The sequence below is a fragment of the Phalacrocorax aristotelis genome, chromosome 11 (assembly GCF_949628215.1).
Source record: "Phalacrocorax aristotelis chromosome 11, bGulAri2.1, whole genome shotgun sequence".
NCBI classification, from domain to species: domain Eukaryota; kingdom Metazoa; phylum Chordata; class Aves; order Suliformes; family Phalacrocoracidae; genus Phalacrocorax; species Phalacrocorax aristotelis.
This window is the reverse complement of record NC_134286.1, coordinates 19,405,997-19,478,085: the sequence shown is the minus strand read 5'-3', so window position 1 is coordinate 19,478,085 and position 72,089 is coordinate 19,405,997.

The window sequence follows — 72,089 nt, the reverse complement described above, 5'->3', positions numbered from 1 at the left end:
GAGAACTTTGGCTGAGCTTGTTACTTGTAAGTAACGGAACAGGAGGTCAGGGGACTTTTCCAGGATTTTCAAAGTTGCTGGGAAAATTTTTCATAGCTCTGCTTCTATTAAGACTGTGGCGAGCTGTGTCGTAGGCTCCTGCATGGGGTCAAAATACTTGTGTTGAATTTATAGTAGGGGACATTCATGAATCTCGTTATTTAAAAGTGCCCTTGATTTCAAAGAGGAGAATAAAAACAAGACAAAAATGCTAAGCATACAGTTGTGCTTATAATGGTGGTTGTAAACTGAAAAAAGGTGGAGAGGGTGAGGGGAGTGGAGCGAGTGTTTGCACACAAAGTAGTGGAGTAAGGGTTTACCAAGAGTCGGTGTCCTTGGTTGCTGTCTGAGGCTGTAATGCCACTACCTTGATACATTTCCTTGAGCTCTCTTTTTCTGCTGTGACTGCCCATATAGTGGCAGCTGCTTGTTTCCCAGTTTATATCATGCGAAATATTTTGGCTGCAATGTGGTGCTCATGCTTAGCTCATATCCCGATTAAGTGAAACTTTTTCTTGTGCTCCATGGTAGCCGTGACAATTCCTGCATCTTCCTCTAGCAAAAAAGAAACTTAGATGATTAAATCCCTCTTGGGGTTCAACACGTTTCCCTCCAACTAGCTTCCCTTCTCCTTCCTAGCCCTTCTCAGCCTTCAGATTAGCAGCAAGCCCTGAATTGTGCCGTTTGGTTTGGGAACCTGCTGTTCCATGTCTCCCATCCCTTCCTTGAGAAATGTTGAGCGCAGTCAGACTAAGCAAGTGTGGGTCGTTCCCTGCCTCTGTGCCACAGGACTCAATGTTGTCTGTATTAACTACTTGCTCATTTAAGGTTATGGAGTATTTCAAAGCTGAAATAGGTGTTTCCTTACTGAATTAGGTGCATGGATGTACTGGGGAACTGCATGGGACCATGTGGGAAAATGCTTGCTTTGGTCAATGACTGTGTTTTTCTCCACAGAAAAATGAGAAAATAATTTTGAAAAGAATAATTTTGTCTTAGAATTATTTGGTTTTTGCTTTAAAATAACAACAACAGTGTTAAATACAGGTTTAATATTCTGTGTCAAGGTGGAAATAACTTACATAGCTTACTCAGTTTTAATAAATATGTTCACCTCTTGCCTTAATAGCACTATTGTGGCTTTAAGTAGTCTGTGTAAAACACCTTTAAAAGGGGTGCACCTGTTGGAAAACCAGGATAAATTTTAAGGAAACAGGTAAAAGCAGAGGTGTCAGAATCACTGTTTCTGAAAATCCTGCTCAAACCTGTCCCTGAGTATAGACATGGAGCTGAGGCACAAAGTATATGTTTATTGGGCATAATTTTTGCCTTTAATGACTAAAATAGCTATTCCAGAAATAGTCAAACCTTTTAGATCATTATCTTTTAATCAAGCTTGTGTGCTACACCTCTAGAAAGTTACCATCTACTGAAACAGAGATACAGAAATATCTCAAGTGTCTTATGAAGTTCTTTCAGCCTTTAAAAAAACTTTCTAAAAGATTGCCGTTTTTCTCCCAGTCATGCTGGTGTCAGTCTTGGCTAACATTACTGATGCTGGTACAATTACATCAGCTTGACGCTGGTGTCAATGGTGCCAGAATCTGGCTTAGTATCCAAGACTTCCTACCTCAAAAGCCAAACGCATTGTTTCAAAATCTCAGTTATAACTCTGCTGAATTCTACTTTCTACAGAAAATCTTTCATTACCTTTTAAAATCTATGGGACCATGTTATAGTAATGGCAATAGCCTTTCCTTTACACTCATAATCAGTATTGATTATAATGTGAGATGAAAAGTCCTCTGGTAGAATAACATTACTGTCTGATTTAATAAGATAATTGCTATCTTTATTCATAAATGTTGTGTTTTATTGCTTTCTGTTAGTGTGGCACATGTGGGATTCATAATTTATTTCCAATTACACCAGTCATCAGAGAAGCTAGTGAAATGTGATATTGGCAATGCTGCTTTTACTGGGCCACCATAGATTTGCGGGAAATGGACAGGCCCATCCTCTGTGGGACAAGATCTCTTTTCCTGTCTTTAAAAAGCACCTGGTATATGTGCTCATCACGTCTAAATAGTAACGGAAATTTAATCTAGATGGTTTAGGACACTTTCATCTGTGATACCAGGAATGTGAGCTAAAGGGAAGAAGGGAGGGATGAAGGAGGAAGAGAGTAGGCAGGAGAGAAAGAAGAAAGTGAGAGGAGGCTCAAAGGTGATGAAGAGAATGAAGGCTAAGAAAAGGAGAGGTGGTGAAGTGCTACAGAAGCAGTAGGAGAACGAAAAATGCATTTTCTATGCACAAAACACTTTTGGCTGGACAAAAGAACTGGAAGGCAATAATAAACAGATGAGAAGAAAAAGCTGTTTTTCCTCTGATTCCTACATTTGTGGGCTCCCTGAAAATTTCCCCTAATTTACACTTCTCAAGAAATGCAACGCTCCTAAGCTTTATGCAGCTTTACTTCACACCCTCATATCGCAGCCCATAGTCTCTGAGTCATAGTCTTCCTTTCCTCAGAGCTCGTGAAGCTCATGTTGAATAACAATGCACTTGCTGGTGCCGTTCACATCTATTTTGGGGTCCTCTGGATTCTATTACCTGGGTTTTGCTGGGACACAGACAGAAGTCCTCTCCTTTGACTTGGTCTTGTGGCAGGATCAAAAGTGGCAGTTATGGGTCCAAGGTTCACTGGCAGTGACTGTGGGGACAGGTCAGATAACGTGCACCCAGAGTTTGCAGGAGGCTTCTTTAGGGGCTACTCTTGGAAGAAAAGCAGAGAAAAATCAGGGTCATTTCAAGGCAGAAAAAAGGGATATTATTAGAGGTGGTTTTTCTAACATGTGCTTAGGGGATGTTGCAGAGAACTAGCTGCTCCAGCACTCCACTCCCCTCCCTGTCTTCAAAAAGGCAAAGACTATTGGACTTGGTGTCTGGGTTTTGGTGGAATATCTGATGAGGCTCTTCCTTCAGATTTTTCCCTCCGTTCACCTTAGCAACTCTCACTCTTAGTCCTGACGTGTAGTTTTTCAATGGCAATTATAGCAGTAATAATAACTTGCATGGACAGTAACATTAGGACTAGATGACCTCTAAAGGTCCCTTCCAACCCAAACCATTCTATGATTAGGAATATATCCTTCTGTCCGTGCTCTAAAGTAATTTTATGATCTTGGAAACTCTCAGGTGGCCAGCCAGCTCTTCAGAGCTCCTGATTAACAGCACCTCAGAGCACCAACAGGGGAGAACTTGTAGAATCTCTAGTAACTTTTTGTGATGCTATAACAGGTTATACTGATATAAACATTTTTCAGGGAGAATGTGATGCATTCTTGGCATATACAGCTTTCAAGCAGCCTAACGTAATGCCCACTATCTTTTATTATTTATAAAAAGAGATGATTTTTTTTATTGCACTGGAAAAGACCACTTTGTAGCTCTCTGAAGCTCAGGCAGGTCAGGAGAGAATATTGGAAATTGAACTTTTCACCCTGGTGGCCCCTGCTGTCATGGCAGGCAGCAGTCTGACGGGAACACAAGTTCAGCAATACAGAGTAGTGAAAAATGTGGCTTTGCAACTTTTCTCTGTCAATAACAAAGCTCATCTTTTTGTGCCAGCAAGACATTGCATGCAGCACACATTTCAAATTCAGTTAATCTCAAAATAATTCAAAAATCAAAGAGCTTATTCAACCATCAAGACATACCAGATTGACTCACTGTGTATCCATGGAGGGGATAGCAGAGAGAAAAAGAATTCAATATCAGAATCAGTAAAAGCAGCACCAGTTTTTGTTCAGTCTAAATTGTTTTTAGACCACACAAGCACACTATGAATACTAAAAGAGGTACCAAAAGAATATTCACGCATAGAATCACAGAAAATTCACAAAGGTGGCAGCTGTACATATGTGCCCAAGCTCCTTCTGCCTCACTGCAAGAACTTGTGTATTTTTAACGTTATTTCAGGGCTGCATATGCATCTGCTGTCACCACGCACCTGACATTCAAATCCAGTGTCAAAGAGCATGTGCACACGCAGCTGATGGGCTAAGAGATTTTGCTGTGATATTAGTATTTGCTTACCCAGTTTCAATGTTTCCCTGTTTTGAATGTTGCATAGAGAATAATTCAGACACCGTTAGAGTTGCTGCTGCCAAATTAATATGTATTTATGGCAGGGCACCTGCTAGTGATAGACAGTGCCTGTAGTGGGTGATGGTATATGAATGGCAGTTTCTTGTTAAGTAAAAGAATGTATTTACCTGTAAAGCATGTCAGGATGCAGGACTGCACCTTGGATTAACAGTGTGGTCCCATGGACACCAGTGCTGCTCCGTGCCACTCAGCAGGGAGCGAGGTGAGGGTCAGCACGTGGTTCAGGTCACTGAGATTAGGATCAAGAGCTGTGGGAGTTGGGAGATGACGAGGTAAAGGAGCCTATCCTTGCTGCTGAGCACAAGGGAATACCTGGGAGCCCATGGGGTGCCCTTGGTTGTGCTACTTGCTTATTGCTCAGCTTAGGCTGAGCTGTTGTAGGATATATGAATTAAGGGCTCCCCCCCTCACTGCTCCACCTAACACTTCTGAGCAAGAATAGATTATTCGGCAATAAACTGCTCTCAACTCTTAGGCTCTAAATTTATGTCGTTCCCATTTTATCTTTTATATGCCTCTTAGAAGTTTTCCAGACACTGAACACTGAATTGCTGCAGACACGCAACCTAGTTCCACCATTTTCCTGCATGAAGTGTGAAGGGCTTTTATTCTTGAAACTTGTAGACAGCTGAATAAACTAATTTCTTTCACCTGTTAGTTATCGAGGCTTTGTTTGTCTTTGCACAGCAGAGTGTAATCCAATGTAAGTCAATTACAGACCCCTCTTAATTGTCAGTCAAACAGTGAAGATGGTAACAGTCATGAAACACTTACCTTTATTCAATAGGGAAGTGTGCCAGCACCAAGGTGAAAGGCATGATGTGACATGAGATGATTTCAATTTCCATGGAGACTCCACCAGGGTGATGCCTGCAGAATCGGGGTCACATGATAAACATTTAACCAGCTAACAGCCAAATAACGAAACAAACCCCATGTGATTTCTGTGTAACCTGGAAAGATGATTCTTTTTTCCTTCACGTATTTCATGCAGTATTTCATTACTGAACGGTGGGGCTGCTGCAGGATAAAGATTCTAAACTTCTGTTTCGAGCAGGAGCTCTTGGGTCATGCAACTGTTTGAATAAGCTCTTTCACTAGTTCTAGCCCACTTGGTAGTGGAGGGAAAAGTGTTTGGAAATACCACTTAATTGAATTTTTAAAGAGGAATAGTGTTTTAAGAACAGGTAAATGGATCATACAGGGGAATCCATTTCTCTGTCCTGTCTGTGGCAGAGACCAAATACAAAGAGTTACAGGGAAAATATGTCTTTTCTTTCCCGGTCTCCAGCAGTCAGACATTCTCACAAGTCTGTGGATATCTGGAAAACGCTCTGGGAGTATAATACTCCTTGCACATCTCTCTACTATCTATTTCCCCTACTCATAAGATCTTTAGTTCCTCTGAATTGAGGCCAACAATGGCATGTCATGGCAGAGGGAGCCTGGAGGTAGGGCTGCTAAGCCAGTTTGCTGTGTGTAACTGTCCCATCAACCTGGCTTTGATGTGTTTTGGCAAGGCTTATTGTGTCCCCTCCTGAAAGACTTTTTCTTACCTTATAATACATAAAATTGCCTAAAATTTCATCAGACACGTGCTGTTTTCCCAGGCAGCTCTGCTGCAGATTTCTCAACTCGCTGTCAGTCTGCAGAGTCGTGATAAACTGGGTCACACCCATGAGAGACAACAAAAGATAAAAGGACATTACAAGAGCATATTTGCTGTTGAACTCTTGCTTTAGTTGTTCCCTGTTGACGTGAATGCTGCTATGTGTTCTTTATGTTAACATCATTTATCTTCCTTTGGCAGCATGCCACTCTTCCACCCGCTTTTTTAGTGGCTGATGTGGTGAAGGAATGAGAGATGGCACAGCATGCACCATCATTCCTCAGCTTAACTAGGGGGGCACGAGTGAACTATGTATGCTCGAGCTTTTACACATACACTTCTTTATTTTCACCAATACAGATGGGGTCACTTACTTTCCTTCCTTGTTTATAAAGGGTCTGGTCCACAGAGCTGGTTAGTCCACTTGTTGTCTACCCTACGTGGGCCGCATGTGATGTAGAGAAGACTAACCAAGCAAGGGCTGATGTCTCCACTAGCTTCATTTTCTCTTTTTTTGCACTGTTTGAAAAGGGTTCATCAGCAAAGCAGGGGCCGGCTGGCTTCTAGACTTCTTGCTCACACAGCAACAAGAGCTCCAGGAAGTATTGCCAGGTCCCTGCTGCCCTGCCTACTAATAAAATAAAAGCCAGTAAAATTCTTAACAGTCTTTTGTGCTGTATGTGGGCATTGATTATGGAGGGTTACAGTTGTTGCTATTGACAAACTGAATCAAATTAAAAACTGCTACTGACTGTTCCAGTTCTTTGGTGAGCGAAGAGGACAAAGGGTGGTGTGCTTCTTGTGCTTTCCAAAAGTAACGTGGAGGAATAACCCCAGAAATCAGGATAAAGCATTAATGGAATGGAAAGAAGCTCAGGGTTCATTCTCTAGTGATCAGCTCTGCAAAGTTGCGTCTCTCTCTTCTGCTTAAAGCCTAAAGTTACAGACTTTTTCTGTTTGATACTGTCAACTACAATTGCTTGCAATCAAACCTTTTAGCTGTCTAGCTGGAACCATTTATTTTTAATGTAAAAGACATAGGCAATTTACAGCAAATAGTAATGGAAATGTATTATAAATGTTAGAGGTTCTGAGCAGGCAATATGTTATAAAACTTTATATACCCATTTTACACATGCACAGCTCTTCAGTTGTAATGAAAAGGCCTAGTTAACATTATTTCTTACATCTTCATTCTCATTAATGCTTTTTTCACATCCCAGCACACTCCAGTTCATCAACTGCCACATTAGAAATAATTGCACTCTTACATGACATAAGGAGATATCTATAGGTTCTGTAAAGCTTTCTTATTAGGTTACTGATTACTTTGCAGAAAAGAAGTTTGGTGTGCCAGCTTACAAAAGTGTTGGGGAAGAGACAATTCCTACCCAGGCCTTGAACATTTATCCAAGTATTTTAATATGTGCTATCCAGAAAGGATGAAACCTCTAACTATATTAATAAGAGTGCCTTAAAATTTTCTAGATTTTAACGTTGATAATCTGTTTTGGTTTGGAACTTATGGCTATTGCTCTTTCTGAAACAGTATATCAAATGTATGAAGATTGTAAGTATCACACAGCTTTGTGCCAGATTCCCGATTAACGTAAGGACCAAAGCAGGTCTTAACATCAGCTGTGGAAATCCAGTCTCTCATGCCTACAACAGGGAATACAGTATGCTTTCTCCTGAAAGAAGTCTTAGCTTAGATTTGTTGCTCTAGGTTCTGCTAAAAATTTAAACTTTGCAACAAAATCCATCATCTGCTCCTTGCTGTGAGTGTGATGGAAATCCCTTCCCTTCTGTAATGATCTGTGTAATTTGGAGTGCATAGGAGCATGTGATGCTCTTTATTGGCTGCATGGAAAGAGCAGACTGGAAGGATCCACTAATGTTCTACAAACACATTGTCCTTTGAGGTAGGTGGTCAGAAGGTTAGGTATTTGACTAGAATTACATGCAGATCTGAAGAATATGGATTTATTAAATTGCTTATTGCGTTTTGATATCTCTGTTTCTCATATTTTCAGAAAAAAATACCTCCCATATCTCGTTGCAGACAGGCCCAGGTGAATGACCTGGGCAGCTCTAGTTCTGGTGTCCCAGCCATGCTGAGCTACACTTGGCCTTTCTGAACCCAAGTTTGGGCTGAGCAGAAGCACATTGTGAAAGTGAGTGTATGGAAAAACTGATAATGGAGGATGTCCAAAGCAGACACTTTCTCTGATGCATATTTCCCAGTTTCCAACTGTTCGCTCCCCAGTAGACATGAGCAGGAGTTGGTTGTTGCAGTGTAAGGAGATTCTCTGAAGAAGAAAAGCTTATAGCATGGCTGGGCTATTTAAATACAATCACTCATTTTTATCCTATTTAGGTATCTAAACAAGTTTACCCTCTTTCTTGACCAGGGGTGTATAACTGGAGCTATGTTGGCTAACCTAAAAGACCAGAATGTGAGTTCTTGAACAGTAAGAGCACAAATCCTTACAGCTTACATGAGAGCTTAGGAGAAATTATTTCTGATACTTCAGAGCGAATTAGCAGCTGTGGCCCACTGACTTCCAGCGAGACTTGGGTATACAGGGTTCACATAGACATGTCTGGAAATTCTGATCTTAGTGCTGTTAGCGGAGAAGCATGGCACTTTCTGTATACAGCTAGCCTGCATTTGCGTCTCTTGATGTTTTGAAAAGAGTGATGATTTATATGCTATTAGCACTGATGACAATTAATGTGCTAACCCCCTTTTTTAAAAAAAGAAAAAGAGGAAATTTCTTTCTTATTCCAAATAACTCTTTTTGGGTAGAATCTGATGCTTTCCATTACCACTGGTGGGAGGAAGTTTAGAAGAAAAAAAAAAACCCCAGAAGTGAAGGGTAAAAGAGTTTCTTCAGAAATGGGAAATAAGAAGCGAGTCAGAGGCTTTGTGTTTAAGACAAGAAATTGCAATGAATATATGTGAATCCCTTTGCATTTAGAAATCATTCTAATGTATATAAATCCCCCCAGGAGGCGATTTTTCTAATTAAAACTGACCCAGTTCATAATCAATAACTTATTTGACCAAACCTACCTCTTCATTCACCAATTCACCATAAACAAATACTTTGCTTTCCAAATTATTTACCAAATGAGTAAGATAAATTATATTCCTCATGTGTTCTTTGGTTGTGAGCAGTTTGCTATAAACCACTTTCACTGAAAACTAGAAGATCTATTTGTTTTGAGTTAATGGACATATCCTATAATATTTTGTTGCTACTCTTAGACTGGATCTAGTTATGGGGTCACACTTCCATATGCTAGTGTTTGTCCTGATTTTACCAGAATTTTCAAGGGTATCGAGGCCAAAGTAAAAGGTTCGTGGAAGTCTGCTGAATCTTTTAACAACTAGGCAGTTAAGCATAAAATGTCTCCGATGTGACAGACAGTTAAATGATAAAATACTTTTCTAGTAACTACTGAAGGTAGGAAATATTATGTGAAAGGGGCAGGAACTCTTTCAAAGGGCACTTGATAATAAAGGGTCTGCAAGTGTTACTTGTGATTTATTGATTTGTTCAGTGTAGCATGTGAGACTGTACTGATTTATACTGAGCATATACAAGAGCCATGTCATTACAAACTGCAAACCAATCTTTAAAATTAGTTACTGTCCAATAGGTTTTGGAAAAATATACCTGTCCTGCTGCCACCCAGCCCACAGCGCAATGATTAGTTGAAGATGAAAGTTGATGTGAGTAGATCAAAGCTCAGTATATTAGGTCAAGCATTTTTAATATAGATTTATGAAGCAGGATTCTGGATCATTTTGTGCTCTCTTGGGAAAGAAAAATTGAAGTACTCCAAGGATTTTCCTTTTAATATCTGGAACTCTCTTGCACTTTTCTAAAGGCATTTCTTTTTCTCTCTGCTTTCTCTAGTCTATCTAACCTCCTCTTTTCTTTTTGCATCAACTCTTGGGGTGCCAGTACCCTATAAGTTAAATACATTAACGGTCTCTTCACCAGTCCCCAGGTATGGGTATCTCAAGATGCAAAACCTGCTTTTTGGTTCTTGACATCCCATGTTCAGTCCTAACTGATAACCAAGATCAGCATTACTATAGATACGTCTAGTTTTCTAATGATAACATTCCCTCCGAATGGTACAGTGTACATACAATAAAGTACCTGATCATCTATCACTTGCAAAGGATGGGCAATTGACACCTCTCAAGAATTTATTCCGCAAGACATAAAGACCTTCAACTTTAGAAGAAAGTCTGTTGCCCTGGAAATGGTTGCTAGGGCAAAGAAGTGCCTTTTGGCACAGATTTCTGATCTTTAAAAGCAAAACTCTGATGACATGAAATGAAATCTTGTGGCTTATGTGTTTCTTAAAAGAAGCCCAGGACCTGTGCTGTTTCATATTTCTCCAATATAAAAGCTTTTACTTGTCAATACTTGATGATCTGAAAATCCTTTGAGCCCTTAGCACTCACTAAGGAAATTACAAGAACCTGGACTGCACTAGTAAACACATGGTGCTCTCCGGTGTATACACTGATCTGTGCAACCGACTCGGAGCTGGAGCCCAGCTTCCAAATGAGGCTGTTGAGTGAGCAGCAGCTCAGCCAACTGCAGAGAAAAGACAGCAGTTTTCTTCATTATTATTTGCATTCCCACAGTGCCCAGAAGCCCGGCCTGGGGCGATGAAGGATAGCAGTGTGCTGTGCACTACACTGACACTGAACAGAGAGCGTGTTGTGAGGTGGGATGGAAGTGGTGACTAAACGGAGAAGAACGCAAAGAAACAGAGTGATGACGGTAGAGGGAATGCTGGGTCTCAGCGTACCACTATCCAGGTTTGGTCGTTCCCTAGGTGTAACAGCAAGGCAATCTCTGTGCAGAGAGATGAGGCACTGCAATAAGTAACTTTGGAGATGTTCAAAGTGAGTTACTTCCTAGAGTGAAGGACACAGTGGCAGAGAGGATGAAGCTGCATTTGTATTTGTAGCAAGTGGATGCTGAGGGTGGAAGTCACTGGTTGAAGGGAAGCGACAGCCTGTTTCACAGTGTGGAATGAGAGATGGCAAGTCAGGGACAGGGAAAGAAGAGCATAGAAAATGAAGATGCTTTTTGTTTGGTACAACATAAAAGAAGGAGCCAAAAGAGGACAGATAGGACGGCTGATGTGGTCAAAGTGACAGGGTAGGAAAATCATCTTTTCGGAAGTATTGCAAATGGATGTGAGCAGGGCCAGAATTGCATTTGTCAAACCTGGAAAAAAGATGTTGTTTTAATAAAGACAAAAGGTGTTGGGAGCTCGGAGAGAGCTTTTCCAGTGTGATCAGATAAGATGAGAATTTGTTATGTAGAGAGCATCCACAGGATTTACACATAAGCTGGATTTGGGGACAGAGAGAAGGATCTGACTTGAAGGTTATCCCAGGTTATAGATTGCAGCAAGTGGCACTGTACTGTCAGCAGTGACTGAGGAAAGAAAGAGAAAAAGATTTGAGAAGTCTTGCTATGTTAAGCTTAAACTAATGACTAGATATCTCTGAAAAGATTTTAATTCAGACAGGGTATGTTGGAGCAGAGAGATACTTTGTGAGTTGCTAGGATAAAAATATAAATTGAATTTATGTTTTCAAATCAGCTCTGGGCAGCTAAAGTTGACAGCTTCTCTCTCATAGAAAAGGGAGGGGAAAGCATTTGGGATTCACTAGGGGAAAAATTGAGCTTGAAAACATGCCACAGTCCACATCATTCATGGCAGGTCACCAGGTACGGGGTGGTTTGATGGGGCTCATGTAAGATAGAGAATGATGACTATGGAACAGCTGTGGATTCCTCCACGCTTTTGCAGTCACAAAGGGTAGTTAGTCGGTCTGTTGCTGCCTTAGTGAATATAGATGCTGGTTGTAGAAGCAATTCAAAGTCCTGTTTTATCCTTGGGGAAAGGAGAAGGCTCATGTGGCAGTGTATTTTTCTTGCTGTATCAATTTTTCATCTGCCTGTTGAATAGAATTGCTGAGCCCAATGTGTATGTTTGGCTTTGTGTATATAATTTTAATTTGTGTCATAGATTCAGACTGTTATCCTTTCTTTGTTTTTCAGCATGTTAATGAGAAACAGGAGGGTAGAGGAAACCAGAATATCTTAGGTCTAGTGCATTCTATTTAGTATTCTGTGTGCACTTCATTAGCTGAAGCTGTTTAACAAAGTGTGGGGTTTTGTTTTTTTTTTTAATACAGTCTGAATTCTGGAAAGCGCGTACTATACACCCACTAGGTAAAATACTGCTGTTCTTCTGTGGTGCTGGCTTCTGCGCTGAAAAATTCCTATTGCCTCCACTGGAGTAATGCTCCGAGGTTGTATGAGGCAGATACAAGCCCCCGTCGGTGCGGCAGCTGATCACAGCCGTGGCGTTCAGCAGGGAGCGCGGGTTAAATTTTCAGAGCAGGTACTAGGGTACAGTGCTCCCCAAGGCCACTGGCGAGCGCAAGCGAAGGGGCTGCAGGGCAGCAGTTGCTAACTGTAGCAACCCCGCTGTGGCTGCTTGCAGTGACATGAGGGCAACAAGGGGAAAGGATGATAATTAACTTTCTTATGACATAAGTTTATATATTCATTGCAGCTGACCTTGGTGAGGCATTTTCTGGGTTGATGGACTACCTGAATGGCACCAAGCCTAGGCTTTCTGAGCTTTCAGAAATGTGTTAGAAAACCAAATTCTGGTCAGTGATCCTTGCTGCCCTCTGGCCCCACTTTATCCTTTGCTCTCCTTTTTGCTAGGAGTGATATAAAGCCTGCTATTAAGCTGCCGAAGGTTGGAGTCACTGTTGATCATGAATTATTGTTTGATTACCATTTTAGTTGCCTCACAAAACCCATATTTATTATTCTTTGGGATACTGGAAAGATATGACCAGGGCCATTGTAGGAGGACGCTATGCTGTTAATTAATTTCTCTGTTCTGTGCCAACTGGGCTACTGGAATCTGGGGCTCTTGACTTTTAATGTTAGAGCTACCTGCCATCCTGCTCCTGGCATTCAAACTGTAACGTATTATTGCACTGCCTGGAAACTGTTCATATTGCCTTGCAGTACGTCGGGGTAATTCTAAGATACCACTAGGCACGCTGAAGTTCCCAGGCTGGCTTTTGCCACAGTGAAAGTATTCTCTTGTGTTACAAAGGCGCATCTGCATTAAAGTTGCAGTTCAGATCAGGAGTTGGCTTCTGAAATGAGTCTCCCAATAACCCCCAGTTACTGTGTGCTTTGATTTGCTTCACAGAACAGTCTTGGAGAGCAAAAAGGCTACGGTATTTTGTGATACAACCGCACTGGAAGATGTGCTGCTGGAGCAAGGTGTATTCCAGCTGCTGCAAGTACACTGTCCACTGGATCAGACTAGAGGTGGTCCAGGCTACTTCCCCTCTCATCCCCAAATGCACACAGTGTGATGTTGTCCATCAAACCCAGCTGTTTTCTTTAGCAATCCCCTCTGCTACGCTGCATTACCTGTTAATGCACACATAGCCCAAGGTGACCACGATTTTGTGACACTTGCACGGTTTGGTGGGTGTCATTGCCAAAATAATTGGTCTTGTAGGCTTCTTTTTTTGATGAATGCACACTTCATACAATATTATCTTAGCTGCACAGTGTTACTTAGGGACAAGTTGTCTTTACTGCTAGTAATACAATACAAAACATAGTTTGTCCCATCTCTACACAGTCAGCTGCAAACATAATTTGGCTGTGTTTTAGAAATGGTCTTCTAATTTATGCTTAGACTCCAGGCTACATTTCAGCCAGAATGTATCACCTTTGAAAACATTAGAAGGTGAAATCAGATGATGAACAAAGACTGCCTGCCGTGTTAAGTCCTGCTGGTCACTGCAGTTAGGGTCTTTGTCACTGTAGTACTGGAGCATCCAACATCCGTGAGGAAGAAACTGGGATGACCAATTTTATGGCATGGAGAGAACAAGGTACAGTGGAGCCATGTGACTTGTTCAGGGTCACAGAGGCAGTCTGTATCCACATAGGGAATTAAGTCTGAGCCTAAGATTGCGTCTTAATTGTTAGACTGTAGTTTCATTTTTCTTTTTATCTCAATGGGAATGAATGGGAAGAAAAATGGGGAGGGAAACAAACACAAATCCCTGGCTGTGCCCTTATGTCACTGTTTCAAGTATCTGCAATTGCCTGTGTTGTCTTTCTTTGCCTCTGCCTTAGCAAGTTGCATTATGTCATTTTATTGTGTAATTTTAAGGACCTTTACCCCATATTAGGCTAAATTAAAATGCCATGGCAGCCAAACTGCCTGCTTGCTGTACCTCCCTATGAGACAGTTTTCCCTAGGGGAAAAGTTCACTGTTGCAGTAAACATTTTCTAAAACACGCTTACTGTTTCTTAAATCTGAGTGGTAACAAAGAGCATTACCTTTATGTATAGTAACACCACAGCAGCAGAACTTTGAACAGAAATCTTCCATATTAGAGTTGCTGGAACTTTTATTGTGTCTGGATACAGTATGTGTAAAGCTGACCATGTCCAAATTATTTGCCGCTTGCTGCTTTGGTGTTTTTATCATTTATGGAATGATAAAAGTGAGTTTGTTCGTTCTTGTTGTGTGTCACTTTCAGATTGAAAATATGTGAAACATGAAGTCCCTAATACAAATTTGCAGAGAAATAATTGTTTTCACCTCTGCAGCTTCTGTATTGAGTGACTGATCCATTTGGGATTTCTATTTATACACTGATCAGTAATAATGCTAAAATTAACAGAAATTGATAAGCTTCCAGTTATCTGCTCCCTGTGAAAAAAACAAATACAGTCTCACAATGTATTATTGCAATCAGTAAGAATCAAACATTGCTACATAGGGAAAAGGCCACTCAACAGAATTTTTTCTGACCAGCTCCTCTTTGCAAATAGGCTAATGCTTTCCAAGTTGTTACAAAGCTTATTTATGTGCTTCCATTTTCTCTGCATGAATTAAAAAAAAACAGAAGAAAAAATTCCTAATTTAAAGCATAATTTATTATACATTTTTTGTCACTGCAAAGGTTGATCACAGAAAAATGTAAATATTGGAGCTTCATTTCATACTTGTGTGCTGTCGCAATGGAGTTTAACTGCAAGTCTTCTCTTCCTTCTGAAAATGCTGATTTTATTTTCAACAGGATGTTCATGAGTAAAAGATGGTGCTACATGGTGAGATTTTTTTTAAGTAGTTCTGCTTAATGAAATGTATAAAAATCTTCTATTGTTCTGTCAAAATAGAAATAATGTGCTTACTCCGTTTCCTGCTGTGATCAACCAATCTGGTAATTTAAATCTAAATGTGCCATAATCTTGAACACCGGGAGGATTAGAAAAAAATCATAAGGAAAACACCCACATTTACATTTAATAGATGGCCTTTTGAGCTCATTTTCAATTTAGTGCTGTCCTTCCTTGCTGAAAACAGAAACAAATTTCCTGAAAATAATATCAAAACAGCAAAAGTGCATCAATTAAGCCACAAGATTCAACAGGGCATATTTTAATGGGCCATTAAGCCTGGGGTATATTGTGAAGTACCAAGGTAAAGGACAGATTACTTAAACTACCCACAAAATATATTAATGATTCATTAAAACATGCCATGTAAACAAATGGTCATATTATAACTAAGTGGCCTGATTCTACAATCATTTTTAGTGGTGTATTAAAGGAGAAAACCTACAAACAGCAAGTTAAGGATTGGGTCCAGCCTATTAAAAGTACGACTAAGGTTACTTTAAAAACATGAAATACATAATATATACAATTTTCCCAGCAATATTCCTCCACAACTGAGGGAAGCAAATGTGTTGAGTGAATAATTTTCAAAAGCAGTAATTTGATTAAATGCCTGGCAATGTGGCTTTTCCAAAGCATTTGGGTCTGAAGAGGCAGGTCCTGATCTCAAGGACTTTAAGAATAAAAGGAGCCCTATGACGTCTGTGTCTGACTTCATACAGTTGTGAAGGACACTTTCCATGAATCTGCTCCTCAGACTGCGAGCCCAGGTAACTCCCTGCAGCTAGTTTTTAGTCAGCTCCTGGACGAACTGTAATGTCCATGAAGCCAGCTTATTTGGGAAGTTTCAGAAATCTCAGAACTTCTCAAAAATGCCAGTATTGGGTGTCACAGAATGGCTCTTGGCATGGTGGTGTCATTGTGCAAGGTTGAGGGTAGTCTCGCAGGACAGCAGCTGACTGATCTCTTCAAATGTGGAGCCGTACTACTGACTTGCAGTGTACATAAAAATTCTTTTTTGTGGCATAATGTAAATATAGAACAGTCCTTCATCTGTTAAGCTCCAGGACTCAAGGAATTAAGCCAAAAAAACCTAAGGAGCTCTGGAAGAAGGACAGGTTGCTTCAGTGCTTTCAAAATATGTTGTTGGTTCATTAAAGTGTGACAAATGAGGAGAGATCCCAAGCCTACATGTTCCTGACAGTAGGGATCAGGCGCATTCTGACACCGCACCTGTGTTTGCCTGCTATGGGAGCAGGGATGTTTTATACAGTGCAGGCAGTGTTAATGAAGGGGCCACAACCTTGCTGACTTACAGGAAAATCTTGCCTTCTCTGTGTGCGTGGGTATTTCCCAGTATCCTCTTGGCTGTTTTCTCTAACCAGAAAACCTAATACCATTTTCGATTTGAATAAAAGATCAAATCAGCAAGGCTCTTGAGCACGTTCTTAAAACCCTATTCAGTGAGAGACATTGCTAAAGCACCCAGGCGGAAATCTGGTAGAAATCCAGTTGGTAACCAGAGTCAGCTTTGGGCCAAGCTTGAACACAACTTAAACAAGTGTTGCAGTGCCTTTTTTTTTTTTTTAGAGTTATGCCTTCTATTGTTACAACTAGATTGCTTGTTTGGCATGAACAGAGATGTCTGGAAAAATGCAGTTCAGAGAAGGTATTTCTTCCTTCTCAGTTCACATCAAGTGCAAGAGCAGTAGTCTATGAGAAGCAAGTAATCCTTGTCTGTACGATTTAAGTTTTTCAAGGAGTGGGTTTCATTTGTCTTTTACAGATATTCAAACCATATAAAAAAGACCCCTAGGCGGGGAGATGAGAAGCAAAATTTCTGCCCCCAGCTGGGGTGTCAGCTCAGGTGCAACTGTCTCAGACGAAACCTAAACTCTAGCGTGTGTAATTGAGTGAACGGTGTTTTCTGATTAGTTCTTCTTATGAAAGGACTTGTAATAAACTTTTTCATTTTATTTGGCTGCATCAATTCACAGCAAATGGATTGCAATGAAATTTAACATTGCAGCAATTTCCTGCATAACACCATCCCTTACACACTGGGAATCAACAGCATGGAATGGGCATTATAGCCATGTCTCCCAAAAAACCATTTTCACTCTATAGTTGGTCCATCATTTATATGGATCAAGACGGTAAAAAAGAAAATAAAAAAACCACATTGCAAACAATGTGGGCTGCATGTAATTTCTTCTTGATGGCTTTTAATGTATTACTGATCTTAACATATGGTAAATAGTGCAGGTTCTTTCTTTTTAGTAGTACTGCCTCTGGTAAGGCATTTTTACTCTATCTTTAAACAGTGTGTGTTCTTAAGCCTACACCTACTGAACATCTATAATAGAGAGGTATAAAGAGAGCTATTTAATGTGTGGTACTTACTGTGCATGCTTCAGCTCCTCCAGAGCACAAAGAGATTTGTGAAACTGTCGTTTGTAAAAACAAACTGTATAAAAACTTTACTTTAAAAACAACGTGCACCACCAAGAATAACTGAAGGTGCTGGTGCCTGGACTATAGAAATGCATTGCTGGTCAATGTTGGTGCTGATAAGTGAGATGGCCTTCTAATTGGTCACCTTTAAAATGTAAGATCCTAGTGAAAAGGAGCTGTATGTATTCAGTCCAAGCTTTCTTTGCAAAACCAGAAATTGCCCAGTACATTTTCAGCAAAGCATAACGCCCTTCTCAACTGGTATTTGCTTTTGTATACATGGCTTTCATTTTCTTCTATGTTTTTCTATTGGGGATGGAAAACAATCGCTAGAAGTTTATTCTTTTTCCACAGAGTTCTTCCATTTCCTCCTGGCACTTCTATTTCCTCTGAAAAGCTTCATTTGCAGCCTTCCTCCTAAGTACTTTTTGTCTCCAGTGTGCTCTACCAGGCATTTTTTTTTCTCTCCTGCACTACTGCTGCTCCTTCCCTCTTAGAGAGCTGTGTTCCCATTCCTTATGCTTTTGTCTTTATGAATTCAGTAGCAAAACTCCCAATAACTCCTCTTAGAATGAGGGCGACGCTCCCCCACTGCCTGGGACACAGCTCTCTCCCCTTTAAAGGGCTGTGAGCTTGCTGCAGACTTCCTTGCTCTGAGCAGCCTCTTCTTTGACCTTCTAACCTGCGTTAAAGGTTGCATATAGCACATAACATAAAATCTCACCTGCAAAGTAAGCTGAGTCATTATTATCTAACCCTGGTGCTCTGCAAGGTCAGCAAGAGGCAGCTGTTACTGTCAGCGTGTGAAGGTGATACTGGAGTGCTCTCAGTTACCTCCACAAAATAGTGGGAAAAGAAACACTTCAGGCAACAGCAGTGTTTCCCTTTTAAAAGAGAGAAATATTTGGATGCTGGAGAAAAACACAGCACCACAGTGAAAGTGTTATCCAGCTTTTACAAACAACTTGTTTTGACATGATCACCAAATGCTGGGAGGCTGCTGAATTGCTGCGTGGGGTTTTTGGGGTGGAAAACAGCTCTGCTGGCAACCTCACTGATGGCTTGAGCTTGAGTATTCTTCAACCACATTTACTCCTTTAACTTCCTTTGCAAATTTAAGTGATTGAACTTTTTTAACCATCTTGGCTACTAGACTTATTGGTCTTTTAGAAAGCTGTTTCCTCACTTCATTAGAAAATAGTTGAAGTTTTGCAACATAAGGTGTTCTTCAGGAGGGACAGGGAAGAGTGCGAGTCAGAGTAGGTCTAAGATGAATCTGGATTATGTGTTTTTGATAAGGTGGTGATAATTTGTCATATCCAAGTGTCTGCAAAGTTTTATTACAGTTCTGATCCAAGAAATGCCACCAAGCCTGTATCTCTAATTTAGCACCTGTCTATATTACCCGCTCTGAAACTAGTAAAAACTGCTTCAACCAAGTAATGGGCCAAAATACACAGACTCTGCATTTTTTCTGAACTCCGTTGAGAAGAATGAACTCCTTCCCATTCTTGTTCATCATTCTCTTTCCTCAGGGCATACAGCCCTCTGCTCCTTTGAATCCAGGGCTGGATATAGCGCGCTACTGATGATGTTCCAGTCATCTCTCTGTGTATAGCAACTGCAGCAGGCCCTGAAAAATATAATTTGATACCTCCCACCACCAACAATTAATCCAAACCAATTCCTATTTCTAGCATGTACAAACATTTCTCTTCAAAAATAGCTTTTAGGCAAGCATTTCATCTTCAAAGTTATTAAAATGATTCAGTGATTTTTTTAAGATTGGTGATGCTAGGAATATGGGAGATGGTGGTCTGGGTATGAGCTTGTCATCTCAGATATGAAGCTTGTACCTGTATTGTTAGAAGTTTTGGAAACCTATGGAAGTTTTAGCAGATTTGTGGTTTTCTGCTCCTCTAGTTCCCCAAGCCAGATAAGCCTGTGAGGCTTTTTGAATCTCAGACAGCTGCTGGTGTTATAAGTACTTCTTAATTGCATATTTTGGAGATGCTATAATGGCCCAGTGATTTCCTAGATTTGCAGGCCAGAAGGCATCACTGTGATCACCTACTCTGACCTCCTCCAGAGATGTAGGAATCACTGGGTGAAATCCCATTAAATGGATTAAATAGTAAGTGTAAAATTAAAAAGATAATAAAATGTAATACTACTTCTTGGTGCTGGTCCAGGTCTTAAGGTAGTGAGGTAGTGTAGTGCAAATGTACCTGGTTTCTACGTTTTCTCCCTATACTGTGTTGCAGAAAAGGAACCTTCTCTTTTACGATTTAGGATGTGTTGGGATATTGTTTGTTTGGGTTTTTTTCCCCTTGAATGCTTCTACTTTAATACAGAAATTTAATATTGTTGGTGGATGTTAGGCTATCCATGCATCTGTAACAACTCTGGTATATCATTCCTGTCATGGCCTTACTTGTAGCCTGAGACCTCATATATGTGACAGTTCACTTAGCAATGATGATGGAGAGGACATGTATGATGTCCTCAGGATCCAGGAGTAGGTCTGGTGTAAAACTGAATACACCCCAGAATCCCCAGTGGAGAGCCAGGACCCTTCTGCATCCTGCACATTACAAAACCGAGAGCAGTCCTGGAGGCACCTTGTCACATGCCATAGCACAGGTCACCTCTTTTGAGCTCTCTGGTTCTTTTCAAATACCAGAGTAGCAGAGTATACCAAGTACTGCTTACACTGGGAAGGATCAGATACCATTGCTTTCCCCAGTATCTTTATCTTTGGTTTGTAGCAGTGCAATAGGTTATGCACAGCTGTGAACCTGGTTGCTTTAAAGGACATGGCACCAATCCTGTATTGCAGTAGTCACACTAATGAGACAGAAGTAACTCTCAGACTGACATAGTCTGAATTCCAGTAAAGGTGAAGTCAATACCAAGTCAACTTGAAGGGTAGTGTTTGCTCTTCCTGCAATTGATTTGTGTTTCCCGTTCCTCCCAACTTAACGTAGGTGATTTACAGTCAATAAAGCGTGTGTGTGTGTGTAAGGACCCACTGTAATTCAGCGAGGAAATTCTTCAGGAAGAATCTGACATATTGGGCTTCGTGTATTCCTCTGAAATGAATTTGGAGAAATAAGATTCCTGATGTTATTACTCTTTGGATTCGAAGTCTAGAAACCTATATCTACCTATGCCCAGTGGTGTAGCTGTGGGAGGCTGCAATTATAAATGTAAAGGCTCCAGGCTTCTGTGCCTGTTCCAGCACATCCCATGTGAAATTTCCCCCAGCACTGGCAGGCACAGGTAACCCTGCCCCTCTGCTGCTGGTGGAGGAGGAGGAGAAGGTGGGAGTTCCTTCACAGCAACGCTTTCCTTCTTGTCAGGCAGCAAGATTGTTGGTCTTGTTCTGACTCTGCAGAGTTTTCTCTGCAGTTTCTGCAGAGCAGATGAAGTCTTTAGAGCACAGAAAATTTCGCCGATGTGCAAAAAGCATGCTGTGTCATTCATTACCTAAATGAAGGCTAGTTTATGCTTGATCGAGTGGTAAAACTAAAGCAAAACATATCTCAGTTGATTTAATTCCTATACCTGTCTTACTGAAAAAAAAGGACAGTGACTGTGGACAAATAGTTGCTCAGCAAAGTGCCTTGCCAGGTGGGTAAAGAAGAGTTTGGTTTTGCCCTGGCTGATGGAGTGGGTGACCTGGTGTCATAGGTGTCTGTGCTGCACTGGCTTCTCCTCAGGTAGCCACTTCTGAAGTACTCATGGGCTTCATGAGACACTTGGAGTTGTCTGATGAAGGAAACCTATTACAGCAACACCAATGTTGTGGAAATATCTACCCAGAGGTGCAAAACATGCTGGAATTGCAAGAGGTGCTCACTTGAATAATCATTTTGGATAATGCAAAAGGGGTTATGAATTAACAGGCTGAAAGGGTAAACAAGATTAGAGCTAAGTGCTTTTAGGGACTGCGTAAAATGTAGTCAAAGGCTAATTGCGAAGGAGTGGGTGAGGCAAGCCCATAAATTAGAAGGGGTGAGAATGGAAAATGGAGAGGTCAGGTAGCAAGATGGTCAGGTAAAATGAGCAGTGAAGGAAATGAGAGTGCAAGAAAGATGGTGGGTGTTTCTTTAGATAAAGAGCTCGCAAAAGCATAGAGTAGTGATTAAATTGTGGGTACAGTGAAGAGCATCTCATAAGAAAGAAGATAAAAGTAGATAAAATGGCATATAGGATAAAAGAGTTAAGAATAAAAGATTAGACTGAGTAGACAAGAGAGATCAAAAAGGCAAGAAATTGAAAACACAATATCTGAAGTTGAGGATTAATATCTATTGTAATATTTAAGGAAGAATGGGGAGAAAGTTAAAGTGGAAGATACTTGTGAATGAGTGAAAAAAGCAAAATAAAATATGGGAGGAAAAATTAGTATCCTTCTGTAGAAACTAAAGGAAAGAAAAAGATTTTGTGTTTTACAGGGGCTGAGGGTTCCAGCGAGCAGGAAGGGTAGCAAGCCCCCTTTCATAGTTCTTAAACATTTTGCAAGAGCTTTATGAAAGTCACTGTTCCTAAGATGCAAACTGTAAGGCGAAAGACAAAAGATGTTTTTCAAACACAGCTGGAGCATCACTTCTTAGGCATCTCTGTTTTCCAACCTTGAGCATAAGTCACTACTACTGTCCCTTTTGTAGCCTCCATTGTACTAGAAAACTGAGAGTCACAAGATAGCAAGCCACGAAACAATAGGAACCTTGCACATAAGTACGTATGTTACATTGTACAGTGCATTTCACCCTGTTGTATCTAGCTACCTTTCTGATGCTAATTAGTTCAGCAACATCCCATCTTTTGGAGAAAGGAGATGAAAGCCAACGAAGGCAAAGAGTAAAGATACTTGAAGCTATTGTCTTCAGTGTAGACACTTATATAGAAAGCTTTGATTTTTGGAATGCCGTGTAAGGTTTATAGGGTCTGGTCTTTGAAGATTTCAAAACCAAGCCAGCTCTTCCAAATGAAGGTCATGGTCACCTACAGTTCCTCAGTACATTTGTGAAGTGGATCCTAAATGTCCTAGGTGCAGTGTCCCAAATTTGAAGAAGTTAAAAAGTCAAGTGTTTGTATGTAATTTCAACAAGTAGTACAGCCACAATGTCTTCTGACGAACCTCAAGCTCACTTTCCTTGAGCGCAACCTAGTGTTCTTAGTGACTTATTACTGAGATGAATGGGGACTGGTGAGTGAATGAAATGTGTAATGAAAACAAGAGCGGGAGAAATTAGGTCTTATGAGTCTGCAACAGCTAAAACAGAGACATGTCCAGGGTTCATGGGGATCTTGCTTCTGTCTTCTGATGTCTTTGTGTCATATCCCCATGTCCTGCATGTGACCTTGTTCATTATGAGAGAAGCAGGATTATTTTATGATTTGTTTCGTCTGAGGAAGTGTGAAATAGCTCTTCCGAGCTAACTCAGAACAAAAATGGTCCAGAAGTAGTAGAACTGCAATTCTCACCTCTAAATCTCCAGCAATCTTACCTATTCCCCTGCCTTTTATTTTTCTCCCTCCTCTTCTCCCCTGTGCTCTGGCGTGTTAAGCCTGAATCTGAACAAATGTTAGGAGTGATGTATGGAGAGTAAATACATGTTTCTCTGCTGACTTTGGGCCATAGGTAGTAAATGCATTTGCCTGAACAGCTACAAGTTTTAACAGTGGACACTATGCAAGCACACAGGAGCTATTCTTGACTGCCAAGTATCAAAGCCTATTGATTAGCTGCTTCATGGGCCATAATAAAGCTATCATTATTAATTATAATGGAAAAGTACACACGTGTCCAGGTAGCGAGGTACCTTTTTAATTTTTTTTTCCTCTATTTATTGCTGAGGCACTGTAGGTAATTTGTAAGCCACCTTTGCGTTTTGAGAGGGAAAAGAATCTAACATTCTTGCATTATTTCAGACTAAAGGGGACATCTTATTGTCTTCCCAATTTCTACTGCAAGAAATCGTTACTAATATTTGTGAGCTGTTCCACACAGAAATCACTGATTTTATAACCTCTATAATATAGGAGAGCAGTAATCTGTTTTTCAATATTAGGTCAAGTTGCTCTCATCTAATCTTGTGTGTTCCTTTCTTACAGTTTCTATGCCAGAAATTGTGAAAGGAAGTGCTCTTATAAAAGATAGATTTATTGAGGGAAGATTAGTTGTTTGTCATTATTGACAGTGCTGGGGATGTGAAACATGTTTTCTGAAGCCGTTGGATAGAGCTACCCCTTTCTTCATGGATAGAGGTACAAGATAGAAAATATATATAAAAATATTCTATTTTATACAATATGAAAAAGATAATGTGTATTTAATCATGACCTTCTAACAGTCATTCTCTGTGAGGTGAGCTATATATGCTTTCTGTTATAATAAAACCTATGAGCTTAGGCTGCTTTTCTCTATATTGCATAATTTAGCTAAAGCACTGGTTTGTGAATAAAATAAGTACTGGCCAAACTAAAATACTGGGGGGAAAAGGTATTATTTCTACTCAAAGTGGATAAACTCCAATACTCCTCTGTAAGTTACAGACAAGCCTTTTTGCATATATACAAGAGAGCTTCCCAATTAATTCTCATGTCCTCTGTGTCCTCAAACAGTGCCAAAGGAGCCATTATTTTAGAAGGAGATTAAGTTACCTTTTAAATTCAGAGCTCGAGATTCAGGATCTTACTTTACTCTTCTGCTTATTTTTCTCTTCCCTTCTCTCTGTCTTTTCTCAAAAGAGGTGATGCTGTAAATACTTATTATGCCAAATGAATGAAGTTGATTAATTTCTGCGTGAGTACTGGGGAATTTCATGCAGTTCAACAAGGCCAAGTACGAGGTCCTGCATATGGGTCTGGGCAATCCCAAGCATAAATACAGGCTGGGTGGGGAATGGATTGAGAGCAGCCTGAGGAGAAGGACTTGAGGGGTGTTCGTTGCACTGGCAATGTGCGCTTGCAGCCTGGCAAGCTAACTGTATCCTGGGCCGCATCAAAAGAAGCGTGGCCAGCAGGTTGTGGGAGGAGATTCTCCCCCTTTACTCTGCTCTCATGAGACCCCACCTGGAGTACTGTGGCCAGCTCTGGGGCATTAGAAGGACATGGACCTATTGGAGTGAGTCCAGAGGAGGGCCATGAAGATCATCCGAGAGCTGGAGCACCTCTCTGATAAGGACAGTCTGAGAGAGTTGGCGTTGTTCAGCCTGGAGAAGAGAAGGCTCCACAGAGACCATTAGAGTAGGCTTCCAGGACCTGAAGGGGGCCTACAAGAAAGCTGGAGAGGGACTTTTTATAAAGGCATGTAGTGAAAGGACAAGGGGTAATGGCTTTAAACTGAAAGAGGATAAATTTAGATTAGATCTAAGGAAGAAATTCTTCACTCTGGGGGTGAAGAGGCACTTCAGGTTGCCCAGAGATGTTGTGGATGCCCCACAATCCCTGGAGGTGCTCAAGGCCAGGTTGGAAGGGGCTTTGAGCAACCTGGTCTAGTGGAAGGTGTCCCTGCCATGGCAGGGGGGTTGGAACTAGGTGATCTTTAAGGTCCCGTCCAACCCACACTATGATTCTGTGAACAGAGGAGCTGCAAAGACGTTCTCAATAAGGGTGTGGTGCAAAAGCACTGATATCAATGATTATTCTTTAAGCTTAATAATTTTCTTTTGCATTTAGGAGAGGAATAAATCTGCAGAATTGATTTGCAGTGAGGGTAGTTATGTCAGCATGGACCAGAGATCCTCTGCCTGTTGCATCAGTGTCATCTGCAGATCTGGCTACTACTAATTCCTGCTGAACAGTGACTGGCATTTTACACTGGACATTTTTTTTTTTTTTGAAGAATTTTAGCCCTCTGGAAGCAGGAAAACTCATGTGTTGAGTTACAGCGCTGGCATGTCACAGATACCCTGAATGGTCTTGTTGTAATATCTTTACACAAAAGTACACATTATTAAGCCTCATTTGTTGTACCTTTCTATTTTTGCCTCCAGGTGTTGCCTATGGATAAGGATGAGGGGGAAAAGAGCTGTGGAAGCAACTGCAGTAATATTACTTTATGTTCAGAGCTTAAATTCAGACTCAGAGCCTGAATTAAGTGTATAGTTACAGTTAGGCTTATTTTAAGACAAACTGTTTAAATAGTTTGAAGTCAGGATCATTGCTACTTGTGCTCCACAGAGATGTTCATTCCCAAGGGCCTGGACATGCTACTCTGACCTAGGGAAGTGCAGATAGGAGCAGTGACATTGTAGTTACAATTTTTTTCCTGCCCTGTGAATTTTGCAAAGAAAAAAATAGTGGAAATCGAGGATTTTGGAGCCTCATACTCTCCTTTCTAATGTTGACCTACACTAATATGGGAATTAAATAAGCAAATTTTCACACCTTTTCTTTAAAGCATGGACTTTAATACTGATTTGAAAATTAAAAGAAACTGTGTATGAGCCCAACTCTTCCTAGATTTTATTTCTTTTCTGAAGTCTACCTGCAGATAATTTAGCCGCCTTATATTCACAGTGGAGTTTAATAAGCTGCCTTTGCTCCGGTGACTTGTCAGTAATTCTCCTGCAGGCTCTGCTCTCCACATTCCTCCTAACTATGAGAATGGTGACTTCGTGTCTTTCTCTTTTCCTCTCTTTCTTGCTGCATCTGTTCTTCCCACCCTCCACATGTGCTTTGCCACATTTTTAATTTAGATCATTCCAGCTACTTTAGAAATGTGTGTCCTTCTAAACCATATTCTTCAACTTATTTTAAATTAAATTCTTTGGTAAATAGCTACACCAGATGATTAGAGAATGGAGGTGGCTTAACGGAAGGTGTCTGAAGTTTAATTCTGTGTTTACTCCTTCACTGTATTTCAATTATAGTAATAATTTTACAAATCAATGCCCGATTGTGTTATCCGAGTTCTCCTTTTCACTTTTGACTGGCCAGTGCTACTTCTACGGTTTTGTTGCAGGCTTCTTATTTCAGCTGTGCGTTACGTGGCTTTGAAAAGCTAGCTCAAACGGTAAGCCTAGGTAATCAAAGCCACACTAACACAGGCTTGATTCGCTCTTGCAAGGGTGTATAGCAGAGAGAGCAGTGCCTTGAGGTCTGGTGCACTTCTGCTGAGCTCTGGGCATGGTGTCACCTCAGGCAGGCTATCTTCAGCTGCAGTAGACCGGGCCGAGCCTTCCATCCTCCAGATGTTTTTGCTCATCCTGTTTTCGGTTCAGATGTGGCTTTCTTTGTACTGCATATTAAGATGAGAGTGGTGGAGTCCTAGAACTGATGGAATAAGGGAAAGGAAGGTGGCTACATGCTGTAATATTCTATTGCATTTTGGGGAGGAAACTGTTTATCATATTCTCTCAGATATTACTGCTGGAACAGAAAATCACGATACTGATACAGTTCCCTATGCACCTGACAGCTGTAGCAAGGCATGTGCTGGAGAATGTGCTGCTTGTGATGCTGAGGGTGTCTCTGACAATTAGACTTTTTTTTTTCTCTCTCTAAAGGAGAAGAAAGCACTCAGCTTTTTGTTCTCATCTTAGGTATATTGCAAGCCTCCAGTTCCATATCTGTTACATTCCTTTCATCATGTCCTCCCCAGTCATCTTTTTTCTGAAGGTAAACAATCTTAGTCTTTTCCATCTCCATTTATGAGAGAGCTCTGCTACTCTCTCTAGAGCTTTCTTGGGGGTATGTATAAGAACCATGGTGGGCAACTGCAGGGTGTGAAGGAAAGATGTTATTCTGGTGAGTAACTGATTCTTTGTTAGTGATGGAGGTTTTCCTGTTTAAAGCTACAGAGTGAGCTTTTAGGGCATAGTTACATCTTTGTGGTAGGATCCTTCTGTTAGGATTACTTATGTGGGAAAAGGATCTTAAAAATTATTCCCTAATAGAAACATTTTCAATGGAGAAAATGGATTTGTCTCTATATTTGAGATATGTGTATAATACCGTTTGTGTATATGCAGATGTATTCACTAAAGTTATACCTTAAAAATATCACTCTCAATTGCAAGAATTGGAGAACTGGGAAGATGTAAATTTATAGCTCTTTGTGTGATCTTAATTCTATGCATGCTGGATTATTTCCAGCACTTATCTTCCAACACTGAGCTCTTATCGTGCTCAAAGCCCAGTGTTTGGAAAAGTAGTTCAGGTCATGGAATTTGAAAAATATGTCATAATCCTGAAAGAGCAGAATAAAAACTGCATGGCAGCACAAGTGTCTCCCATTTCCTAAGCTTAAGTGTGTGATTTGCAATCTAAACATTTTAATGCAGTTTATTGTATGTAATTTCCTATTTATTTTGTTAAAGGCAAAGAGAAAAACAATCCTGTTAGAAGTATTTGCAGAAGTTCTTACATGGCATATGGTCAGGGTCTGAGAGCCTTCCCTTCAGCGCTGCCACATCACCTGTGGCAGCAGCTGGCAGCATTAACGTGGCTGGCTGCTAGCAGACTGAAACTGTGGAAGGAAAGTAGTCTCTGCAAGTTGAGGTTTCTAATTTTTTTTGTAGGAAGGGACATTTCCTCCCCCTGGGGTGCTGCTGGAGACAGGGCAGGGAGCCGCGAGGGCAGGCGGTGCATCTGGGTGGTCGCTCTTGGCTTGGCTGCTGCCGCCAAGGCTTGCTGGATGGGATGTTCAGCCGGCGTGTCGGCTGTGCTGCCCCAAGAAAAGCAGATGAAAATTGTGACTGAGTTTTGAGAACTCTAGAAGGAGGGAACAAACTGACTGTCCTAACTTCTTTCTCACCACTGTATCTGGTTTTTATTGACATACAATGAGAAAATATGAGGTAATTAGTGGAGAGGATATTGATTTTCTATTTAGATATTGTTCAATTTTTCTTTCTCTTATAAAAGTGTATGCTGTCACTGTTTCTTTCATATAGCAACATTTCTTTGATATAATTAAGAAATAAGTTTCCCAGAATTCAGGGTATTTATATTTGCTCATGTCCGCAGACAAAACACCACTTTTTGAATCAAATGTTATTCAGGCTCCTATTGTGTCACTGATAATTGTTATTAATGCATTACGTGTTATTCTTCCTGGTAGACCTGCCAAGCCAAAGAATAAAAGTCTAAGGAAGTAGAATTAATAACTCTGTTGCAATGCATCATATAGATAAGCCCGTAATTGCAAGGTCAGATGGGCATACATAGATAGATGGTTAACTGGTTATGCTGTAATGAAAGCACAGACCTTTTACATATGTTTATGAATAACGTTTCTCATAAAGATACTAGATTGATTGTCTGCAAGGACATCATCTGAACCAGAAATGATCAACCATCACGGTAATGAAATATTAAAGATAAATTTGTGAATCTTTATTAGAAGTAAATTTCAAGACCTTATAACTTGCTGCTCAGTCATTTCTTATTCCAGCAATGAGAAAAATTCTAATAAAAGAATGTTCCATCTTTTTTTCTGTTAACATATTTACCAATATCTTTGTAACTGATGTGCCTTTTCTTTAGCCTAAATGAATCAAAAGAAAGCTTCAAATCACTGACAGAAGCGGGAGTTGAAAAATACATAGAGTGAGTTTCTCTGAGAGAATCAGTATATAATTATATTTTTGTGTTATAAGAGACAGAGGAATTAGATTTGTTGGTTTCCTAGCAACTAACGGTCTCAGGATTTTAAAGCTGAAGTTCAAACTTCTATCACCTGCTTAGAAGTACAGACAGATGTGTATTAATAAAAAGAGTTTCTGAAATAATTTCAACTTAAGCCACTGAAGTACTTTATGGTAGTCTAAAAATATTAATATCTAGCTTTCTAGATCAATATCAACCCCTAATCACAGGTTGGCAATAACTATCCTCTTTCTCATGTTATTCAAGATATTTATAAAATACTTTTAAATATGTCCTTTGAGCCTTTTCAGGGGAAAAATGAGATCAACTATTGGGAGAAAGGAAGGAAGTTGGAGCTTCAGAAAGAATCCTTTTTCTTTTTTTCATTCATCTGGTTGTGTCATTTTAAACTCTGGTTTGTTTTTAGTCCTCTCTCATGCTAGCCCTTTATTATGCTTTGAAATTCAGACTCCAGTTTGGCTTTTTCTGCCGAAATACTTCGTGGTGTTAGCACACAGCGCTTCTGTGTAGTAGCTTCCCAACAAGTGTGTTTCACTGGTTAAATGCAGAAAACCTCAGGATGAAAAGATGGTCTCTCTCCACTTCTTCAGCCACTACTCCTGTAACTAATGATAGCCTGGACTTCAGGTGTTCATGTCGCACATCCCCTAGCAGGCACTCGAGCTCGGCGCAGTGCGGGTGCTTCCAGCTGTTGCTTGCAACGCCCCTGGTTCCTGGGCATGGATTAGGGATGTTTTCCTTGGTGCATGAACTGCTTTGCAGAACAGGCCCTTATTTGCACAAGTGAGTGTAGCAGCTTACCGGCAAACTCTGATTTCAAGATGTAAATATAAATTTAGTGGTGGATAACATTTTCATGAGTTGAGTTCTGGGTTAATAAAGGTGGACGCTTGCACCTGACGCTTTATTCTAGCAGTTTGAAATACAAACTGCAGTATTCTCAAATGAGAAGTAGCAAACAATGTACAGGCTGAAAAAATTCATGGGGAACAATAATGAAATAATGCCAAATGGCTGGAAGCTGTGACATTTACAAATGGAAGAGAGCTAAATTTGACGCGTACAGTTTTGGCCATAAATAAGTAGTTTTGAGATCTACTTGTGAGGAATAACACTTGTTACTTAAGCTATGTTCTGTTACTTACAGTTTCCCTGGACACTTGACTTGCTTTTAGCAAGTATCGAAAGGGCCTGGACATTTTGCATGAACAATAGTTATATCTAGAGGTAAATAATGAGTGCTAATATATTTTAGGAGCAGTACTGAAGCATGTTAGCAATTGGTTTAAGCTTTCAAAGTACTATGGACTGGGGCAAATAGTTCCATAGTTATTGCAGATTTATTGTGTCTCTTAGTTCTGGAAACAGATATAGGATATGGAACATGGGACATAAAATCTGATCTGTCTGAAATACCTTTCTGTTCTCGGAGGTGCAGCCATATTCCTTCTTACGGTTGTTGCTTTTTATATTGTGTCATTTCATCTGAATCAGAAATTTTTTCCAGCCTGATCAAAGCCACTTTCCCTACCCTGAGAATACATCCAATTTTTGCTTTTGGCACAGTTGCGTATGACTCCTGGGCTGTGGGGAAGGAGTTAGGAGCCTGAGGTAAGGTAGGCAGGGTGCTCCTTTCCTTCCAAGTTGAAACTATACTGTAGTGTATTTGTACTATGTCATGATACCTTTTATACTATGTAAAGTGTTTTCTCGTGTCCCACAACGTTGTATGGACAAGGTGAATTGCCTTATTGTCACAGATTGTGTCAGCAGCTTCAGTGTGATTTAAGCAATCTCCAAATGTGGTAAGCACCAAGAAGCAGGAATATTCATTGACCCCAGCTCGGTTGTTGACGTTACTGGTGGTTCTCCACTGCAGCGGAGTCCTGGAAACCCGGCAAGTTCTGCAGTACTTCAGCATGCTTAAATACACGCTTTGCTACCCAGGGAGCACGAGCAGCTGCCTGTCACCTGGGCTTTCCTTGCCCTTCCTCCTGTCATAGCAAAGACACACAGGGCTGTGCTGTCATGGCTCGGCCCTCAGCACAGCCTCCCTCTCTCTGCAGCTCTCTCTCCATCCAGGAAGCTCGCAGGATCAGGCCCACCTACTGCTGCAGTCAGCTCCCCTTTGGCTTGGATCACACCCCAGTAAGCTGATAGTTTGTCTCACTTGTCACCACCGCATTGATCCACTTTAGACTCGGCTCCTCTGTTCAGTAGTTTTCTACTGTTCCTTACAATTCGACACGTTCTTTTATTTATTTATTTATTTTTATTTTGGGCAACTAATATCGTTGAAAGCTCTTGCAGAAAACACAACACAGGGATGGCAAAGTCCATCTCTTAAATTTCTCTAGGACTAGCAGTTTGAACACAGTATTTTCATTAGGGAACACGGGAACTTTGTTCACTTACATTACATTTATTCATTTACCTCTGCCCGTGTATAAATACAGCTGAGATTTTTCTTGACTTTTAGCCTAGTTGATAAACCATAATTTTGCCCAGACAATAAGGATTTTACCATGCAGAGCTGTTGTTACGTTGCCCTTGAAACTTTTAACAAACTGGGTGCCAGGAATTTGGCCTAAGGATGCAACACTCCCTACACAGTAATGTGAACTATTAAGCAAATGGCACAGAGTAATGTTCTTTTGCTGAGCAAAAATGCTCTCATTTAGGTAAAATTTCAGCCTGCTGTTGGCTGTTACAAGCCAGAATGGCAAAGAGAAATAAAATGTAAAAGCAATATGAGTTTGAATCAAATTATGATAATAGTCAGATGGTGCCATTACCCAGATATACCCATAGGCAAACATTAGTAAAATTTGCCATAATGGTATGCTGAAATATAATTCTCTGGTGGGAAGGACACTGAGATTCTAAAATCACCATTTAACTCTTTCACAAACCTCAAAAAAATCAAAGCTGGACACTTAAGCACAAAGGACCCTCTCTGAAACCAGCGCATGTGTGCTCCGCTGGATTGGAGCTATGAACTGAGCGGCCGCGTTTCCGCAGTGAGTCGGTTGCGTTGGAACCGGCAGCGTTGTGCCGAGACACGATGCATCCAGCATTATTGTACAGGTGCGCAAGAGGAACATGGGTAACACATCAAAGCCCTACCAAAAGGAAAGAGTCAACCACTTATGCTGTTGAGCTCCTACTGATGCAAGCAACCCCATCAAAAGCAATCCTATTTCTTCTGTGAGCGTCTTGAGAAGTGAAGAGTTTGCAGTCTGAGCCATAAACAGAGGTACCGCTTTGTACTGCAGGAATACGTAGGGTTAAACGAGTGTAACTAATTCAAGTATTTCAAAGTCGGGTATGTTTTCTCTGGCCTTTTTGCTTGAGTTTGGTGGTGGTTTTAACTGTTTAAAGAATTTAGGCATGCATGCATTCTACGTCTGTGTGCTCTACTTAGAGCAGGAATGTTTGGTCGAATTAGATGGATTTTCAGAATGGATGAAATTCTATAGATTTATGCAAGGGAAAATATATCCCAGTGCAGTCCTACAGGCATTTGCATGTCACTTTGCAGGCAGGACAAGGACTTGAGGAAGCAATGAAATCTGAAGCACTGGTCACCAGGCAAATATTTGAGAGGTTTGACTTCTGAGCTGCATAGCTGCTCCATGAGCCATCGGCTGCCTTTGAGCCTCTGTTCCTGCATTTGCCATCTGTCTACTCTAAATAAAGCCTAACCTCCCTGGGGCAAACGCCATTTTTCTCTTCTGTTTGCTCACTGCCTTGCACAACGAGACTGCATTCCTAGCTACATTAGTAATATAAAAAATTTTTTTAAAAGAGGCCTAAGTTGGATGTGATAAAAGCACTGGCTTTGCACAAGCCACAAACCACCTTACTCAGGGTAACTACTTCTTAAGATATTGGCTCTTTTTTGTTCATGTTTGATGTCATTGTTTTGTATTTTCGCATCACTTCTGTTTCTCAGGGAAATCAATAAGTAATGCTTTTATTCTAATTTTAAAGTTAGGGTTCTTCGACCCTTGCTAGCAAATTGTCTGGCAGCTCCTGCAACTCTTTACATTGCCCCTTGAACTTTATTGAAAAGGGGGAGAAAAGATTTATAGAAACAAGTAGTATTTTGTACAGAAAATAAACCAGAAGACTTCCTACCTATAGAAAACACACCCTTTTTTTCTTACACCCCTGACATCTTCTACCATCTCGTCACTGCTTTGTAAGAGAGCTTATAAAACAGAGCTTATTAGATACCAGAGCATTTTATTCTTCACGTTATTTCTTGCCCCTGATTTAGGATGGTTTACAGACTCCTGGGGAGTGGTACACCCGGACTGCGTCATCTTGGGAGGATTTTGTTTGCCTCGCCTTTGTTTGCTTGTCGTGTCCCCCCCCCCCCCCTTCTTTTTTTTTGTAACAGGCCAAATGGTCTTTCCTGATTCTGTGGTGCCTGAGGAGACATCTCACATGGTACCTATGAAAAGCAGACTATTAGGTTGGTTTTATTTATTTATTAAGATATGTCTGATCATTTCAGAATAGCCAGGGTGAAAAGCATTATCATTGGCCCTGACACTGTTAGTTCTCAGCCTGTCTCAGGCTCCATGGGTCATCCTCCCTCCCAGAGTGACCTGGTTGCTGTGTATCCTGGACCTTTGGGATATGACAAGATGTTATTGACTGTAATCCTGATATGCCAGGAAGGGCTGAATCACCCAATATGAAGGAGGGGGCTAGAAAGGACACAAAAAAGTTACACAAGTGCAAAATGTTCTGGTTTCTTTCCAGAAAGAGGAGACCATCTCCTTGCTCCACTGCACACCTTTCACACATGTGTGATTCCCATGAGCTTAATGTCTGTCTTTTGGTTTGAAGCATCCCATCAAGTGTGCCAGGCTCCCTATCCTTCTGCCAGAGGGGGGAGAGGGTTTCCATTAATCTGCAGTATCTGGCATGGTAATAGGACCCAGAGGATTTGCCTGTTTCCCACGCTCCAGACAGGTGCTTTTGGAAATGCTTCGTTTCTGCTGACCTTACTGAAGTATCACTTTTAAGAGTTATGTGAGGGAATTTGAAAATGCTTAGCGGGGTTACATCCCTGTGAACAACATGCAATTGCAGATGTCTTTAGCTGCGTGGGTGACTTAGAAAACCCTGTATTAGGTGCTCAGGTCACCTCGAAAGCAGAAGGTCAAATTCCATCTTTAATCTGTGTTTTGATATTCTGTTTGAGCTGTGTAACTCTTACAGCTGTGTCACTTGCACATGTGTTCTTTCAAAAATTTGTGCAAATCAGTTAAGGAAAAAATATATGTCAGGGTAAATGTTGTAGAAAAGCACCTGACTGAGGCTTACTGTTCTGTGAGATAACGGGGGTCTAGGGGAAAGCATCCGAGGGAAGGCTATTTTCTAACTTTGGGCACCTTAATCCACGTCTTGATTCACCTTGAAGATATAGACGGGTGAGTGAGCAACTCTCAGTCTAACCAAGCCTGGCTGCCCTCCTGACCACGTAATTCATGTTAACTGCAAAAAAAAAAAAAAACAAACAACCAAAAAACCCCACCTTATTAGGAGGGTTAATAGCAACGGAATGATGGAGACCTACTCTGAAATGCAGCCTGCATTAATAAAGGTATGGGCATTCACTGGTGTCAAGATAAATGCCTCTTGTTTTTTATGGAATGCTTATTCTGAAACACAAGGAAAGTAATTTCCTATTGTAATTTTTTTCTGAGTACCTATCAAATTAGGTTGTTGAATATTTGCAGAGCAATAACTCAGGACTGACTGGTGGAAATCTTATAATCCAGGAACGTGACCCAGCACAATATCATCCCAATTTCCTCTGTGAGGATTAATTCTGCTGTTTTCTTCCATGACAGTGAATCGAGCATGTGGCAGATAATGCACAGTAAACGCATCCTGATCACCCCTAATCTTTGTAAACACTTCCAAGTGACCTTTTTGTTGAATGTCCTTTAAAAGATTCTAGGATATTATAAAAAATAGCCAAAGAAATTGCTGGCAAAGCAAGCAGGACTCCATTTCTTCTCAAGCTTTCCTGTGCAGCTCACATCTTTGCTATGGAAAGTTTTGTCTTCTTCGCTGAGTCAGCTTGCTTTTGTTTTCTCTGGATTAATCAACTGTTTGTTTATTTTTAACTAAACTCAAGTTGAATGAATGCTAAAGGAAGAATTCCTAAATGTGTAATGAAGCAGCCTTTCTGCTGTCTTGTACGTTGGAGTGCCTATACACCAGCGTGACCTGAGTGTAAACTACTGTGGCACAGTGTTTGACACCTGCACACCTTGTGCTGCAGACAAAGGCCCATCAGGTCCGGCCAGGGAGGACTGGAGGTGGTAAAGATTTCAGAGGCAACTGTCTGGATCACTGAGTCTAATGTTTAGCTCGTGCTTGTGGCATCAGTACCTCTTCTCCTGCCTCCCTTACTACACCTTCCAGAAGGCACTGTTAGGGCAGTGGGCACTTTATTGGCCTTTTCACCTGTGTAAATGGACTTTGTTTTTGCCTGACTAGACACAATTTTCAGTTTTGGCCAGGCCAGCCATTTAGCAGAGTGCCCCAGATGCTTTCAGCGTGTCAAACACGTTGGGTCACCCTGATGTACACGTGAGGCCCTCACAGCATCTGCGTGTGCAACAAGAACACGTGTGTCAAGAAAATACTTCATCAAGTTCTTAAACACCTGTGAATCTGCCTAATAAAGTCTCTGTAGCACATAGCTTTTATGCTAAAGTTAATGATGCTTTAAGGCAGTTTGGTATGTCCGGGCTCTGGCTGAAACAGCTGCCATCAATTTCCCGTTGTGCTGTTGGTTTGTATGTTTGACAATCTATCCATTTGTTTCCTTGATCTCATCCATCATTTGCTCACGGTGCTTTCCAATAGTTGTTGTCTTCCTACCAGCCTCTAAATTCACCATCTTAAATTCATTACACAGGTTGTATTTATCCTGATTGAGAATTCCTCACAATTACCCCTGCAAGGGAGAACAAGTTTTTAAAAAAGCAAGTCTCTTTCATGTGCTGTAGCTTGTCTGAAAACTATCATCCCTGTTGGAAAGGAAAGGAAACCCAGAGAAAATGGGACTTTGTCACAGGTCCTACACTTCAGTCCTCCTCAAAAACTTTGTCAAAACACTGTTTCATACTTGTTACCCTGGACGGAGGTCAGTTTGCTCAGAGCTGGGCCCACGCTGTCACCTGCTGGCTCCTGCTTGACTCATGCTTGCATGAATCAAGTGCTCATCTAGCCGATCGCTCAAGCTTTTATCACCATGACAGCTGAATACCACTGTCCTTGATCTTGTCTAACCCTCTTCTTTCTATATATAGAATTTGAGATGTTATATAGAAAAATTACAGGATGTTAATGCCCAGTTGTCTGCAGATAACAGATGGGACGGGGGCTGAGTGAGCTGCCTCTTCCACCAATCCATCTTTGCCCACCAGTTCTGTCCTGGTTTGGCACACCAATGTGCAAGAAATGTGTCTGGGTTTTTTTTTTAATCTTTATTAGTCAAGTGGCTCTCCCAAGGGGATCCGGAGCAGGGCTGAGCCTTTTTGATGGTTGTCACAGTTTGGACATTTCTACACTGGTCACTGCCTGCATTTGCTGAAGACGTTTTTCAGTAAGCAAATCAATGATGGGGTGTAGCAGCAAAAAGTGATGAGATCTGAAAGAATGGAAAAGGAATGATCTGTAGATCTGTCCCCTCCATCTGTCGCCTCCTGGCAGACCTGAAGGACCTGCTAAGAGTGGTGGCCAACTCCTCACTGGCTTGGGGATGCTCTTTCCCTGTCTCCAGTGCCTGGCTGGCAGCTCTGCACCCGGGGCCCACGCCCCCAGTCCCACTCAGGCTCCTGCAGGCAGGAAGCAGTTTTACCAGTCCTCCCAAATATTTCTTCTCACCCATTTCCTGTGTCTGGAAAGACTGTAATACAATTGTGGACAACCCTCACCCCCTCCCCAATAAATTACCATCATGTGTTGGAAAGGCATTTGCTCCCACTGGAAAAATGAGCTGAAACCACAAAGGATTAACATTTATTTGTATAAAAGTGATGCTGAGAAGCTGCATCAGAAACCTGTTGCAGTAAATGTCATGCTCACTCATGTTACCGGATAATCACAGCTCCAAATTGTTTGCACCTAAGCAACAAACCCAAAGCCTCAATGACCTTGTTTCCTCTGTTATATAGGTGAGGACTTGAAGCACAAGGGGTTAAAGGGACTTACCAACATTTCCATGAGTAACCTGTGCCAGATACAAGGCTTCTCTGAGGTCCTTCTGATTTATTTCTTATCTGAACACAGTAGCCACCTTCCCCTTGCATTTCATAAGCAGTTTTTAAAGTGTAGTCTTTGCTTTGGTTTTCTTGATGAGATTATTGCAGTGTTCAAGACACCTGATGTTCTGGACCTTGTCTGGACAAGCAGGATAACCTGCGGGGATTTTTCAAAGGGTTTCAAATCAGTTATGTCTCCGTCCAAAGTAAAAACTGATTCTATATGGTTAAACTGCACAGAAGGGTCTGTTCCTTATCCAGTCATTATACAATGACCTGTATTATGTAAATAGGTAGAGCACTTTTCTGAAGTTATGGTTTAAAAAGGCACTGTTTTACAGTGGCCAGTCTGAAGCCTGTTCTTTGTCCTAAGCAAATCCCAGGAACTTGCAGTGAAGTTTCCTTGACTTTGGTTTTTCTTTCTCTCATGCTATCTTTTTTTAATTTTTTTTTTTTTTTTTTTGGAGGGAGGGTGGGGGGGTGGGGGTCACTTCAGAGAGAGAAAGGAAGACACATCTTTCACATTTTTCTTGGTCACTTCAAATTCTATCAATACCTTTCTGCCAAGCAGGAGTTTGAGGTGGTCCAGAACAAATTTCTATTCATCTTCCTTTCCTGTCCGAGCAGTTATTGACCTTCTTTCAATCCTTCTCTTTGATGATACTTAACCTTGCCCCTTGCATGTTTCTCTGTCTGATTTCTGGCTTTTTAATAGGCACTTAGTTTTACAGTTTCTCAAGTGTGAGTTTGGCACTTCACTTCATTGGTGCAGCTTTCATCTTCTGATTGCAGACTGTAATAACTTCCCATTTTGAAAGCAGAAATATTCTCTGATTTTACTGTCCAAGCTTCTGTGCTTTACAGTTGTTACAGACAGTCCCAGTTCTTTGTTGAGAGGCATATTTTCCTTTTTCCTTAGGCCTCCTCCCTTCCTCTCTGTTGTTGTGGGGATCTTCCTCACATCCTTAAATAGAACTGAAGTTTTATGAAATTACTATAAGTTGTCAAAAAAGCTGCCTCCAAAAGAGGAAGGCTAAAAAACCTGCTTATATGAATTGGGATCTCCAATGTTTCCTTTTACCCACATAGTCTTTTACCCACAACTAATTTTAAGTAGTGTAGGGTTGGTGAGTTACTCCCAGTTCTGAGCTTCGCCAGAGATTTCTTTTCAGCTAAGAGGTGAGGCATAAGCATGATAAGTTCGTGCCTGTTGAAGCTGGTTGAACAAAATGGGGTATTTTTCTGAGGGTGAGGGAGGAAGCCACTAGCTGTCATCTGCTTAAGACTCAAGGGAGCTGCTACAGGACCAGAGACTGCCAAGGGGAGGCGCACCCGGGTACCTGCTGCCAACGCATCTGCCGTGGCTTCCAGCTCAGTTTCACTTGCAACGTCACATCTCTTAAATAGCTTCTAGAGGTTTCCAAATTTTGTTCTATGTGACTTAAGAGCAAACCGATTTCTAGACCCTCTACCTTATTTCCACCTGAGCACTGACATTTTAAAATTAAGTTCCTTTTCTTCTAAATCTCATTTCTTGATATAGTGGCAACTTTTCTTTTAATTCCGGTGCTTCCCATAAAGCTCAGGGGTGCAAAGAGAGAGCTTCAGGCTAAGGCAGAAATGCTACCATTTTGTTTGACTTAATCTGTAGATCTGTCTCCTTTAATGAAGACTCTCACAGTGGGCCTCCTACAGAGCCACTTTGTTAGGTACTTCCAAAATACAAAAGGCTCGTTATCATGCAAAGTGAAAATCACTCTTGTATGCAGGGTAGAGTGTATTGCTCTGTGTGCCACAGAGACCCACCAGTCCTGGAGTAATTTGCACTCATCAGGGAGAATCTTGTGTCTGCTGCGATGATGTGCTCAGGAGTTAAACGTTTCCTCGGCAGGTCACCTTTAACTACCTTGCCTATTTGTCTGGCAGAAGGATAATAGCAGATTGATGTTCTATAGGAAGAAGTCAGGGTGAAGAGCGGAGTCCAAACAACCGCTAATGAATATTTCTGAACCTTTGGTTTCTCGTCTTTTTTTTTTTTTTTTTCCACATACTACACATTGGTGATTATAAAAGGAGTCGCTAACCCTAAGACACTCATTGAAGCACCCTTACTGAACTTTATTCTTGTTTTCGGAAAATATCTTTGTAAGCAGGGCGTGCCAGAAAGGCAGGGTGGACCCGTAGTGTAACTAAGGCTCCTTTCGACCCATAGGTAAATGGTTGTTTTTATTTCTCCTGTCAGTACGAGTGGGCTTCATCCAGCAAAAACAGGTCACCTGCTCCATTACTAAGTGTTCTTTTTAAAAATAGCATTTATTTGCAAGTTTCACTGAATGGGCACCGTAACATCACTGGAGCTGCCTATAGCTCCGTTCCGCAGGAGAGAACAGAGATCTCAATAATGCAGATCTTTTATGAAAACTTAACGAGGCTGTCTATCAGGAGTAAGGAAATACATTTGTTTACTCACTGGAACAATTTTCACAAATCAACTCACAAAGGTGCTTTGCTCTCCCTTTATAATGGTGTAGCTTCCCAGAATGTATCACAGATAGATAGAACTGAGGGATCTCTGTGGGGAAGCTTGCCTGGTGAATAGGCTTCTTCCACGTTCCCTAAGCGTGTGCCATGTTCTGAGATTAAAGTAAGATAGAAAAGCTCTGTAGTTTGCACAACACGAGCAGAAAGAGATGCATTTTTAAAAGCTGCAGAACTAAAGAAAATCCTGTTCTTCATAGCTGACCAAGTTCTGCTTTCCCTATACCATCTTTTACTAAACTTCTGCCTTTCCTAAAAGCTTGAACCCCCATGACCTGGTTTATAAATAGATCCCTCCTTCAGCTTGTACCTGTTTCAGGCCCACAACAGATTTTCCTAAAGCTCCCAGGTTTTTGGCACGCAGGTATCAGGCCATTCAAAGGGACTTGTTGATACCGCAGCTTTAAAGCCAATTGAAATATGACACGGTATGCCAGATGAGAATGTAACCTCTTTGGCTCGAGCTTTTAGAAATGTAAGTCTGTTTTGATTGGCTTCCAAAATATTGTCAGTGGGCCTCGATGCGGGAACTGGCTGAAGCAGAAAGCAAGCGGCTTGTCACAGAAGAGGTCTCGTCACATTTTCTGATCACCTTCTCGGAGACAAAATTGTTCATAGTGTTTCAACAGTTGAGTTTTGCCATGTGAAATATTTTTCAATGCTTAAAGCCACATCTTTCAGTTTTCCAGTGGACAAAGGTCTAACTAAGCCGACCCAAGTCCTAGATGCAGGACGATGTGATGTGGCTCCATGCTGGCTCAAGTGACCAGGATACAGTGATCATTTAAAAATACAACCCCACGTGGTGGAGTGTTCCTTCCAGGTTACAGGATGCATTTATTCCTCAGCAATTTCGAAGGTTTTCAGGCGTTCCCAGAGGACCAATGTCACTGTGACCTGATTTACATTGTCAGCGTAGGTCTTTGCCTGAGGATTATGATTGCCAATGAATACAGATGGCAAAGCCATGACAGAAGTCTAAATATTTTTCCAAATACACATAAATTCCGCACGGCCTGTCTGTGGAGGGAACTCTTCCCGTGTAAATCTCTCAACAAGTATAACTAATTACTGTCACGCTGTCTGCTTTGGGGATAAGAGATTGACTTTCAAAAGGAAGGAACTGCAGAGCATTCAAGAGAGATTTTAGAGATTTTAAACATTTGGACTTTTTGGCTGGTAACAGATCTTAGATTCGAAGCACTGAGTGAGTTACAGAGGGTGGCAATCTGTGCAGGGAAATCGGTTGCCGTGTAAACACACTGTTAACATATCCCTGTGGGAGAGACGCAGAGCTTCTCTTTTGCAGGGAACTTGTAGAACATTTCTCTAACTTAGTTTAGAAACACAATTCAGGGAGCAGGTATCCCATGAGGATGGTGAGACACTGAGTAACGCTTGCAGACTCCGACAGCTGTCATTTTCGTTATTTGTTAGGCACAGCAGCATAATCCCATCAAATGCAATTGCAATAGCATAGGTCAAACTACCAAGGTAAAAAAGCGCCCGCTTTTAGGAATTTAGATTTAGCTCCAAGCACCGCTGTAGCCTGTTTCTCTAAAATGAAGTTGGTCTAATGCCTTTGAAAAAAACCCAAAGCACTAACAATGCTGATAATTCCCCCCCCCGAAAATCAATACAAGAAAGAGTTTGCCTGAAATGTTTGATTTTCATAGGAGGTACCTACAGAGTTCTTTATCTCAGCAAATAGCACCATGCACACTGGGAATGTAGAAAATGTAGCCTTTCTCTCTTGTCACCTTCCTTTTTAAGAATTAATAAATACCACCATTTAGTACTTCCCGTTTTGTGCCACCAACATTTAAAATTCAGCAGATTGAATTTCACAGCAGGTTTGGTGTAAGCCTTTAATCTTAATAATGATCCCTTGATCTACCATGGCCCGTCCAACCTGGAGGTTGTTAGAGGTCCCTTCTGGGAACTTTCCGGCTGTTTCTGTTTAGTTCATGTATATTTATTTACATGACTTTTTAACCCCATTTGATAACAGAAAAATATGATGCGATTTAGCTGCAACTATTGTTGATCATTTTCCAGAGAACTAAGTACAGCAAGGGAAAAGCAACATATGGCACCATTTTCTTTACTGATCGTTTATTATGTACTGTTGTGACCTCATCAGAGCCCGTGGCTGTACTGCTATAGGTTAAAGAAAAAGGCTTCTGTTTTTTTCCCCTTAAGCTTTCAGACAAAAGCAAATGTGACCTGAAGGTAAGTTGTGCATACAGCACACCACATTGAAAAGAGCCTAATTTTTGTCTGGGAAAATTAAATAGACTTTTTAGTATTGTGTTTCTAATTAGATTTAAAATTTTTATTTTTATCAAGTTGGAACTCATCTTTCTGCATCACTGTTATACTTGTGATGAGAACTCGCATTTTCTTTGTGACAAACCTCCCTGATTTCAACTAACAGCCTTTTAGTTTAATACTAATATTTTGCCTCCAACACCATATCAGAATCCTGTGTAATTTCTAAGGTTGTAAACATTAGAACAGTTCTGCTATTCTAACATAGAATGGAATGGTATAGAATAGAAGAATGCAAATAAATGCAGTTTAAAACTTGAAAAATTGCTTTGTCAAATTGCAAAGTGGCCATATGGCGGTCAGCAGAGGATGGTTCAGTGTGAGTTTGAACGGACAATTCTAAGAAAAGACCAATATAAAATTGTAAATGCTAATAATTTACACCAAAAAGCCAAAGGAAATGAGGGGAAATTTCAGGGGAGAAGGTGCAAAGGGTACGGGGCGGATACTGCTCTCAGTTATGGCAGAGCGGCTTTGTTGTCTCCCCAGTCTATCAGTGCCACGCTACCGAGCTGCCGGTGGTAATTTGTCCCATGAAGATTAATGACCTAGGGAGAACAGAAGAAATTAGTTGTGTTTGATTTTTCAGGCTGCTTAATTCAACTTATTCCTGTGCAGAATTTTGAAAGCACTGGACCAGCACTTTGAAATGCAGTATCATGGGCATTTGAGGTAATTAGTGACTGTACGTATGAAATTTTTAAAATGCTCTGATATGATAAACACATTAATTTCTGTGCTATTGATCACAAAAGCATTATGTAGCCAAAAGGTTAAGGCCCTGTTATGTGATCACATCCTGAGTTGTTCCAGGAAAAACCTGTTCGTTGTAAAGCAACATTAACTCTGGTGGCATGAAAAGAACAAAATATGGAATTTAGCTCCTTGCGTTCAATAACCTGGAGAGGGGCCGGCCTGTGCGGCTGTTAGCCCTGGCTTCCACCTTTCCCACCTGGAGTTACAATGCCATTTCTAATTGAATTATTAGAAACTAACTACATTTCATGTAAGGAGTGTCCTTTCATACCTGATCCCTGCACTATTTTTCATGCACTGACATATAAGCAGTGATGTATATAACTACATGCTCGCACTCATTTGATGAGAAAGATACTCTTTCTTTTTTTTTTCGCCATACCCTGAAAACAAAGAAAAAGCAACCCCTATTGTTGGTATAAAATGAATCAGAAAAAAACCCAAAGAATACTTATGAAATCTGCACAGAGAAGAAGATTCATAATTCTTCGATATTCAGCTTGATATTCTGTGGGCCGCTGACCTTTCTTCAATTATTAAATATGCCTTGACTAATATTGCACAGTGTCTCTGGTAGATGTTGATAGTAATATGCTCTAGAGAGTCTTCCGATCTTCCATGGACAAAGGTTGCTAGCAGCACTAGGACAGGGGAACTTCGAAAGCCTGAGTTTGAAATACGTCACTAGAATTATACACTCTGTGCACACAGGTGTAAGCGTGGGGAGTAATTTAACGGAGGAGTTAAAAAAAAAAAAAAAAAAAAGTCTTCTAAAAAGACCCCCAGAGTGTACAGAGGGTTGTGGAAATAACACTAACAAAAAAATGATACTGTGCTAATTACTTCAGAGATGTCAGCCACGCACTCAATACCCTTACAAAAATAAACAGAACTGGATAAAATGAAAATATTAAATTCTTTTTCTTGTGTCTGAGGATACGGTATTACATGTGATAATATAAAATGGTACAGATACCCAGAACACACAAAAATGGGATTCAAGTCCAAACTGAAGATGAGATTTTGGAGTTTGGATTTAATTGTATTCAAATCTTAGAAGCTGTCTCTTCCTCATGTTTATGACTGAAATAGTTTATTTGCGAGTTTTCTGCTAATTGAAATATAAGAACAACGTGAATTCCTGTTTTGTACTTGCGGATACAATCCAGAACCTACTTTTGGGGAGCAGATTTAGAGATGGGATATTAAATGCCATGAAGTTGCTGAGATTTGAGCTTGAGAGTCTTTCTCCTAAAAAACTCCGTTACAGAGAAAGTCATCGCATGGGCAGTTGCAGAGCTGCTGTCACAATATTTCCAATCTGGCAGAAGAGGCTGATGCCACAAGTCCGTTGAAACACAGAAGAATAAACACAGCGAATAGCTCTATCTGACGTATATAAAGAGTTGTTTTAAAAGCCTGACTACAATTGTGATCTAGAGAATCTAGTGTACGGGTAGGCCACAAAGGATCTGGTAAAGAACAACCTCTTTAAAGATGCTGGAAAACATGCTGGAGAGGCAATTTGTTTGGACTTGAAAAAGCATCAAGAACTACAACAATGTGAGTCCTGCAATAAAGTGTGTGTAGCAGAGGGATTAAAGCTATGCTGCGGAGGCCTGGGAATAAAAGGCTCTGCAGGTGAGCAGCTTAATGGGACGTTAATTGGATAGTAGGTGAACGTAAATGGGAATTGCAGAGAGTACAGGTGAGGGATTTTGTTGCTAAAGGAACAGTGTGAATGCGATTGCCAAGCTCTGTAATAAAGACTAGTTGAACTTTATGGTTCCCTCTCGCAGATGTGGTTGCCAGTTTCTTGTGAGAGAGATATAATATATATATATAACTTTATAGATGAAAATGTGAGCGTGGGTGGATAAGTGTTCTGTTAGTTTTCCATCCCAAATCATGCAAATGACCACCAAACCCCCGATAACATACTTTATCAATTTAAATCTTGGATAATTAATAACAAATTTTGTTAACTGTGGGAAAGTGATGAATCTATTCTGCAGCTCACTTACAAAACATTTTAGGCTGTTTATCTGAGATTATTACAGTGCCATGGTGCTGTGTTTGTTTGGGGAATGCAAAACACTACAGCGTGAGGGGCTTTATAATCCCTTATTTATACCCTGGCAGATCCTGCCGTTAGTGTCCGATGTTGTCTGAGGCAATAGCCCTGGCTAACTCAGCAGGTGCACTCACCATATGTCAGAGCCCTATAACTGATCACAGACATATGTGCAAAAATTAGCAGTAAAGCAATGCAAAGGCTGTAGTGACTATAGTTGAGATTTAATCCTCTGCTGTGCTGGGCTTATTGTCCCTGCTGTGCCCAAGCATCTAAAGGTGTGTTTAGATTCAAGCCTGTCATCAGTCCTAAAGAAGTCAATGCGAAACTCGAGCCTTAAATACCCTGGACAGTAAACACTCAGCACTAAGAAGGAAAAAATGTATTGACAATAGGAAGGTTTTTTCCCCCAATGTATTCAGCCACCTCGTTTGCCCTAGGTACTGTTCTTTAGGTACTGCCCCTGTTCTTTACATCGCACAGGGGCACAAAGGCATTTGTCTTCATTGTGTTGAGCCAAGTATAAAGAAGAATCCTTGCTCTGAAGTACTACTCTGAAGTCCAAAACAAAAAAATATTAAAGCAGCAGATTATCTCCCTTTTAATTCTGTTGGCTGAACTGGCTGCAAACACCACACACAGGCCTTGGAACCTTATCTTCCCTTCTTATTCTGGGGGCTTTCTGAAGCTTCCCATCATGTCCTCTGCTGTCGGAGCAGAGGAGCACAGCCTCCTTTTGCTCTTCCCCCAGATGAGCTGGGACTCGTTATGTTGGTCACCAAGCAGGGCTTTGGCGTCGAGGGTGTTACTAACTTGCTTGTAGTCATGGCTCCACATGCAAAGGTGTTTGCAGGGAAACAAATGGCTTGGGGTTTTCTGATTTGTTTGTTTTCCTGAGTTTTCTGTAGAACCTAATCGATTCTTCTCTGCCGTGCTTACAACATTCCCAGAAATACAGGTTTTCATCAGGTACCAGGTGCAGAGTTTCTACATTACATTTAAGCAGAGGAATGCAGTAGAAATGAGCAGGAGACCTCACAGGTTTTGCAATGCTAATGGACCAGTTCCCTGACTGGTGACAAGCATATGGATCATTTGTTTTGTTCCTTCACTTAATCTCTGTCCAGAGCAATCCTGCAATGTCTGAAGGAAAAAAGGAGAAAATCAAAGTGAAGCCTGTTTTTACTGTTCCTTTTACTAGACAAAGATTGTAAAATTCACTGAGTTTCTAGGTAAGGCTACTGTGATACTCACCTGTGTGGAAATTTAAATTGAAGTTGATGAGGAAAGGCTTGATTTTATTCCCTTGCTAGTAGAAGACTTAATGTATGTAAGGCCAGGAAAGCCTGTCCACTTAAATTCAAGAGGTTTTGTGTTGAGCCCATAATTCGTAATTGACTGAACCAATTAAGAGTCTTTTTAAACAAACCAACCAAAAAAGACCTTATGGCTAGACTCCAATATTAGCTATATTAATCTGAATTTCAACCAATGAAAATGACAAGCAGAAAGTAGTGGGAATGAAAGCCACATTACTCACTATTATAGCAAGCAGATATTTCGGAGGAGTGTGTAACTGAGCTGGAGAGACTCGTTGTGAAACTTCAACAGACGCTGAGTGTTTCTGTCAACGGGAATGATAGTGTTTTCTAAAGGTAGCTCTTGGTTATTTGATAATTTTTCAGACCAAATGATGGATTTCAAGAGTGCATTGTTAAAAGCCTGCACAATTACAGATGCTAAAATGTTTTGGTCGGATCATTGTCCTCATAATTAACCATGCATGATGGCAATCAATGAGTAATGGGAATGTGTAAAAGCCAATAGAAGGACAATTATTAGGGCTTTTTAATTTGCTGTTTTTATATGGTGTGTGTTATGCAACTTCGTATTAGGGAGAATGGTGCTTTATTATATAAGCTGTTTTACCCGATCATCCCTATTTGATGTTAATTGCACTTGGCATAAATGAAAAAACAGTATTGTGCTGTTAGATGAATGATTAATTTATTAGTTCAAACATAGATTTCTATTTCTGTTTTCAATTTAATGGGAATCTAGAGATTATATTTTCTCCCCAGGTTACAGATTTTCATGTTACTTCTTAGTCTCTGATGACATGAAAACCTTGAAATCAAAATATTTTCAAAATAGATGTTCTCAGTGCTTCTACCTCTGCTCTGCTCCAACCTGTGTACTTTCATTTCTTTTTAAAGCCTGTCTCAGGAATGCCTGACTCCTAAAGGCTTGGAAGAGAACAGAAACTCTTCTTTGAGTCTACAAAATTTGTGATGCCATACTCATTCGAAAAGGCTTTTTGGAACACAGACAATGTTGCTATTGGTGTGTGTCCAATCCAATGTCACTGAAGCCAAAGGGAAATGTGCCATAAATCTTCCTTGGGCGTGGGAGTGAGCTTTGCATCCTTGCTCCCAGGTGCAGTACACGAATTTGTAACTTCCCTTCCAGCAATCAGTGAACCCTGTGGACCCTCTCTCTAGGAAGAGCCCCTGTGTGTGGAGGCCACGAGGCACTGCTGGTTTGCATATTGCTAGGGAAGATGCTTATTTGAAACTAAGCTTTGTGCAGTTTCACTGGAACTTTCAGGTGTATAAAAAAGTAACTATATTGCACATGTCAGCTTATACACTTGTGTGCTAAGATGCAGAGAAATGAGAGCAAAGTATTTAGTATTCTTGACTTTCTCGCTAAGTTTTTGCTAGTGAAATTGTATCTGAGTAAAGAACATAATTAAACTGACAGTGTGTGTGATATTCCAGCTGTGGATGGAAAGTGACTGGGTTATACTGTCTATTATCTTCTATCACATAAGGAAAGACCTATTTAGTATTTTTTTATATTTAAAGGCTGCAGAAGAAAAAAAGACTAAATAGAACAGAACATGAACAATTCTGTGGATAAAACATTTTGTGAATGTGATGAGGAGGTTAGTCTGTGCATTCAGTAGCTCATAATTTGAAAACTATTTCTTATGGGTTACTGATCTTGTAAACCAGGAAAATGGGAACATAATTTTGTAAAATGGCCATCAGTCAGATACTGAAAATGAAAGGGTCAAATTGCAGCTCCTCCTCCTCTATAATTTGAGAGCTGGTGAATGTGAAACATCAGAATATAGCTCTTCTGTCTTGTAACATTGATTTTGAGTGTGAGATACAAACAGTGTATCAATCAACTCACGTCAAGAACAGTGAAAAACCTTACAAGGACAAAATTTTCCCCTTGGGGGAGGTAAGCTGCTCTAGAGGCTGAGTTTTGAACCCAAAACTAGAACAGTGAATTTCGGAGTTCTGATTTGCTGCTTATATTTGGATTCCTGAGAGACCATCTTTTACCAGACAAGCGTACTGAATAGATTTAGGCAAGTCACAAGAAACTCTCCTTTCTCTTTCGTTGGAGTTTTGGATGGATTAATTATTTAGGGGACTGTGTACAGCGGACAGGCTACACTGATTTCCATGGTGTTTTGCTGACTTTCCTTCCTGGGGACATGACCTGATATTTTTACAGCATTTTGAAAATATAGAATTAGAAGGGTGTGCATGTAATTTTTAAAATTTTCATTATGATCTCCAGATAGCGTACTGTTTTTGAGGTTTTCTTTTAACAGGGTATTTGCAGGAAGAAAAGCTTATTTGGGCAGGGGTGAGGGGAAGGGGGACCCATGGGGTACAGGTAGGATGATTCAGAAGCAAAATGCAGAGCAGAAGTTAAAAGAGCTGTCTGGCTTTCTGCGGTCTGCTGCAAACTCCTTGGGTTCTGCGCTGCAGAAGGTTGGGATTTTATGGTTCGATGACTGCACATGTCTGTTTTCCAAAACGAACACATTGCAGGAAATCTAGAAGCCCTGAGTTGTCTTGGAGCCAAGACCGTTTCATAACTTCAAAAAACCGGGGATCTGAAAGCCAGAACAGCTCAACTGAAAAAGCTGGGGCTCTCTTCATGCCTCTGTGTCCGGTACACAGGAAAAGAGGTTTACCGGAACTGTGAGACTGACAAAACAACACAAATTTCAGTCAGCAGCTTCTGGTATCAGGAGAAATTTTAGAAACATACTGTCTTCTGGAGTAAGAGAAGTTCTATTAAGTGTTCCTTGTAGGAGGAAAAAGGCCAATTTACCCTGGATATGAGCTAAACACATTCTACAGTGTCAATATTTCAGGCCAATTGAGATTCGAAGTTTTCACCAGATCTACTTTCCATGTTAGGTCTTTTGCCCACAATAAAAGCTGCTTTTCAGTTCTTCTAATAATCTTTTAATGTTCTTGGATGAGAGATTCTCAGTAACAGGAAAGCAGAAGAAATACTTTTTTTTTCTTGCTTCCTTCCAGAATATTTGCCTTTTTCTCCTCTTGTTCAGGACTACAGCTGGTCAAAAAATGAATATTTCCCTTTTCTTTTTTATGTGACATAACCCTTTTCTTATTTTTCCCCTTTAATTCTATAGCAAGTATAGATTTATTATTCCCTGCCCCCACCCCCAAGGGAGAAATACCATTTTTAAGGCAAGTGCCAGAAAGTTTCATTTGGAAAATGTTGAAGGGTTTAACTCTTTTGACAACCTTTCTGTTGTGGTAAAAATATTTAAGTAGTTTTAATCACAGCTTGTCCTTAGCAGCAAAACTGCTATTGGAGGTTCACTTTACACCTGATCTGCAGCTAAAGTGGGGACTTTCTCTGCAGTGTTTCTCAAGTATTACATGGTACCGGCTGCTCAGGAACAATATGCCTGCCTACCACACCTGCAGATTTAAGCCAGAAGTCTGTCCTAAACATCGTGTATTTCTTCAAGGGAAAATGAAAATGTCTCACATTACCTGAAGAAATAGAAGAAAACCTGCTGGAGCAGTTACCTGATATTTGAAGGCATGTTATAGATATTTTTAGCTGAAGTACTTGAGATCCAGTATTGGCATAAATATACTTTCCTCAGGAGAACAAAAAGCAAGGGATCAACCAAGGAGAAGGTTAGACTACAATGGTAGAATGAGAAGTGGGATCAAAGGGGATAGGGGATCTCTTAAGGTATTTAATTAATTTCTTAATGGGTTTACAAAAAAATATAATAACGGTGTATAGGCTGTCATGTGCCATTTACACATGACGATACATGACTTCGAAGCCAGGAATGCAGCGGGTTTATGTAAACTAAGGAGACTCAAAACAACAATCTCTGGGACCAGCTGGTATTAAGGCTCAATTCCCATGCAAGGCCACCAACACATTTATGAGACCAGGCCAAACACTGTGTTACGTGAAGTAGCAATACTTTTAGGGTAGGTGCTGCTTCCATGCATGTGTCATCTAGAAATTGCCTGTCTGGAAAACAGCAAATGCAATAGGACCGGTATGACTGGGATAAAATAAATCAAGAACAGAATAGGCTACCTCTTTAAATTACATTACATATATTTCCACATGATGAGTTGATGGAACTCCGAGAAGTGGCAGGAGTTATGGGAGAGTGGGAGAAGAAGAGGGGGAGAGGGAGAGTGAGAAACTTCCTGGGGATTAATAGAGTAAAGCAAAATAAATAAATACAAAGGCAAAAAGATACAGGAGATGTGTGTGCTAAGAATGGCAGCACAATGGAAAAAAAATCACACAAGGTGGGGACTTTTCTTGGATTTAGGACAGTGCTTAAAGCCATGAATTATGTAGATGTCCGACAATGAGCAAATAACTTCAGACCGGTTAAAATGTTTGGTGACGACAGAAGGCAGAATGGAAAGATGGCATGCCAAGAGCAAAATACTGGAAGTCTCAGTTCTGCAATAGCAACTGATGGGATTATATTGGCACAAGGTGAACGAAATTGTGTCAGACAAATAGAGGATAGTATAGGCTGGCTGAGGGAATTCCTGAGCCACCCTACGGAGATAGGTGAGTTAGACCAGGCAAGTATGGGAAAACTTTCTTGTGCTAATTCTCAGCATCAGCACTTACATGGGGACAACACAAAAGAGCAATAATACAGAGGAGCCAGAGGTCCTGGGCTGCAACTGCTCACAGGCCCTTCAGCAACACAGAAAGGGTGTCAGCACTGCCATCGCCTGCCGGAGGTTAGATGATAGCCAAGGTTTTCTGTCCGGAGCTGAAGAGATGTCTTAACATGAGAAAAACCAAAGCAAAACTTAGTACTAGCATTTAATATAAACAGCTATATAAACCAGTTAAAAAAGCATAGTCAGCCCTGCTACCATACAGACATGCCAGTTTTTTGTCTGTACAGCTTGCTTTTGCATTCTCTTTGGTACAGAGAACTGTTAAAGCGAGAAATGCAAAAATAAGATACATGACAAATACTAGAGGAGACTGACTGCTACTAACGCTGCCTGAGGGAGATTTCCACAGGGCTTGCCAGGGAGAGGTCTGCCTCCAGCTGCTCGGATTTTCAAATTTAAGTCTTGCCTGCAATGAGGTACAAAGCGTCTAGGGTAAATGAAGCAGTGGGACAGCATTCCATGGCATGAATATATCAAAGTGGGTGCATCTGTGCTGTCATTTTGTAATGTTTCCTGCTTCAGTGTGGGGTCCTGACTCTCTGTACCTTTAATGTGCTGCTTTGCTGCATAACATGCAGCTCTAGCAGCAAAACTGCCTGCTCTCCAAATGAGACCATGCTACCGGTCAAAGACAGCCATGGCAGGACATGAGAGTGCTTGGGGTAGCTCATGTCCCTCTAACCCCTTCAACACCCACTGCGTCCAGGGATCCTGTGCGCCCGAAGCCCTCGTACCTCAGGATAAATAAGCAGCATGGCCAACAGTCACAAATCTTGCAAATTATTCATTTCAATATTGGGCATTCAGCCTTGTTGAACATTTTGGTGTTACACCTTTCTATTTTTCCTTTTCCATCTTGCAATTCCTTCTTTTCAAAAAACAGACAAAAAGGAGGCTGTGCTGTGCTTAATCTCAGAGGCTCTGAGAGGCAATTTGGGGAAGGCCACTATGTGGTGCACTGAAACCATTGGTGTTATGATTATTTATTGTTTTTAAGCAGACTTGTTTATACCTCCAACAAGCTTGGCTCCTTGAGAAATACCTGTGCCTCTTGCTCTGCGATTCATTTACGGGCAGCTGCCTCGAAAAGGAGATCTTGGGATGCCCATAAACTACTCTGTATTCACTGCCGTCATCCCAGATGCCAGTCCTGTTGAGTTAGTGCTAGTCTCTACATCTTATCGCAAACCTTCTTGACTCAAGACACTGAGATATCCCCAGCGTCCATCTGATTCATTCTTTTTTTTCCTGATCTACAGGCAACAGTTACTCTTTACTGTTCTCCGGCCACACTACAGCAGACTAGAGACAGCTCTACTTAGGCAGTGTGAGAGTAGCGGGGGAAGCAGTTGCCATAGACGTAGCAGTAGATGGCTTCAGAAAGTGAGTGAAGCAGAAAGCGAGGAGAGCTTGTAAAGTAAAACTCCTACACCGTAGGCGCTGGGGCAGGAGGTTGTTCGTATAAGGCAGACGACTGAGAGTGTGGTTTGTGGTAGGTGCCCACCACAGTGTGGATGCAACGGCTCGCAGGGTAGCAGTCAGGTCATGAGTCTTCCTGCTGCAGGGGTCTGGACAATACACTGAAGATGGTATTTCAGACTGTGTGGTGAATACGAATTCTGAATGTTTCAGTGAATTATGAACGTTTCGGCAATAGCTGGCTCAGGCCATGGGCTTGATTTACAGCATGAAATAATGTTACAGCGTAGATGCAGCCCGATGATTTCTAACTCCCTTTTGTCGTCTCTATCATGCAATAACAAAAGGAAAGACAGAAGCTATAGAAAACAAGGTAGAAATAACAGTTCATTAGAAAGGCATAGGGGCGATAGTTTGGGGTTAGTTTTCTTTTCTTGTGTAGGCCCAGGCTATTATGTCAGTGAACTGAAAAGGGAAGGAAGCAGGGGTATAATGCTGCCCTCCTTTTAGGTGGCTGATTGAAAGTGGGGAATTGCTGGAAATCTTTCCTTAAGAGTCTGCCAGATTTTGACAGTGGAAATACCAGTTTGTATGGAACTGGGTTGATATTCTGCAATATTAAATTTACAAAATGCATCTTTCTGGAGATAGGCACATTTCTTACATGTGCAATTCTGTTCTAGCTTCTGGCTAGAAGAGCCTTTATTTAGCAAGTGTGATAACGTATGCAAAGATCACTTCTCCCGAACAGTGGGCAGAATAACTATACGCTCACTCTCTGAGAGGTTTACTCAGAGTTTTAGCTGCTGACTAGTTTGTATTAATGTTGCATTCAACCCCGGTGTCAGCAAACTAGGAGCCCAACCCCTTATTTTTATGTACAACCAGGAAAAGAGAAGTAGAGAATGGTCTTCAAACATGTAAGAAAATAAAGAGATTGCCACGGTGAAAAAATGCTGCAGGAGCTGGAATGGCTGCGTCATTGAAGCTAGCATTGATCTAACCCTTTTTTATTTTTTTCTAAAGCACTAACTGAAAGTGGGTTGCAAAAGAAAATCAATTCTGAGAATCATTAGGGTTGGAAGGAACCTCTCCTGGGTCGCACAGTCCATCACTCCTATGATTGTTCCTAAACCAGCTCTAACAACTGGGTATCTACTCATATTTTTTATGATGGCTCTGCATTTTTCTTTGGCTGGTTGCAACAATAATGTTAAAACAAACATTCTTTAAAAAAGAAACACTGCAAAGCAAGCCCTTGGGTACATTCTAGCTGACAGATAATCTTCAAGGCTCATTTACTTTTAAAAAGTTACAGTACTCAGATGTCAATGCGTATTCATCTGTGCAGGTGCCAGGAAAATTAGAAATATTACTGCCCCTTTTCTTTGTTGTGAGTCGCTCTCTCCTAGGCTCTTCTACTGATCTTCTGATTTTTAAATGAATGTCTAAAGGTCCAGTGTTCTTGAAAGAGCTAGATTTCAAGGCAGTTGTTTGTGGTTCTTGCCAAGGACAGGGAAACCTTGCTTCAAGTCAGAACTGCAAGCTAATACAACAGATATGTTCCGACACAGAGGGGATAGTTCCAGGAAGGTGTCACGAGTCTTGTTTTGTGGGCGATCCAGTTTAAATCTCGTAGAAGATGCAGACTAATTGTTGAGGTATGATGTCACTCTGACCTCCTGGCCCACTTGGTGTCTTCTGCTGTGTATCTCCAGCCTCTTTCCTCACCTTAGCTGTATTTTGTTTTGTCTTGGGAAAGGTAGTTGGCAAATGATATTAAAATGTCTCTCTAGTGCAGAATGAGAATATGATTTATTTGGAAGCTTGGATAAGGAAAATCCACCGACCTAGCTTTTGTCTTGCTTCTGTCGTATGCCTTCGAATACCAAGCAGATATGATGTTGTAATAGTCTAATGTTACAATAGCGTAGCTTCTACTGCTCCTTCCCAGAGTGAGACCCCTTCTGAACGTAGATGAGATTATCATGTATATATCGTCACTTCACACACATGAACTATGGCTTTTAGTTGATGGATATCACACCAGCCAAAGTGCATTGCCAAGAAGTCAGCCTAGTTTCTCCCTTTTTAATTAGGAATATCTAAAATGTTCACATCCTGCTTTTTACTTTTTTGGTTTTGTTCTTTTTAAACAAAGGAGACCTGATATAATTCAAAACAATGTTTTAATGGCTGTAGTGCAAAATCAGTTCAGTTGAGAGGAGTCTCTTTTGGAGAAATACTGCTTTCCACACAGAAAACTTCTCTTCAGTACCTTGTAATCCAGTGAGGCCGAATCCAAGACTTTCTTCAGGTTTGCCATGTGTGGCTCAGTATTGTGGGTTACGGGAGATATCGTCCACAAGTTTGTGGGTTTCCTGTGTGGCTGATAAGAAGCACCTTTTAGGTTTGATACTAATTGTTTGATTATTCCTGCCCTTTGTTGCAGGAGTTACATCCTTATAAGTGGTCTTATTTGTGGGGGCAGCAAGTCAGGGGCTGTGGCTGATTTCCATTCCTTTTCCCACCTTGAACTTCACCATTTTAGAGTGGTGGAAGAGTGAACCCAGAGAGAACTCTGTGGGTGTGGCGTGAGCACTGCTCAATGCAGTAGGGATTCATCCATTTGCTTCTCACAGGCTACTTCCAGAGATAAAACATGAAATAATTCAGTAATAACCTAATGCTTTGCCCTAATCTGGCATCTCACACTTTTATGATTTAGAAAAGAGGCAGTTAAATTATAATATCAAGAAAGCTGCAGCATAAAGCTTTAATTTAGTTGCATAATTTTGCAACAGCAATTACCTCAGCTACAAATTTAATTTAAAAACTCTTTGAAAGCACAGTCTGTGTTATCACAGAATATACTTGAAATCAATGAAGGATGATTTCATTCCAAGTCTGCAGATACTATTTAATAGCCAGGAAAGAAACCTGCACACAGACACACGCTCGTACTTATTAATAAATTCTGCTGTAGCAATTACAAATCTTGACTTCCACAAATTCATTTACTCTTGGCAAAATATGAATTATAAACAATGTTTGCCTACTTAACACAGTTGCATTCTTGCACCTAGCTGGAAAATAGACGGGAACTCTTGAAAATGATCCTAATCATGATGCCATTAAGAACAGATGCAGAGAACATACTCAGATAAACATCACAGTGTCTGCCTACCATTATCTTATATTTTCCTTCATGATTCATGGTATCTTAGCAACCATATAGGCCTGATAACCTTTAATGGCTCTAAAAATGATGCACTTGGAATCTGTCACTTAAGGCCTGGTGCTCAAGTAATGACACTCTTCTTTGATGGCAGATCTCAAGCCAAATAAATACACAGGAACTGGAGCAGCTTTCTTTGTCTGGATATTCATATTTTGCACAGTTATTCAGACTGAGCAAGGAAAGGGCTCTGTAATCCAGGCTTAATCAGTATAGATTTTTGATATACATACATACCTTAATTAACTATATGGATTCAAAAGAATGTCAAAAGAGCATTGGGTTATTGACTGATAGAGTGGTGTTTGTGCATTACCCGTAGGGATGAAAAGGGCAGTCTCCTATCAGACTGAGGAAAGTTTACAGATTTATCAATAGTGCATGAGAATCTGGACATTGCCAGGTTGGCTGTGGAGCTGTTAACGGCTTGATCGCTACTGACGAGTCCTGGCACGCCCTGATTGAAGCTGTTGAACATTAAGAGATAACGTATTGACTGTATTAGCGCCCCTGTGTCATCAAGAGCACAGGCTAGAAATGAAGAGTGCACCAGCTAGCGTGAGGCAAGGTGGCACTGTTAGTCAGCGTGGTTCAAATTTCTGTCAGTAATCCACTCGCTCTCAAAATGGGAGAAATTAGAGTTAGGTAGGAGTAGTTCCCCGTTTCCCTCGGGATTTTTGGTATTTGCAGAGTTAGGTACCATTGCATGAATTAAGTTACACCTAAACCATAAACATGACATCTTTGTGCTTTGGGCTTCAGTCCGGGGATCTCTGTTGCAGGGGGCTGTGATAAGGGCCAGGCAGTGGGGAGGAGGCTTGCGGCTGCCCAGCTCTGCGGCAGCCACAGCAACCAGGCACTGTGCGCTTGTCACAGGACAGAAGTTAGCCCGAGAAGACTCCAGAAGCCAGGTAGCATGAAACTATCCATTTCCTGGCTGGAAAGAAAACTGGTGAGAGTAGGAGCACTGGGTACATGTATGCAGAGAGTGGGATTTCCAGCCTGTGGTATATCTGTTACCCAGAGTTCACTTAAGATATTTTCACAAGACATGCTGTGGCCTGCTACACTTCCTCAGAGAAGAGGAGGACTGGTTCATGGGGTGGGAGTGCTGCTAAGCTGAATCTGAATTGCCACTTTCAGAAGATGGAGCTGGAGATGAGCACACACATGCTCAGGGTATCAGTGCTATGCTGCAACTGCCAGGGAACCCCATCACCTTCTGTCAAAGACTTTAGTGGCTGGAGAAATTATGTCTGAAATCCCCAAGTCTGAGAAACAGAACCTACTGTGTTTTGGAGTAGTTTCCTGTTCACATGATGAATATTAATCCCAATAAAACCTGGAGAATCAGAGGTATTGTAAAGCTTCAGAACAGAGAATTGAATGTCAATGATGTTTACTAACTGCTACTGGCATAATTCTATCAGATGCTGAGCAGACCACATTTACATTTAAAAATACAAGTAATCAATCAATGTATGTTAATGTATGCCCTTCATGCATTCTGTGCCAAAGCATTTTACCAGCCACTTTGAAGGGCCATTCTATTGCGGGGAAAAAAACCTTTCAGAAACTTACCAGCAACATAAGCTTTCAGGTTTAGGAAGGAAAAAAAAAACCAACAGATTTTTCAAAATATTTTCTATGCCAGCTCCTAGCCTCTGCATAGCACTGGTGCCATGTCTGTGTGGTAGAAACAACTTTAACTTTGCACTTAGAAATGCTTTAATCTCTTTTTTGTAAGGTGTATATCAACAGCGTGCTTATAGGAAAAGGCACAAGAGCGGCACGCACAACAGCACAGCACGCTGCCCACCGCACAGCCGTGCAGATACTCATTCCCTAAGGGGGGTGTGCCTGTACTTGTCTTTAAGCTTTGCGAATGCTAACACTTTGCAAATATGATTAGTAAAATGCTGATGTAGAACTCACAACCGTAATTCCAAATTAAAGTGACACCTGCCATGATCCTGTTAGTAAAATTTGACATACGTACGTGTTACTTTCAGGTACGTGGGCAAATGATTACATTACTGCAGAAGAAGGTGGGTTGTGAATTTGTAGAACTCATAGCTGTTTGCATGTGGGCTTTTACCTCATCGTGAGTGCAAAGTAAATGAAGAGCGCTAAAGTGATCGCTCTAGGAAAGATGTATCACCTATGTCACGTTTACCCCAGGGTGGGTTAGGGTACCAACGTGCACCTGGAGACGGTGTGTAGGTCACTCTCATCTGTTCATGCCAGAACTTATTCTGCAGCATCTCCGTGAGCCATAATTCCATGAGAATTGTTAAACTTAAAATTCTGTCAATGTACAATATGAAACAAATTGCTACAGGCTTTGTTTGAGTTCATTGCTGTCTCCAAACGATTCCCAGTATCTCAGTTATTTTTATCCCATCTGGAGCTTACCAGCACATTCATAATGGATAGTCCCTCTCTACTCTGACTTGCCTAGAAACACCCAGGCCCCCTTAGGGAAGAAATCGTTGGGAGTTTGAACCTAAGGCCAAAGCCTGCTTTGTTCCGAACCACGGGAAGTACGATCTGTGGATGGTGATCCCAGTTAACATGGTGTTTGGCTGTTTCCTGGCCAGTGATGGCACCTCTCATTTACATCCCAGTCCATGTGGAGAAGAACTGAGTGCTCTTTGCATTAGTTTGGATATTTAGTTTTTGAAAATTTCCCAAAAGACAGATTTCTCTAATGACACATTTGAAAAATCTCCCCCCCCCCCGCCTTTTTGCTTAGCTCCAGTACAGTCTTTACATTCTTACAGCCCTGTAAATGGATGCTGAGGCTTGTTTACAAAATCCCACAAAAAATACTTGGAGTCAATGCCAGACTTTGACTTAACCCTTAATGACTGGATTTCCGGAGTTTATGCAGTTTGGTGAGACCTTCTACTGTTTATTCTCAACAACTCTGCTGACAAAAACACCTTTGTTGAGCAGTTATGTATTGACAACCAGAGAATGTTTCAGATTTTACATGAAAGAAGGCTAATTTTGCACAATTCCTGGAATATTTGAGCTATCATGCAATTATGATATAAAGTTTGGAGACTATGTTACAAGGTGCCTTTAAAAAGAAAACAAATACCCAGAAACCAGACATACTGTCAAAAATTTATCAGCAGTTCCTCCTGAGTAATGTACTTTTCAAGAAACAAGTGAAAAAATGTCAAAACTGAATAAAGAATACTTAGTTACAACAGCTATTCGAGATCCAATTTAGCCTTTCTTATATGTTTCCCTTCCCGTAAGCCACTCTCCTCATGTTTTCTTCCAGTAAATGAGATGTGCATAATTCAGTCTTATTAGAGAATTGATCCCTTTCAGGAAAAAAAACAAACCAAACCAACCCATATTTGAATGCTAGGGGAGGAAAAACTCAATTGTCTTAATTTTATAATACCTTGGCTCACATTCATAGCTTTCCCTCCGTCTGCAGGAGGACCTGCTGAGTTACATTGATAGCAATGCAGATCACATCAGATTTCTAATAATGGTCTAGATTAAATGCATCCATACATTCATTTTTTCTGTATACTAGATGCAAATCCTAGATTTAAAAGCTCCACTTCCCCTCTTTTTAATTTCTAACTAAATAATTTGGGGTGATTTTCCTCTTTCTCACACTGGTATATATTGGGAATAACTTTCTTTAAGCAAATAGTATTATGATGGCAATGACTATGCTGGCAAGAGGAGAAATAGAGCAGAGATTGAGTTATATGATATGTTATATTTTGAAATGACACATTTGTCTGGTATTGGGTGACTGAAATGCAGATTAGAGACTCAACAGAATTTGTTTTGGTAAAAGCTTTAGTATTTCTGCAACAAATCTTCTGTTGCTATAAGTAGATGAAACACTCCCAATTTCAACAGCCCCCTGAGGCACTGACCTAAAGTTTTTATTTCTCATCCATTTTGGGCTTTGTGACCTTGCTTGACTTGTTTACCTGTTACAAGTATTCCTTGCAGACTGGAGATTTTGCAGTCAGTGTGAGGCCAGGCTTAGGAAAGCCAGCTAATGTGCTGTGAATGAGTGTGCTTTACCTAAGGGAAAAGGAAAAAAAAAACACATGGTTTTTGTATGATATGGTCCACTGCCATTTCCCCTGGCGTTAAGAGGGCAAGTACAGCCGAAGTCATATCATTCTGGAAATCTAGTGTATGTGGAGGGACCTCTAAGTGTTACGTTACAGTTCAGCATGAATGACATGGTGGAAACTGCGAGCGATCAGGAAGAATGAGGAGGGGAATTAAGGATTCGGTTATGTATTCTAAGCTGCTTTAGGAATCTCACAGCATTTTGGTTGGTATCAAAATATTTATAGTATAGAAGATTAATATTTGCACCACTGATCTCTTTAATTTAATTTACCTTAGGAACAGGGATTTTGGCGTTGAGAAGAACGAAAAATGTAGCAGTGGGTGTACAGCTTCAAACAAACACCATTAACTCTTTCAAGTCCTAGAGAAATAGGTTTCACAGAAAGCACTTGAGTCAGGTTTTGTTTTTTTTTTTAAAACACGTACTGATCTTGAGGAACTTGTGAATACTCTAAGTACCATCCTGCCCTTCTGTGGGGAACAGGAAGTGGCAGCAGAGGCACCTTGTTGGCTGAAGCACATCAAAAGATCGGGGAAGAGAGGCCCAAAGCAGCATAAAGCGCTGGCAATGTGAGGGCTGGCAGAGGCAGCGGGAGCGGTGATGGAGCTGCAGGAGCTCGGGAAGCTTCATGATCACCTTGGTCTGGCAGAGCTGGGCTGGTAACCCTCCGCTTTAGAAAGTTTACCACTATGATCCTTCAAATCAGAGCAACAAGACTTAGAATTTCCTGGTTAGCTCTTTTGAAGGGACTGGTGTTTAATGAGGTTCCTAGCAGTTGGCTTTTGCTAATACATAGAATCACAGAATCATTTAGGTTGGAAAAATCCCTTAAGATCATCAAGTCCAACCATAAACCTAACACTACCAAGTCCACCACTAAACCATGTCCCTGTGCGCCATGTCTACACATCTTCCAAAACCTCCAGGTATGGTGACTCCTCCACTTCCCTGGGCAGCCTGTTCCAATGCCTGACAACCCTTCTGGTGAAGACATTTTTCCTAACATCCAATCTAAACCTCCCCTGATGCAGTTTGAGGCCATTTCCTCTCATCCTACTTCTTATTAATTGGGATAAGAGACCAACCCCCACCTCACTACAGCCTCCTTTCAGGTAGTTGTAGAGAGTGATAAGGTCTTTTCTCAACCTCCTCCTGGTTGCTGCTGCTTCTGGCAGTCTACTGGAGCTATTTTGGAAACGGCACTTTTCTGATTGCATCAGGTGCTGAAGCTGAGGATGACATTCATGTAAGCTTTGCCTTAGGGAGATCACTGGCGGTGGAGTCTCTAATGAAAAAAAAATAGCAGAAAGAGTAACAACAGAAACGAGGAAAATGAAGTTTTTCACAAAACATGTCTTCTATTTGTGCCGCTGCTGGGCTAGATGTATGCTTTTGTTCTGACTATGTTTTTTAGTTGAAGTCACAGCTATATGTACAAGGGGTTGCTGGGAAACTGTTCTAATTAAAACTGGTTTTGTTTAATGGAGTTCAGGATACTGGGAGGATGCTGTCCTTGATGGTTGAAATACTAGCTGAGTGATGACACAAATTAGCTTGAGAGATCCATTAGTGAGTCTTTTCCAGGATATGATATTGTCTATGTTTTTGTAGCTGTTTGTTTGTTTGTTTGCTCGGTTTCTTTTTTCTCCAGCTTTGGAAATTACATTTCCTGAATATTTCATCCTTAGCAAAAATGAGATTTCCCATTGCAGGTGATTCAATAAGTTACCTGGCAGTTGCCAACAGTTTTTCTTTTTCTTTCTGTTTCCAGAAAGAAGCTGATATCACCCCTGAACTTTCTGCATGGTTGTGTGTGATTCTATAGCAATTAATTTGTTTATGAGTAGAAATAAGAAATGTTAGAATTGGGTTAATTTTTTTCTTGTTGTCAAAAATGTTTTCCTGTGTCACATGCCTAGTTTGCGTTTTTCTCAGGTCACTTCTAGTCCATCGTAACTGCAAGTTCAGGTGGCAGCCTCCATGTCCACAGCCTGTCTGGGTGGGACTCTACGCTAACCTCTCGCCTGCTCCCGACTCACCTTCCCTAACCTCTGGCCTTCCTCTTCCTTTTTCCTTCATTTTCTCATTTTATTTCATTTTCTCAATCTTTCATAATTCTGTTGATTTTTAAGGTACCATTTCCTCTGGAGTGTGGCTTGGAAATTATGCAGAGTTCCTTTCCCGTCTGACGTGTTCCTCCCTCCCACCCTTCACCTCTCAGTTTTTTCCTTGGAGAGCCTGTTTTTTGCCCTTTCTCTGTATCCCATGACATTCCTCAACAGAACCTCACATTTAATTACTGGTGTTCAGGCAGTCTAATGTCACATGGATATGTGAAGGGCAAATGGTAGATACAATACCGCACCTGCTATATAAGTCAGTATAGAATAAAGCTGGAGTTCAGCAATAAAATTCCGTATTGTCTTCATGATCGAGTTCTGAATTAAAAAGCTAAATAATTGTTTAGCACAAAGGTAAGAGAGATTTTATTTGCTGTGATTAATCATTTCTGGAGAATTTCATGTGTCTCTGCTGTAAGAGGGCTCATTCACATATCAACAGCAGGTCAGTAGATATTCATACAGCAGATACTTTGTGTGTTGAGTGCTGCTTTCTGTTGTAAATGCTTCCTTAACTAATGCCAGTTTTCTGGCAGGTAAGTTGCTTTATGAAGTTTCTGCTCTTTCCCCTTCCTTCCTGCCTCATGCCACAGACTCTAACCCCACCTGTTTTGTCATTGTAAGATTTTGCAGGACCATTGAAATGATCTGGATTAAAAAAAACCCCAAACCCCAACCCAATAAAACCTTTAAGAGTGTTTATTTTTATGTTATTCTTATGTCATTTGCTGATGCGCGATTCTTACATCACTGTGGGATGCTGACTTCTTTCATACTTGCCATTAAAACATGCTTGGCCAAAAATAAGGTTGGCCTCCTCATTTTTGCTGGCTCCTCCTCCCATTCTCTGCTCCCAGGGAAAGATCACATTAACAGTAAACTCACCAAATTTCCTGTTCAGCTTTGATATTTTATTGCCAATGAAATCTCCTGAAATTTCACATGCATTCTTCAGCAAAGCAGCGCAGAGACAGCCAGAACCAACAGGGGGAAGTGTGTTTGGATTTATCTGAAATAAACATATTTAGTTATGTCGAACAAGGGCATTCAAGCAAACACATAATACACGCACCTGCGTACGAAGGTGTAAAAGTGGAAATTTACTGAACTAGCGTTAGAGTCAATAGCCCCTGTGAAGGATCCTCAAAAAATACAGCTGCTATCTGCTTGGCTGGAGTGAACCAGTGCCAGACAGAGAACGGACAAAACAGCTGAGTGCAAGAAGTGTTTTAAATCTGTTAATAAATTTCACAGCTAGGTTGCTTTTTCATCTGTACCTCATAGGTAGACTCACTTATACACCCCTTGCTTTACTGTTGGCTTATTCAGGAATTCCCAAGGAACGGCAAATATGTTGTAGTGTTTTTATTTTGGATGAAATGTGGATGAAAATCATTGAGGAGCCCAGAAACCTCTGGAAACACTAAGTTTTTTCATTTTTTGAAAGTCTTTCTGTTACTTTTTACTAGCCTGGCATAAACAGAATATATTAGGTATGCTGGGAGAAATCTCTTTCCATCTCAACTCATGAGGTTTTGTTTCTGATACTTCTTCCCTCTCTGCATCTTTATTCAGACCTGTTTCTCTCTCATCGTCACAACTGGGACAAATTTGGGAGCATCCTACAGCAGCTTCCTCTGGAGACAGATGTATATTCTTGCCCCGAGATCAGATTCAGTGAGAATAAAAACCAGAAATTACTGCAAATAAGACCAAAAAATAAATGGTCTAACTGAATCTATTTCCTCATGGTGGTGGGCCTCATCCCAGAAAACTTCCTTTTGTTCACCTTAGTGGAACGAGGCGGTTGGAGACAGCAATTAACAAAGGATGATAAATGAAATTGTGTCTACCACTTGGGAGAGAATGTTTCCTGCATAATGATCCTTTCCTGCAGGGAGGTTTCCAAACTTATATCACATGGGTGAATTTGAAATACGCTTGGCGATGACCTTTGCTTGGCTCATCGCTGCAGGAAGTGTCCCGGACGGGTGAAGCCGGCATTGATGTTCTCTGCTCTCCTGCTTAAAGGGGGGAACTTGCTAATTAACTCGTATTCATTTACTAGGATTTTGTAAGTACAGTGAGAAAATTTCACTGGCTTAAACACCTAAGTACTAACAGCACTGCTGTGACCCTGATGTCTTATGGATCTATTATGGTCTGCAGGGCCTCCAGAGTGTGGGAGAGTTTAGCTAAGTATGCGTGGATATGGCTGACTCAGGTGGCTTTGGCAAACATGGGGACACATTTATTTTTTGCTCTTATTTGCAGGAATTTCTCCCTTTTTATTCTCACTGGATATCTATTTTTAAAAATGATGTAATGTAAAAAACATTACAAAACCCCCCAAAACACAGTATTTAATTTCCCATCCGCTTAGTCCTCAAAGAATGGAATTTTTTAGTGCTGTTTCTATGTAAATGGTTACCAAGTGAATAACTACGCTCACAGTCACAGGGAGAAACTGCTGTAGCTTCAGATGCTAATAGATAGTGGGTCTTATTTGTAGGTCTTATTAATCGGTTTGGTGTAATAGATAGTGGGTCTTATTTGTAGGTCTTATTAATCGGTTTGGTGTCTTAATTAAATTGATGTGCCAGTGAGTGGAAAAATAAATCCTGGTTAGGCCAGTGGATTCCTTATTATATGTCTTAGTATTTTTCATGTTCAGAAAACTTTAGAAACAGTGACTGTGAGAGATTTCTCAGGTACCATATCAGATGCTTTGCAGAGGGAAATAAAGAACCCAAATTGGACTTTGGTTTCAAATTTGGGCGATAACTGACTCCCAGTCTTGTATATAAATAATGTATTTCAGTCATCTTCGATAATAAGACCCTACTTGCCACTTCAAAATTCTTGAGTTTCCTGGGCTGTGTTTTACATGCAGGGGAAACACAATGGGCACATCTGAACCTTGTGTCACTGGAAGAAGCTTGTGGGTCGTCAGTGTTAGCTGCAAACGTGCTCTGATGGTCAGTTATTTCCAAGCAACATTACATTCCTGTGAAAATTTTAAAATACTTTCATGCCAATAGTAACTTTTCAAGAATAAAAATGTTATGTACGTATCTGATAATACATATCCTCCCTGGGAGTTAAGAAGTCCCTTGTATCTGGAGTTATCTGCATCTCTGATAAGTTAGTTTTGACATGTAATTATATGTATTTTTTTCTTTCTCTCTTCCCCTCCTTTAAAAAAATACGCAAAATGTGCAGTTTTGCTGCAATATAAGCCAAAAGCATAATTCATGTTGCACACGCATAATTTGATTTCAAAATATTATCTCTAGTACTAGCAAAACATCAGTGAGCCAGTCTCTGCTGAGGTACAAAATCATGCATTAGAAGTATCTGGGGTGCTTGGGTGAAGTCAGCACTCACCTTTTCATGCCAGTTCTTGTTTGGCTGGGGTTTGTTGTTGGTTTTTTTTTTTTTTTTTTTTTTTTTTTTTTTAATGTAAAAAATACTGTTTTTGTCTTAGCATTGTCATTTCTGTATTTTCCTGCTCCTGATGCTTAGCTCCCTCTGGTATCAGTGGAATGTGTGCAGATGAAAAGGAGACTCTCCAAGGCCACCACATGCATGAAAGGAGAAGCAGCTTCTCCCTCCTCTCCTCTGCTGTAACTCAAGTGCTGCTCCTGTCACTCTTATTTGAAGGATCTCATAGCCTGAGTTTCAGTCTGGGACACTTTGACTGGACAGTTGAAGAATTTATCATGGCTTTAGGTAGGAGGCCATATGATGCTTCGGAGAGGAAGGTTAGGAGGAGTTTTCAGTCTGTGTCCTGTGGGATGATGGTAGAAGAGCAAGAATCTCCTCTTTGTTTTTAACCATTATTTTATTGGAAGAGGCGATGTGTCGGATGGCTGTAGACAGAAAGTGAAGTCAAAGAGGTGTGTGATCTGGTGAAAACATCTCTTAACCTTGGTAACGGGGTACATGGGATCATTTAATACCTGTACTGCTGCACCCAGAACCCTTCATACCAGCAAGAGAGGACAGTGAAAACAATACAATAGATTGATAATAAAGGGAATACCCTTTCTTACTGGGACTGTATAAAGGTAGGGTAGTCTCTGTGCTAAAAAGTTTGCAGTTTCACTAAGGTCTTTGTTAACTGCTTATTCCTATGTGAGGATGCAAATCCAAACACATGAAATGGTTGAACTTCTAGGGAAAGACTCAGAGATACACAGAGTGGACAATTTCTTATAGTCTGCACGTGGTTCCTGATTAAAATGAAGTGGTGGGTTCCTAATGGATATGAAATTCTCAGTCTCTTTCACTCTCTGCCATTCACTTCAAGCTGGAGTTTGAAAGAAATCTTGTTTGTCAGTTTTTGAATCTGCAGCTTGCAGCTGTAGCAAAACATTTGGATAGAAAACCTATTTTCTAAAATCTACTCAGGGTAAAATGGCCTTTTTTATTGTTTACTTCCTGCATTTGAAAGAACTTTTGTTAAAGCCCAGCTTCTGCACCTGCGTTCCTCCAGAAAACTGTCTCTTCAAATTCTCTAGACTGATTTGTCATTTTCTTACGTGCCAGAACCAGTTGGATCTCTTATTGCATTACATTGCTGACATAAAGTAATGCCTCATGACAGATGCAGCTGCACATCACTGTGGCTGAGAAACCAGAAGACAGAGAGGCCTAGGTCTAGGCAAGGCTTGATATCTCCTGTACACAAGTTTTACCTACAGGACTTTAAGTCTAGCTGGAAGTTGCATTGGTTATATTTTTTTTATTTTTGCAAGTGTGAAGGAAGGTCAATGTCTGAGGAAGGCTGGGTGATAGGAATCTTTCTACACTCTTTGCCGTCTGTGCACGTATCTACATCGTATCTCAGCTCCCTGCTGTGGAGGGTTGAACAGAATGCCTCCTTGAAATCTGCTTTGTCCGCTGACCAGAAGCAGTCTTAAGAATTCATTCAGTCTCTTGGCTCTTACTACCCTGATTTAATAAAATCAAAGAGCTGCCACTAGTCTTGCCAAAGGAGAGATTTACACAGACAAGTTGTTCTGGAAAACAGGGTTTACGTGTGATCCAAAGTTCTCTCACATAACATTTTTGCGACTTGTGCTTTAAAAATGGAAGGGTGAAGTGGTAGTTCTGCTTTATGATCTGGTCTAATCTGCTGCCCAATAGAAGAGGTACGGTTTCATCTGAGGGGTACAGTTTCATCTAGGGTTGTCATCCCAAATACGGTGTTCCTGAAGCCACACCAAAATAAGTGTGGTTCAATGGAAAAACATCCTTTACCAAAACATTAGTATTCATTTAAATATTCCATGTGATGGAAAATTTACAATACCAATGTCTCTTTATAAGTGAGTCAGCAGATTAATTCCCTCTTAGTAAACAGTTGTTTAATTCTGCTTTGGCCGTAATTTCAATTTTCACCCTTTGGACCTAGTGGCTGTAAAAAGCACCTAGCAAAAATTGCCTTTTTAGACATGATGAGCCAAATTCTAGATTACATGGTCTGTGTTACAAGCGATTTACGTTGCTGTTTTTCTGTCTTCTGCATCATGAGTAAAACATGATGCAGAAGATGTGTGTCTTCCCAGATTTAGAAATGCATATGTCTGTGATGCCTTTTATAGTCTGTTAGCTAAATCCTAAAGTCGTCATAATTGACAGGTAGATTCCTCTCCTGTATGGGGGCTTATTTGGCATCTGTGCCTTGGACGCTACTGAACCTCTGCCAGGTGAAGTCAAGTAGGACTTTTCTTCTAAATGTTATGCATGAATTGATAAGAAGCTTTTCCAACTTGAACAATTCTTTGCAACTAACATTTGCTATTATGTTTTGCTGAAGCCCTTGGCACTTCAGTTGCAGCTGAATAAGGGCCTTGCGTGGATTAGTCACAGACACAGGAGGTTCGAGAGGGTGTTGGGCCCACACGTATTACTGCAAAGGGAGTGAAAATTTCCCTTGCAGTCTAGGTTGGTTTAATTTTTCAACCTGTTAAAATGATTACATTTTAACATTGTGTGGAATGGGCCTGCCATTTCCTGGTAAAAATTGGCATGAAGGAGGCCTATGGGTAGTTACGTTATTAGTGTGGGAGGGAAATAAGAAAACTTAATGCTACGACCACCGGTTAGCAGCCCTAGGATTGAGGATTTGGCTGATTGTTTAATAAGTTCTTTGCTTTAGGGGATAACCTAGAAAGCGTCTGTTGTTGAAGTGAATAAGCTGTTGCATTGTAGGACAAAATCTTGCCAAAATTCTCTTGAAGATCTCCACGGCAGTCACCGCCCGCTGCTTGCCTCGCAGGCGGCGCGGTGCCACCGGGCGCCTCGCAGGTTGGAGTGGGTCCCTGCTGAGCAGTGAAAACCAGAGCAAAGCGAATGATGAATTGGAGGAGCTGGGGACGGTCTGTGCTGCGCAGCGCTTGCAGCCTCCAGCTCGCACCGAGCCAGCGCCCTGGTCAGCGCGGCACCGCGCGGGAGCTACGCAGCCTGCCTGGGAGCTGGCACAGCGCTGCGGCCGTGCATCGCACAACGTTGGATCAGAGCAAATTCATGTCCTGCCAAGTTAGAGGAGGAGCAGAGCTTGCTCGCGTCCTGCTATGGCAAACTGGGGAGAGCAGAGCCATTTGTAGAGTCCTGAAACAGCCATGCCACTAATCTTCCAGCTTGGCAAAAAGTGGAGCTTTTAGTCACCTAGTCTTTGTCTTGTAAAAATGCTTATCGTTTATTTACAGTAAATAAACCCCCTAAAACTGGACGTGTTCAGACAGTTGGAGGAAAATCCTGAGTAAGTTCAGGGGTGGCCACTCACCTTGTTCTCCAATTATTTTTTATTAATAACATTTCATTTTTCAGTAACTGTATCTGTGTACGGCATGGCAATGTTCAGACTCCTCAGAGCTCATCGCTATCCTTCCTGGCCCTCCAATTACCCTTGTGTACCAGCTTATTTTCCCTGCAACCTCGTGCCTGTCTCTGTACTTCATGCCATCAAGTAACTTTAATAGCTTGATACACTAGCGCTGACTTAGCTTGTGCCATTTCTCATCCTCTTTTGAATACGTAATGCCCCAGAAGGACAATTGTTCTTTGTTTCCATTTCTTACATTGTTGTCTTTTCCTAGTTTATCTCCCTCCTATTGCTGCAGCGGTATTTCTCGCTGGTTCCTAGCTTAGAAAATGAACTATGATTGCTCTGATTTTGGAGCATGTAAAGTACACTAGTGTGCCCCCCCGCCCGATTCACTCCAAACATACACACCTATTTACCTTCCAAGGAAGTTTAGTATGCTGGCAAAAGCTTGGAGAGAGACTTACAGAGCTTAGTTTGGCATGGCTAAAAGAAAGCTCAAGCAGACTCAGAGGGACAATTTAAGCTGAGCAACTTATCATACTTGGGTTTTACTGTATTCCACAGTTTTATTGTATTCCACAACACACAGTTCTTTTATAGCTGAATATTGTTCTGAGGCTCAATGAGAGCTGACGTAGCTTTCCGTTTTTCTGTAGAGCCTCAAGTTTGTATCAGAGAGAAAGAGAGAGAGAACTGGGAACAAAATGCTTGTTTGTATCCTTTTGCCTGACGGATATGTCTGAGCAACATCTACAATAGCATTATAAATAGGTATTTGCTTGACTTTCCTCCTTTCACGTCTGAGATGCATTTCTTCTTTTGCATTTTATTTTCGCAAGTTGTTAAGTGGCACTGACACTGTGTGAGAGAAAGAAGAATGTTTTTGCGAACTGTCTTATAATGAATTGATGGAAATGCTGCTCATCAGATAGGTGGTCAATCTCACACCTTCTCTCTTTTTTTCTCCCAGCGGGGTCTAATCACTGTAAAAAATAAATTAGTATACTGAGTTCAGGAACACTAACTCAATAAATGCATTAATGTTAGAGCAAATGGCAGTCTTGCCTACCCTGCTGATATAAGTGATTATTCTATTTACGCCTAAATATACTGTGCTGTTATTGCTTCCACAGAACCTATTATGGCCTACCCCTCACTTCTTCAAAAACTGTAAACATCTTTAACTGTCAGCATCCTGCTTTTCTCTTAGCTTTCCAAAACATGCAAGTGTCAGCTTATGTGCTGTAGTAATTAAGACTGAGGCTTGGCCAAGGCAAAATCTGGGGCCTTAGGATAGAGCCAAAAAGGAGTCTAGCAAAATGTTGAGTGCCTGAGCAACAAGTATGCATTGCCAGGACAAGATGGTACTCTGTAGCTTTCAACCTCTATCTTTTTAATAATAGCCTTATTTCTGTATTTCAGTACTGCGGGGATATATGTTAATCTGTATTCACCTATAGCTGGGTTGCAGTAATGTGCAGAGGCAAAGCAATAGCTGTCACTTCTGATGTGGGAGACAACTGCACCTAAGCCACCGTGTTGGGATGAATTTTTAGGAAGCTGTTAAGAGACTACTAGTTTTAGTTATGTAAAACGAGAACATAGTTTGTCACCATTTTTAAATAACACCAGAAAGAACATAGTTTGTCACCATTTTTAAATAAGCCCACTTTTATTTACATGTGCACTTGCTTGTCTGCAGCTATAGGCACAAATCAGTGGTCTCCATGCACAGTTTCTGTGCCTTGTCCTCAGGATGGACTAATACAACCTTTCTCACCCTTTCACATGAAGCCAACAGATAAAATATTGGCTCCATTATACCTGGAAGATCAGAAACAGGCATCCTATTTCCTGAAGACAGCAGAGCAAATGAATATTTAGGAAAATAGACTCCTCTAGCAACCTTCTGTGCCTTGCTGCAGATGTAGCTGGATGAGTGGAGTATATAAGTACATGACTTATGGGTACAGAGAAGTGCTCTGGAGACTTGGGTCATGATGAAGACCAAGAAGCTGATGATGTTAGCCACAGAGGTCTCTAGGCTGCGTGGTGTCATTATGCTCTTGGTCCCCTGTGAGCCATGTTTAGCTGGGTGTTAAGCAAGACTGGTGCTGAAGATAAGAGTGTACCAGTTTCTCATCTGGACTTTCAGAGTTCTGCTAAACAGAAAAGTTTCTTGTCTTATTTACCAACACAGCATACATGTCTGCCTTTAGCAAGCAGCCTTCATAGTGACGGTGGTGGGTAACACCTGCAGGACAAATATCCACAGTACCTCGCTGCCATTAGCTCCACAGGTACAAGTGCAAAATGACACCCGGAGGTTCTGGAGTTTCCAAGCAAACAGGATCAGGACTGCTGAGAATTTTTGTAGACCTTGGACCATAAAAGGAAAGGCAACACGTGATGAAAATACGGGGAGCTGGTGAGCACCAGAAGGGGTTTGTGGGGAGGACAGATCCCAGTGCTATGCTGTGCCTTCACCATCTTCATAGCAGAGGTGAATAACCAGAGTTTGGCTTTGAGTAGTTCTGTGAAAAATGGATAAGGGAGGAAAGAGAGCAGCAAAAAGCATCTTGTCAGCATGCATTAGTGGTCTGTAGTGTGTTTATGCTTAATGGGAGCCTTGTTACTTACATAATCCTCTTTGGCCCTTGCTGGGGGGTGGCATCTCCACTGCTATGAAATCTGTGGATAAAAAGCATTTTGTCTGTGCTTGTACCTGAGCTCAGGTGAATGGGTTTGTTGTGGGATCTGTTTAATTTTGGTTTGGCTCACGTATTTCACTGTTTAGACTGTTGAACTGTCTAAAAATATACCTTGCAGGAATATTTTCAAACACTTGCTGTGTACAGCTGTGTCTGAAACAAAGTTTAATTTAAATTTCCAAGTCTAATCATAAAAGTTGATGGTACGCCTTTAGGGCTGAGGGTAGTTATTCAGAAAGATGAGTAGTTCACAAGGTTATGTGCAAAGCAGGGCTAACAAGATGCTGAGAAATAATAGTCTCATACAGGATCAGTTTCAGGTTGTAGAGCATATAGCACAGAGGTTTAATGCAGTTTAGATGTACTTGAAAATCATCCCTGTTATTTTTTATTCTTTTTTTTTCAGACAGTATTTTCCTGACCTTGAAAATAC